We start from the raw sequence: 70,105 nt of genomic DNA, 5'->3' as shown, positions 1-70,105 counted from the left end.
GCGCCTGTAGTCCAGCTACTCTGAGGCTGAGGCAGGAGAATGGCATGAACCCGGGAGGCAGAGCTTGCAATGAGCTGAGATCGCGCCACTGCACTCCAGCCAGGGCAACAGAGTGAGACTACATCTCAAAAAATAAATAAATAAATAAAAAGTAAAATAAAATAAAATAACGAACTAAAAAAGGGGAATTTATGGGTTCACTTAAGAAGTTCAAAGCAGAGCTGGATTTGGGGCCTCACGCAGTGTCACTGGGATGCTATTTCTCTCCGTCTCTTGCTCTGTGTTTCTGTGTGTGTGTGTGTGTTTGTGTGTGTGTTGGCCCCATTCCCATGTGGCCTTTTCCCCCCAGTGGCAGAGAGAGCACCTCTTTCCCAAGAATTCCAAGATATGTCCCACAATCACCTCTGATTGGCCCAGCCTGAGTCACGGTGCCATCTCTGAGCCAATCATTGTAGCCAGGAAATGCAGGGCATCAATTGGCCAGGCCTGGATCACATGCCCACCCTGGAGCCAGTGGGTGGAGTCAGCCCCTTCAGAACCAAATGTACTGAAAAGGAGGCATGAGTAGCTAAAGAAAAATGGGGTGCCATGACCAGAAAAACTGGGAAAGAGTGCTGGGGAAAAAAACTCAGATGTTCTGCCTCTCTGGGATTTTAAGTGGCTCTCCAAGGGTCATCCAGAAGGAAGATCAGGGACAGGGCTGAGATGTGACCTCACCCAGAGCAGAGATGGAGGGCATCAGCATAGGGTGGCTCTTTGGAGGCCATTAGCCTATGCAGTCGTCAACTGCCTGGTCAAATCCCAGCTCCACCACTGACAGGCTGTGGGATTCTGGGCAAGTCTTATAAGCCTCAATAAGCCCCAATTTCTTTCTTTTTTTTTTTTTTTTGAGACAGAGTTTTGGTCTTTTCGCCCAGGCTGGAGTGCAGTGGCACGATCTTAGCTCACTGCAACCTCAGCCTTTCAGTTTCAAGTGATTCTCCTGCCTCAGCCTCCCGAGTAGTTGGGATTACAGGCGCCCACCACCACTCCCGGCTAATTTTTGTATTTTTAGTAGAGACAGGTTTCACCATGTTGGCCAGGATGGTCTTGAACTCCTGACCTCGTGATCCACCCGCCTTGGCCTCCTAAAGTGCTGGGATTACAGGCGTGAGCTACCACGCCCAGCCCTCCAATGTCTTCATCTGTAAAATGCGGGTGTGAACAGGACCATCCTGTCAGAACTGATGTGGGGATCAAACAAAATAACATAAGTAAGGCTGGTAGCACAGGGACTAGCACATCCTAAGCACTCAATAAGTGTTTCCTCTGATATCTACAATAATAAGCAGAGTAAGAAGGTCCTTTCTGAAATGGCTGTTTATTTAATTTTTTTTGAGATGGACTCACTCTGTTGCCCAGGCTGGAGTGCAATGGCATGATCTCAGGTCACTGCAACCTCTGCCTCCCTTGCTCAACTGATTCTCCTGCCTCAGCCTCCTGAGTAGCTGGGATTACAGGTGCACGCCACCACATCAGGCTAATTTGTGTATTTTTAGTAGAGATGGGGTTTCACCATGTTGGCCAGATTGGTCTCAAACTCCTGACTTCGTGATCTGCCCACCTCGGCCTCTCAAAGTGCTGGGATTACAGGTTTGAGCCACCGCTCTCAGTCGAAATCTGAAATTGCTGTTTACAAGTGAAAATGTAAACAGGCCCAATAGGCCAGTTCTGTTTTTGTTGTTGTTGATTTTTTGTTTTTTTTTTGAAACGAGGTCTCCCTCTGTCTCTCTCTCTCTCTCTCTGTCGCCCAGGCTGGAGTTCAGTGGCATGATCATGGCTCACTGAAACCTTGAACTCTTGGGCGCAAACAATCCTCCTGCCTTGGCCTCCTAAGTAGCTGAGATGACAGGTACATACACCACCAGGCCCAGCTAATTTTTTTCTTTTCTATTTTTTATTTTTTTTTTTTGTAGAGACAGGGTCTCGCTATTAGGCTGGTTTCAAACTCCTGGCCTCAAGTGAACCTCCTGCTTTGGCCTCTCGAAGTGCTAAGATTAGAGGCACAAGCCACTGTGCCTGGCCAGTGGGCCAGTTTTTAAGCAAATCTGCCCCTCACACTGTCACCAATGATTATATTTCCAGAAGCCACGTTGTGTCTAGTATCACAGCCTTGATGCTGCTGTTCCCATCACCTAAAACACATTCTTTCTCACTGCTGTCTCCATCCCTTTCCTTCTCCTAGTTAATTCCTACCCTTCCTTCAGGTCCCTGATAAAACTTTCATTCCCCCTGTCATCAAGTGGGAAAAAAAATACGTCATGCAGAGTAATGCATACTGGATGCCTCATTAATGCAATTTTTTTTTTTAAGACGGAGTCTCGGCGGGGCGTGGTGGCTCACACCTGTAATCCCAGCACTTTGGGAGGCCGAGGCAGGCAGATCACGAGGTCAAGAGATTGAGACCATCCTGACCAACATGGTAAAACTTATCTCTACTAAAAATACAAAAATTAGCCGGGCGTGGTGGCGGGCACCTGTAATCCCAGCTACCCAGGAGGCTAAGGCAGGAGATTTCTTGAACCTGGGAGGCAGAGGTTGCAGTGAACTGAGATCGTGCCACTGCCCTCCAGCCTGAACAACAGAGTGAGACTCTGTCTCGAAAAAAAAAAAAAAACGGAGTCTCACTCTGTTGTCCAGGCCGGAGGGCAGTGGCACAATCTCGGTTTACTGCAACCTCCACCTCCCAGGTTCAAGAAACCTCCCACCTCAGCCTCCCGAGTAGCTGGGACTACAGGTGCGTGCCACCACACCCGGCTAAGTTTTTTTGTTTTTTTTTTTTAGATGAAGTCTTGCTCTGTCATCCAGGCTGGAGTGCAGTGGTGGGATCTCAGCTCACTGCAACCTCTGCCTCCCAGGTTCAAGCAATTTTCCTGCCTCAGCCTCCTGAGTAGCTGGGATTACAGGCACGTGCCACCACGCCCAGCTGATTTTTGTATTTTTAGTAGAGACAGGGTTTCTCCGTGTTGGTCAGGCTGGTATCAAACTCCTGACCTTGTGATCCGCCCAACTCGACCTCCCAAAGTGCTGGGATTACAGGCGTGAGCCATCGCCCTCAGCCGGCTAATTTTTTTTTTTTTAGTAAAGATGGGTTTCACCATGCTGGGCAAGCTAGTCTTGAACTCCTGACTTCAAGTGATCTGCCTGCCCCAGCCTCCCAAAGTGCTGAGATTACGGGCATGAGCCACCGTGCCCAGCCATTAATGCAAATATTTGTGTGTGATTTAATTTATTTTTATTTTTATTTTTTTGAGACAGAGTCTTGCTCTGTTGCCCAGGCTGGAGTGCAGTGGCATGATCTCAGCTCACTGCACCCTCTGCCTCCTCGGTTCGAGCTATTCTCCTGCCTCAGCTTCGCGAGTATCTGGGACTACATACGCCTGCCACCATGCCTGGCTAATTTTTGTATTTTTAGTAGAGACAGGGTTTCACTATATTGGTCAGGCTGGTCTTGAACTCCTGATCCACCCGCCTTGGCCTCCCAAAGTGCTGAGATTACAGGCGTGAGCCACCGGGCCTGGCCTTGTGTGTGATTTTCAACGTACAGGAAATTTCTGGAAGTCAGGAGAATGGGTGCTCACACAAACAGAAGGCAAAAGGGACTGGATCTTAATCATCTTTTTGTTCCCAGAACCTGACACGCAGGGGCAGCCGTGAGTGTCCTTCATCACTTCATCACTGCTGCTGTTCATTGAGCATTCATTACGTGGCAGGCAATGTAAACCAAGATCTTGTGAGTGCCACCTGGCAGATGAGGAAACTGAGGCACAGAGAGGCACTGTTACTTGACCAAGGTCACACCTGCACCAGCCTGTTTGTTAAGTGAACCCGGAAACCCATGCCAGCCCCCGCTTGGTGGAAATCAGCCAGCAACAGAAAATGCTTCCAACTTCATGCAGCCCTTCTTGTTGGGGTGGTGACATTCAGGGTATCAATGGCCATCAGCAAGCAGAACAAGGCCATTCCTAGTGGGTGCGCTAACTGAGGTGTGTGTGTGAGTGAATCAGGGATGCAGCTAGTGGTGATTCACAGATTGCTGTGTAAGGGGCCTGAGTAGGAGACACAAGAGAGAAGCAGCTTCCTTTCTCTGTCTCTCTCAGTTGCACACATGACCTATGGCTCCATCATCGGTGAGATGAGTCCCACTTGAAACTTACGTAGCCAACAACAAGCAAACAAAAACAGACGAAAGAGAAGGATTTCCTATCAGTTTTCCTAGAATCACCAGGAACATGTTTCAGATTCTTTACAAAATCCCAGGATGTAGTCACATGTCTGGGACATGCCATCAGGAAAGGGAGGTCCACCTTTGGGTCAGGGGCATGCGGGGAGCTGGGAAGGCTGGGTCCTGGGTTTTCCTTTTCTTTTTTCTTTTTTTTTTTTTTTGAGATGGAGTCTCGCTTTGTGGCCCAGGCTGGAGTGTAATGACACGATCTCGGCTCACTGCAACATCCACCTCCCGGGTTCAAGCGATTCTCTTGCCTCAGCCTCCCAAGTAGCTGGGACTACGGATGTGCGCCACCATGCCCAGCTAATTTTTATATTTTTAGTAGAGACAGGGTTTCACTGTGTTGGCCAGGCTGGTCTCAAACTCATGACCTCATGATCTGCCCACCTCAGCCTCCCAAAGTGCTGGGATTACAGGCATGAGCCACTGCCCCCTGCCAGGTTCTGGGTTTTCTCAGGAAAGCTGCAACAAGAGGGAGGAAAAGGGGAGAGGAGGAACCAAGAGGCCTGAGTGGCAGAGCTGCAGTGACTCATCAGGTCTCAGGCCTGCCCTTGGTAAACCTGGATGGGGTGACTTCAAAGTTAATTACACTACGTGCTTTCAAAATGCTGGGATGAAAGGCCTTGGGAGACATCATTACTTGAGAAGACATTCTTCAAGGGCCAGGGAGGAGCCCAGGTTACTGTCTGTAGGCATCCTTTGCCCCAGGTGGGCCTTTCTTTTGTTTGTTTTTGAGATGGAGTCTTGCTCTGTCACCCAGGCTGGAGTTCAGTGGCGCAATCTCAGCTGACTGCAACCTCCACTTCCTGGGTTCCAGCAATTCTCCTGTCTCAGCCTTCCAAATAGCTGGAACTACAGGCGTGCGCCACCACGCCCGCCTAATTTTTGTATTTTTAGTAGAGACGGGGTTTCACCATGTTGACTAGGCTGGTCTCTAACTCCTGACCTCAGGTACTTTGCCCGCCATGGCCTCCCAAAGTGCTAGGATTACAGGCGTGAGGTTTGCCTTCTTAAAGGGGCAGTGCTACTCCCACAGCTTCAGGGCTGAGCCCTCTGCTTATCCCATCAGCCCCTTCTGCACGGGCAACCTTGGTGAAGTCAAGCCCTGGATGTGCACCTTCCTGAATCTCAGTAGGCTACGGGACACCGCTTCAGATGGGCCACTTGAAAGGATAGAGAGCTGTTAGTGCCCAAGGCTAGGGTGAAAGAAGAGGAGGCCAGAGGGAGGAGAGGGAGAAAAAGATGGCTTCATGGCAACCTTTATCCTGCACCTGGGCGTTTCTCCCTCCCTGACCCATATGCAGGCGGGAAACAGGCAGACCCTGGAGAAGGCTGCTTTGAGAACAAATTATGGATGTGTGGTAATTGGGCAGAGTGGAGGTCAGAGCTTGGAATGTGTGGACTTCTTCAGTGACCAGTTGTGTTCCTGTGGGCGCTTGTGCTGTAGGCTCTGGGAAAGAGGCCATGGGGACTGAGCATTCTTAGCCATAACTGTTTCCACATCTGTTTCAGAAACAAAGCAGAGATGAGAGGAGGGAGGAGAGGACGGGAGAAAGAGAATATTTCACTTTGCTATAACACTTTGCACTGCTGACCAAGCACAGTGCCTCATGCCTGTAATCCAACACTTTAGGAGGCTGAGGCTGGAGGATGGGTTGAGCCCAGGAGTTTGAGATCAGCCTGGGCAACATAGAGAGAACCCTGTCTCTACCAAAAAAAAAAAAAAAGAAAAGAAAAATTATCCAGGCATGGTGGTGCATGCCTGTGGCCCTAGCTAGCAGAAGGATCATTGGAGCCTGGGAGGTGGAGGCTATAGTGAGCCGTGATCCTGTCACTGCACTCCAGCCTGGGCAGCAGAGCAAGACCCTGTCTCAAGTAAATAAATAAAAATAATACTGCACTAAAGGTGCTTCCATTGGAGCTGTTTCAGGGGTCTGCCTGATCCACTCTCCCTTAGGAAACCCTGGGGTGGGGGCACCAAGGGTAGGAAGCAGGCAGGCAGTGAATGGAGAGGGGATGCTACCCCCTAGGAGCAGGCCAGTGACTTCAGGAGCTTGTATTTTTTTTTTTTTTTTTTTGAGACGGAGTATCACTCTGTTGCCAGGCTGGAGTGCAGTAGTGCGATCTCGGCTCACTGAAATCTCCACCTCCCAGGTTCAAGCGATTCTCCTGCCTCAGCCTCCTGAGTAGCTGGGATTACAGGCACACGCCACCACGATCAGCTAATTTTTGTATTTTTAGTAGAGATGGGGTTTCACCATGTTGGTGAGGATGGTCTTGATCTCCTGACCTCGTGATCCGCCTGCCTCGGGCTCCCAAAGTACTGGGATTACAGGCAGAAGCCACCACGCCCAGCTGGAGCTTGTATTTTTGAAGGAGATAAGAAAGAGGGGAGGTGACGAGACCAAGTGCAGAGGAAACCTAGCCCCTTCTTTTGTCCCAGGTCAAAGTCTCCCTGGTCCCTCCCCTCCTTCCTTTCCAGAATCTTTTGCTGTCTAGTCTTGGACACCCCCAGCTCAAGGGTTCTGTGGCCTCCAAAACACTTGCAGGCCTCTTTGACCTCACAACAAACTCCTCCCACCAGCCGAGCCTGTGAGAGTGTCCCAGCTCAGGCCTTCCTCTTCCTCTCTTGAGCTCCAAGCCTCCCTTCTCACTCCGCACATAACCTGTGATAGAACTTAGAGGAGTGGATACCTGTGTGTGTATGGGGGAGCGGGGTGTGGAAGGGAAGGGGCATGAGGGGATGTGCTGGAGTATTAACAAGCACCTACATCTTCATCCAGGCAGTGACTACACAAGAGTAGAAAAACGTACACTCCAGGCCACATGTGGTGGCTCATGCCTGTAATCCCAGCACTTTGGGAGACTGAGGCAGGTGGATTGCCTGAGGTCAGGAGTTCGAGACCAGCCTGGCCAACATGGTGAAACCTCATCTCTACTAAAAATACAAAAATTAGCTGGTCGTGGTGGCATGCGCCTGTAGTCCTAGCTACTCAGGAGGCTGAGGTAGGAGAATTGGAGGTTGCAGTGAGCCGTGATCGCCACTCCAGCCTGGGCAACAGAGCAAGACTCCGTCTCAAAAAAAAAAGAAAAAAAAGGGAAAAAGGAAAATGTACACTCAAGATGTGTGCATTTTTCTGTGCATAAATTACAGTTCAATTTTTTAATTTTTATTTTTGAAAATAGAGATGGAGGCTCACTATGATGCCTAGGCTGGCCTTGAACTCCTGGGCTCAAGTTATCCTTCCATCTCAGTCTCCCAAATTGCTGCAGGTGTGACCCACTACACCTGTTCTATAATTTTTTTTTTTTTTTTTTGAGACAGAGTCTCGCTCTTGTCGCCCAGGCTGGAGTACAATGGCACAATCTTGGCTCACTGCAACCTCTGCCTCCCGGGTTCAAGCTATTCTCCTGTCTCAGCCTCTCAAGTAGCTGGGATTACAGGCATGCACCACCACACCCGGCTAATTTTTGTATTTTCAGTAGAGACGGAGTTTCGCCATGTTGGCCAGGCTGGTCTTGAATTCCTAACCTTAGGTGATCCACCCGCCTCAGCCTCCCAAAGTGCTGGGAATACAGGCGTGAGCCACCGTGCCTGGCCCTGTAATTCAATTTTGAAAAGAGGGTAATCGGGGGGAAATGGCCAGGCAGGGCCCCTTTTTGCCAGCCTTGCCTTTCCCACTGCCCTGTCGTTTTGAGCTGACCAGCCGCTTCCCGATGCCCCACTCCTCTGGCTGAGCACCTCTCTTGCTGGCTGCCCCTCCTTGGCTTGCGGCTGAGAATATGCCCCTCCCCTATCCAAGCTAACTTCCCATCAGTGATCCTGCCATGCTCGTGGTCCCAGGACCCCAGGCTGGCAGCCCCAGAGCCTCTCGATTTCTCCCCGTCTATCTGCTAAGAACAGACCGGCTGGGCGCAGTGGCTCCTGCCTGTAATCCCAGCCCTTTGGGAGGCCAAGGTGGGTGGATCACAAGTTCAGGAGTTTGAGACCAGCCTGGCCAACATGGTGAAACCCCGTCTCTACTAAAAATACAAAAATTAGCCAGGCATGGTGGCGTGCGCCTGTAATCCCAGCTACTTGGGAGAATTGCTTGACCTTGGGAGACGGAGGTTGCAGTGAGCCAGGATCTTGCCACTGCATTCCAGCCTGGGTAACAGAGCGAGCGAGACTCCGTCTCAAAAAAAAAAAAAAGAACAGATCTTGTTCTGAAGCAGTGAAGCAGTTCAGTCATCCTGGCCTCCCGGACACCTCGTGCCTGGGTCGTGACCTCAGCTCCCTAAGCCTTCTTCCTGCCTCCTTTCTCTGTTCTCCAATCTCCCTGCCCACTGTTGCCAGATTCACATTCCTAAAGTTAACGTCCGTCATGCCCCTCCCCAAGGTCCAGGTGCTGCCTGATGGAAGTCTGGCGAGTGGGCCTGGAAGGGGTCAAGTTAAGGGGGCATAACAGCTTCTGTGCAGACAATTCTCCCCATGTTACAGATTAGGAAATCAGGGCTAAAGAAGGCCGAGCTGCTTGCAGCTTTGGAGTGGGAGAGCTTTCTGGATGCAAGCCTGCTTCTGCACGATTGGACTTCTCCAGCCTCAGCCACTGTGACTTGTCTCCCTCCCACTCCCTGTTTGGACCTCCCTGAGTATCTCATGCTAGTTCCTACCTCTGGGACTTTGCACATGCTGTTGCCTCTGCTGAGAATGACTTTCCCCAGCAAAATCCCACTCATATCTCAAGGCTCAGGCCAAGTACCTTTGAAACACCTTCCTTGATGATACCAGACACATTCCCTCCCTCCTTTGTCCTGAGTTCACACTAGGCCTCTCACACTGGATTCTGGATTGGGGTGAACCACTTGCTACTATGAGTCCTTCGCCTGACTAGGCCATGAGTCCCTGGAAGGAAGATTCACACTTCATGTCTGAAACAAGGAGTTATCGCAACAGAGCGCTTACCAGGTACCTGGGACTGTGGAGTCAATGTTAGCAGCGTGGGCTGTCGAACCAGGGCATCTTTTCTGTGCCTCAGGGTCCTCATCTATAAAGTAGGAATCATATGGCCGGGCGCGGTGGCTCACGCCTGTAATCCCAGCACTTTGGGAGGCTGAGGCGGGTGGACCACCTGAGGTCGGGGGTTTGAGAGCAGCCTGACCAACATGGAGAAACCCCGTCTCTACTAAAAATACAAAATTAGCCTGGCGTGGTGGCGCATACCTGTAATCCCAGCTACTCGGGAGGCTGAGACAGGAGAATCACTTGACCCTGGGAGGCGGAGGCTGCAGTGAGCCAAGATTGTGCCATTGCACTCCAGTCCAAGCAACAAGAGCGAAACTCCATCTCAAAAAATAAATAAAATAAAATAAAATAAATAAAATAAGGAACATAATACACTAACCTTGCAGTCTTTTGGGGAGCAAAGGGTTGGAAATGGCCTGGCACAGGTGAGCCCTCAATAAGCTTAGCCCTTGTGTTCATCTGAGGTCTTGTTGAATTCTGGCAACTATCAGAAACAGGCATCATCGGCCGGGCGTGGTGGCTCATGCCTGTAATCCCAGCACTTTGGGAGACCGAGGCAGGCGGATCATGAGGTCAGGAGACTCAGACCATCCTGGCTAACACAGTGAAACCCCATCTCTACTAAAAATACAAAAAATTAGCCAGGCGTAGTGGTGGGCACCTGTAGTCCCAGCTACTCGGGAGGCTGAGGGAGGAGAATGGCGCGAACCCAGGAAGCAGAGCTTGCAGTGAGCCGAGATCGCGCCACTGCACTCCAGCGTGGGCGACACAGCGAGACTCCGTCTCAAAAAAAAAAAAAAAAAGAAAGAAACAGGCATCATCACCTCCACATTACAGAGGAGGAAACTGAGATCTGCCCGAAGCCCCCAGGATGCCAATCCTGTGCTCCCAACCCTCCACGCCTGCACCACCTCCAGCCTAGTACCTGGCACCCTGGTGCCCACACAAGCCCAGTTAGCCAAGTATTTTTTGTGGCATGAATGAAAACGATTCACCAGGTGCCTGTTTGCCCCCTCTGGTAGGGGCAAAATTTCCTTGTGATTATTTGGCGTACTTAATAAACTGTATGGTTGACGCATTAATGTCACTTCCTTAGAGGCTGTCAGCCACTGCCCACTCCCAAACATTAGCTCTCTAGGTAAGAAATGCAGGAAGAAGCATGATGGGTAGAAATGGGGCAGAGCAGCAGGGGCAGAAGGGATTCTCAGATTATAGCTTTTTAGACAGCTTGACTTTCGTGTATGTAAACACCTTCATATCCAAAAAATAAACCAAAAAAGAGGAGGGGAGAAGCATTAGCTTATTATTAAAATTGATGAAAAAGGCTGGGCACAATGGCTCACGTCTGTAAATCCAGCACTTTCGGAGACTGAGGTGAGAGGATTGCTTGAGCCCAGGAGTTCAAGACCAGCCTGGGCAACATAGTGAGATCTAATCTCTACAAAAAATACAAAAGTTAGCCAGGCATGGTGGCACGCACCTGTGGTCCCAGCTATTAGGGAGGCTGAGGCAGGAGGATCCCCTGAGCCTGGGAAGTTGAGGCTGCAGTGAGCCATGATTGCACCACTGCAGTCCAGCCTGGGTGACAGAGCAAGATCCTGTCTCAAAAAAAACAAAAAAACAAAAAAAAAACTATATTTTTCACTGTAAAATACAAAGATCAGCTCCTTATTATTTTCTCTCAGGGCCTCTAGTTGGTGACTTCCACTCGCTGTCTGATGTCAGGTTGTCCATCCCAGAAGGTCCTAAGGTCCGGAGAGGCAGGGGAACTCTCTGCTGCATTCCCCCAGCACCTCATTCAACCAAGTGTGGGTGAACAAAATCGCTCTTCGCAGGCTGACCAACTGACCACTGCCTCCCGGCTGCCACCCAGCCCCAAGGCCCAGGCTCTGCTTACCACCTGCCATTCCAGGGCCTACTGGCATTTCCTGGCTTTGGTAAAACACCTGATACCTGATGACTATAAAGGGGACCCACCTTTACTTGGGCCTCACACAGCAGGAAACCCTCCACCAGGCCGTGAGCCTGTGGGTCACTGGGTCTTGACGGCCAGCACTGGAAGGGGCCTTGAGCTACGTCCAGGATTTCAAAACGCCCAAAGGGAACCTTACAGGGCCCTCCACCCGCTTCCTAGGCAGACCTATCAGCCAGACAGCTTCGCTCTTGCCTCTGGGTTGAGACTGTGCCAATAATGGCTCTTGGGTTGATGAAAGGAATAAACTGTGTTGGGTAAATGCAGACTGACAGATTCTTTTCCAAGCTGGTGAGAACAAGGCAGGCGAGGCTGAGCGATGCCCTTTTATCAAGGCTTGACCGAAGGACCTCGCCCAGAGTCACTATCAGAGCTCGCTCCAGCACTCTCCCTCATGGAGCCCCAGGGTCAGCGGTGGAGAGGGTCAGAGCACCCCCACAACCCCCACAGCGAGATGGCCTGGGCTCAAGTCTTGCCTCTGCCACCAGAGCTGTGACTGTGGGCAAGATATTTTACAGCAGGACCAGTTCCTTGTCCGAAGGGAGGGCTATTAAGTTAGGTCCTCTTAAGGACCTAACTCAGGATACTTGTGTGGATAAAATCATGTGTGAAGAGCTTTTAGGGCTTTGCTTCTCAAAGAGGGGTCCCAGGCCATCAGCACACCTGGACTGTGCAGGGGGCAGCCCTCTTTACAAGACCCCCGCGTGGCACCTGTGCGCACTCGTGTTTTCAAAGCCCCCTGGACATCCCAACCACAGCCCAAGTGTTGTGAAAGTGGCCTCCACTTTCACAGCCACACCTGCCTCCAGGGCGAGGGCTTGTTCCTCACTGACTCCTGCTGATCCCAGCAAGACCCACTTCTGGGTCTGCAGGGAGAGGCCCTAAGGGCACAGAGGCGGACAAAGGGCTGCCTGCATCACTTTATCTTTTCTACTTTATTACTTCAAATTAACAACCACAATAAAGCTCAAAAAAGTCCAATATTTACACAGGAAAAAAGTACAAAATTCCCCCCAAAGTTCTTCAGTATTTTTTTTTCAGTTTTTTAAATTACAAAGTAATAAAAAGCTTTGCTCTTTAATTAAAAAAAAAAAAAGGAAAAAGGGGAAAAAGAGGTAAATAAATTAGGAAAACACACACACGGAGAAAACAAACAAAAATAAAATAAAATAAAAACAAAAAGGTGTTAACTAAGAAGGATGGGTTAATCCAAAACCCAGCCCGGACCCCAGGCTCCTCCTCAGAAAGGTGGAACCCAGGGAGGGGGGGACCTCAGGTGACTGTCAGGACCAGGGAAGTAATTTATAACTCAGAGCCAGATGCCTTCTGGAAGCAGTCTCCATGGATTCTGCCCTAAAACCAGGAATGGAAGATGAAGCTGCCACCGGCTGATGACGGGCTGGGGGGGATTGGTGGCAGCGAGGACCCTCTGAGCTCTGAGGGATGCAGAGGTCACCGCCTACCCCCATGTCCTTGTTAGTAGACACAGGAGAACGGGAATTCGGGCTGGCAGGCGGGGCGGGCCGTGGCACCTGCTGTCTTGGGAAACACAGGTCAATACATCCACACACACACGCAGGGGATGCTGGCCCCCACCACCTCCCCAGCCACTCCATGGAGAGGCAGAGGAGGAGCCTGGAGGCCAGGGGGACACTGGAAAAGCCCAGCACGGGAAGTCGGCCACTGTCATCTCAGAGTGGGTGGGGCTGTGCGTATCTCCTGGATTCTGAGGCTCGGGAAACTCGGTGGGAACTGCCTTCAACTGACTACACCACTCCCTGATGACGCTCGAGAGCCGGCTTTGGCTCTGGGACCTGTCACTTCTCCGACACGGACCCAACCCGTTCCTCTCCAGGCAGGTGGTGGGTGGGGGCAGGAACAGGAGGTCGGGCAGGCCCTGGCGTCTGGCTCCTGCAGCCTGGTGTTGTCAGGGGAGCATCTGGCAGCCTGAAGGTTGGGGGCAGCGGGCACCACAAGGGGGCAAGAATCCTCAGTGCTGAGGGCATTTCATCTTCTTGCCATTGGCAAAGAAATCAAAGAAACAAACTCCATCGTCGGTTTTGTGCTGGGTTTTTTTGTTGTTCTTTTGAGTGGTTTATTTTTGCCATCTTTTTTTGTTTTTTTGTTTTTTTTTAAAGAAAATACAGTGAAGACACTAGAAGGGAGAAGGGAGAAGACAGGTGAGGTGCACAGCTGTCTCTGGCTACTTTTTTTTTTTTTTCTGAGATGGAGTCTCGCTCTGTCCCCCAGGCTGGAGTGCAGTGGCATGATCTCGGCTCACTGCAACCTCCACCTCTCGGATTCAAGCGATTCTCCTGTCTCAGCCTCCCGAGTAGCTGAGATTACAGGTGTGCACCACCACACCAGGCTAATTTTTGTGTTTTTAGTAGAGATGGGTTTTCACCATGTTGGCCAGGCTGGTCTTGAACTTCTGACCTCAAGTGACCCGCCTGTCTGGGCCTCCCAAAATGCTGGGATTACAGGCACGAGCCACTGCACCTGGCCCCCCAAACTCCTGTCTTCTCATCCCTTGGTCTATCTCTCTCTGGGCCCCAGAGTCTGGCTCAAGGCCCAGCACGCTAGGAGATCCATCTTCATGTGACAGAAATGGATTCTCTCCCTTCTCTGCCCTCCTGGTGAGCATCTCCCCACCCCACCCCCAAATATCTGCCCAGCCCACCATGGACAGGTGGTTCCTGGGCCTGAGATCCGAGGAAGGCCAGCCCTGTTCATGCCTCCACTCTCTGTGTGGATGAATTTCTACAAAACAGACCACACACACATTGTCCCACTGTGAAGTCGAGTCCCCTGACGTGTCGGGCTACTGCCTACAAATGGACACACGTTCCCCAGAGCTCAGATTATACCCTTGAGAAGCCCAAAGAACCCCTGCCGCCTCCCCTTCCCCAAGCCAGGCCCCAGAGAGGGGCGTTTCCATACCCCGCCTCAAGGCCTGATACAGTCAGGGAAGAACCAGCAGGCTCACGCTGGCCAGAGGGCCTCTCCCAGTCCTACTACAGAGGCCTAAAAAGGGCTCCTTTGCTTCCTCCACAGCCCTGTTGTGAGTCTTGTGCAGGAATTAACTTGCGTAACAGCCCAGAGGCTGAGACAGGGCTAATGCCGTGGGAGAGGTCAGAGTGTGAGCCCGTGGCCCCGTCTCTGCTGGGAACCAACCTTCCAGAATATGTTAAGGCAGAAGGAGACAGAGGGCTGGCCGAGGGCAGAAAAAGTTTTTCCGGCAGAAAAAGTTTTTCCAGCAGAAACTAATCCATGTGGGGTCAGGCCTGAGCATAGAAACCCTTGGCCCCGAGTCAGGCAGCCTCCGAGGTTTTAAACTCCTTGAGGCCCCTTAGAGTTCTGGGGCGCCTGGTACCATCTGCCACTGCCACTGCCACCCACCCCTCCACAACACACTGGTCTCTTTCTGGGGCCCTGGGAGCTTCTAGGCCGGCTGGGCTGGTTGCATCTGCAGCAGTCATGGACTCACCTAAGCAAACACTGGTCCAATGGGCGCTCTCCTCACTTCCCGAGATGGTCAAATGGCACACTTGTCTTTTGAGGGTGGGGAGGGAGAGAGAGGGAGGGACAAGCTTCAAGTCAAGTCCCTTAGCCGCTGGCGATGGAGATTTGGCAAGTCTCTCCCCACTGAGGAGGTGTACCCCCACCCCCACCTCCATGCAGCACCTCAAGCTGAGGGAAGGCCTGTGTAATTCCAATGACTCTAAGATGTCCCTGTCTGTAGCTAACAACATTGCCCAGGGAGGCAAACCTGCTACCTAAGTAGATGGCCAAGGAAGGTTCTCTCGCAGGACTCCCTCCTTGCCCACAGGCAGGAGGATGAGGGCAGGGCTCCCACCCACCTCTGCCAGGCCACCTGCCCTGGGCAACTACAGATTCCCCCTTCCCAAATGTCCCCATCCAAACATAGTCCCAAAGTGGATGGAATCTCACCGCCCCTACACCCCATGCTCTTGCCAATGCTCACGGGGGCTCCTGGGGGCTCCCTGAAGTCAGGGAGCAGGAATATCTCATCTCTGAGCCCCTGCTGCCCACCCTGGCTGGGCCCCTGGCAGCGAGGGCTGGAGCCCAGCCATGCCACTTGCCAGGGAATGTTACTGCCCTGAGCCTTGGAGAATGACTTTGCTCAAGAGGGCTCATTAGACCTCAGAGGATTAAATGAGGCCAAGTCCCGGCTCAACAGAAGGGGTTCACTCCAAGGCAAGCAGCGTCGATGGAGAGGGAAGAACAGAGCCAAGGCCTGACCTCCCACTGGGGGGTCTCTAACTCAGTTGTGAGGCCCAGAGGGACTGGCAGGGGGGCAGCTCACCTGTGAGGCTGGAATCCGGGAGACCTCTTGCCGCCCAGTGAGGTCTGAGGAGGAGACATTGGCGGGCGCGCCCCTGTGCAGCCTCATACTCACCTTCCTCTCCCGGTCGACCCGCGAGATCGCTCTGGGAGAAGTATTGCCTGGAGGGAGAGTGGGAAGCCACCCTCAGAGTAGGCATGAACAGAGCCCCCCACCCACCCTGAGCCCAGCCCACTGCCTGAGTCCCTGCTCACCAGCCGGCTGGATGCGGGAGGCTGGCGTGGAAGCCACGGGCTCGGCGGCACTGCGGAGCCGGTTGGCAGTGGCCCCTGTGGGTGGGCCAGGGGGCAGGGCTCGGGTCGCGGACCCCCGTAGCTGCCCCATCCTCTCCTCGCGCTCGTGCTCTCGCCGCTCCCGGTCCACGTCCTCGGGGTTCCGGGCTGCACCCTGCAGGGATGCAAGAAAAGATACCGGTCAGCCCCAGAGGCCAGGGTGCTCTGGCCCTGCAGGGCACAGCAGGGGAGGGAGGCCAGGTGGCTTCTGCTCCAGCCTCCCGGACAAGCGCGGGAAGCCATGACCCACAATCACACAGCACAGAGACACGAAGCCACACAACCACTGGAGGAAGGAGAAAGCACGGGTCTGGGGGCAGAGGGAGGTCAGTCTGCCCTGTTCTCTTGGGATGGAGCCAGAGCCAGGACAACTAATGTGCCCAGCATGATCAAGAGCACCTCTTGGCCCTCCTGGCCTGGGGCTGGGCCTGCCCTGGCCCCCCTCTGTGTACCAAGAGCCCTTAACTACTCAAGATTGCCAAACCGAGCAGAGAAGCTGTTTAGAGGCCTCTAGCAGATGGCTAGGGGTGTCCAGAGGGGGAAAAGAACAGGCCCAGAGTCACAAAACTAGTGAAAGGCTGGGCTAGGACTCAGACCAGCTCTCCTGGTACCCAGCCAGGGGCTCTTTCCATCAGGGAGCTGTCCTTCCCCTGCCGGGACCTGGCAATGGCTTCTGGCAGGTGCAGTGGAGGCCACAGCCAGGAGGCCCAGGGAACCCACACAGACACCACCTGCCTTGGGACAGAAGCTCAAGGGGAGCTGGAGAAGAAAATGGGGCCACGTTCCCCACGGAGGAAGAAGAGGCCCAGCAGGCAAGGCTGGAGCAGAAGGGGTGCCCTGCTCTCCAGCCACTGCCGCCCCTGGTGCAGGAGGAAGTGAAAAGGGGCCAGAGGAGCATATGTGGGGGCAGCGCCCAACTGCATTACCTAGTTCATCCCGGGGCCGTCCGCAGGGAAGGGCAGGGGGCTGGCAGGAAGGGGGCCGCATCTGTGGAGGAGAGAGCTGCGGGCTGAGTTGGGCGCCTGCTCATGGGCCACAAGGTGTGGTTCCTGCAACCCATGTCTCTCCCAGGAGACTGGCCAAGAGGTGGGGGTGGGCCCTGTCTTTAAGCAACTCCAGGAAGTAGTGGCCAGGACCAGAATGATCCCTGAATCTTAGTGAGGCACCAAGGCCCAGAGAGGCCTTGTGACCTGCCTGGGGTCGCACAGCTCAGGGCAGAGCTAGGGTCTGAACCCAGGCCTCTGCCACCTAATCCGACTCTGCTCTCTGCACCCCAAGAGGTCACTGTTCAGAGCCTTGCCTTAGAACACTCTAGAAGATGCATCTTCCCATCCTCCCACCCAGAAGCCTCTCAGACAGGCCTGGGACCACCGGGGCTCTAATTCCTGACCTAGTCTTCACCCTGGGCTCCCACTCAGTTGCAGGCTGGCAAACAGTGACTCAGCCAGAGCCACAGCAAAGCCCGGGGAGGAACACGAGCTGTGGCACCTCCGTGCCGAACCTTCTGCAGGCAGGGTCACATCAACCCTGCAAGGCAGGTCAATCTCATTTCCATACTTGGGATGCAGAGGCTGAGTGACTCGCTCCAAGGTGTGGAGCCCTGCAGCCAGCAGCCAAGCAGAGGGCTGGAGCCCCTGCCCCTTGTGAGCCCAGCAGGCTCAGGCCATTGCCAGCCCGGAGGCAAGAAGTGGGCGACTCTCCATGGTCCCATCCAACCCATAGGACGCAAGAAACACACAGCAGGGAGTTCTCTTGGCCTTTATTGCCCATAGAAAACATAAAAGGTCAGCAAAGTCACACGAGCATCCACCTGTCATCATAGAGACCTGTCCTTGGCTGTGTTGAATTCCTTCCCGGCCAGCTGATTGGACCTTGGAACACAGTGGCTGTATGTGCTGAGAGTGGCTTCCAGGCTCCAGGGATCCACAGATCCCAGCACCCCGGTGCAGAACAACACAGGGTGTCCTGTCTACTGTTGGGTAGCATGGGAAGGGCCTGGCCTCAGGGTGAAGGTTCCCATTGCATGTTTTCCAGATGCTTCTGCCAGGGGACCGCTGGAGGTGGTTCAGCTCACTACAGTGGCCGTGGCAATGAGTCAGAGATTGGCAAAGGATAAGGCTGTGGGTGCCTCTGCCCAGCTTCTAACTCCAGGGCCTGCCTCAAGAGGGACTCCAGGAAGGCAGTCAGACCAGCAGCAGTGGGTGGAGAGGTGCTCCTGGCCTGGCTGGAAAAGAGATCTTGCTGGCTAGACAGTCTTGTGAGACTCCATAAGGGAGGCACCTAGAGCAGTGATGCCCACAGAACGTTCTGGATGAAGAAATGGTCCGGTCTGCCTTGCCGGATGCGGTGGCCACTGGAGGGCAGTGGCATGATCTCGGCTCACTCCAATCTCTGCCTCCTGGGTTCAAGCTATTCTCCTGCCTCAGCCTCCCAAGTAGCTGGGATTACAGGAACACACCATCATCCCCAGCTAATTTTTGTGTTTTTAGTAGAAATGGGTTTCACCATGTTGGCCAGGCTGGTCTTAAACTCCTGACCTCAAGTGATCCGCCCTCTTTGGCCTCCCAAAGTGCTGGGATTACAGGCATGAACCACCAGGCCTGGCCGACATTTCCAGTCTTGATTAATTTTCATTCATTAAAAATGTGTCACATGTGGCCAATGGCTACCATCTTGGACAGTGCCCGTCTAGAGAATACAAAATCCATTCTTGGAGTTGCGCTGAGCTGGAGGGCCAAGCCCATCATGAACCAGACTTGGGAGTGACTATCTTGATGAGTAAGTGCCCGGTGCCCAATGCCCTGTGGTGGAAAGAGCTGGTCCCAGGTGCCCAAGGCCATGGGCCCCATTTGGAGCCAGAAGGTCTAGGGTGAAGTCAGAGAAGACACCCCTTGCCCATATCCCATTTCCACCCCTGCTGAAAAGGGCAACAGAGGCCTCTCCCTGAGGTCCCTGGCCTGCGAGACCCCCATTCTCTGACTGACCTCTGTCTCACTCCTTAGTGAACAAGAAACCCAGAGAGAAGAGAAGCCCAAGACCAACGTGCCGACCTTGGCTTCCAGGAGAACAGAGCCTTGGTCCTAACCATCTAGCAGGGCGGCTGAGGGCCCTGCCATGAAAGAGGCACACCAGGATGAAGCAAGAGGAGGTGTTTAATGAGTTCAGGTTCAACACAGAGGCCGCCAACGGGGTCTGGCTGTGAGTCTGTCCTGGGACCCGTTCCCACCAGTCCCCTTGTGGGCAGTGGCCACCATCCCCCCTTCAGGCTGTCCTGGCCCTTAAGGACCCCATGACAAGGCCTTTTCCACCATGGCATCCACTGTGCTGCCATCTCTTGGGAACAGGGGGCCATCCCATCCTCCCAAGAAACACTTCCTCAGGCCTGGCCCCGATGGGCTCAGGCACACCTGGCGACATCAGAAATGGGGCCCTGGTGTCCAGACCACAGGCCAGTAGTTTTGGGGGGACAGCTCCTCCACCTCCTCCACCGGCCTATCTGGGGGGCTCTGGGTGCCCAGGGGAGCCGGGCACCTGAAAGGGACAAAAAGCACAGCTGAGGCTCAGCCTCTTGTGCTCACTGGTCAAGTGGCAAATTTTGGAAAAGCCAGACCTCAGAGGATCCTTACCAGTACGTGGGTGAGTACGTGGGCCCGGCACAGGGACAGGGGCAGGGACAGAAAGGTCCCTTCGCTGTCATGGGGCCGTCACGGGGCTGAGCCTGGCTCGAGGAAGCCCCCTTTTCCAGAAGAGATGTGAAACAAGACATACAATTTCACAGATTCCAGAGCTCTGGGTACGGCCAGCCAATGCTGCTCCCCACCCAACCCCACCCCCGGGACTCTTAAAAGAGGGAAACAGAACAACTGCCTAGCCAGACCCAGAGGCCTATGACCAAGAAGAAAGCAAGGACCATGACTGGGTCCAGGCTGGCCGCAGGGGCCACGGTGTAGGTAGCCGCCTGGGATGTGCAAAACAGGAGCAGCAGGACGGTGTAGACGGCGATCAGTGTGGCAGGGGGCAGCGCCAGCACCACCCATGCCCTGCTGCGGGCATCCAGGAGGGACCCCAGGCGAAGCCAGGTCCTCCTTGTTCCGATGGGAGACAGAGCCCTGCCTGGGCCCTGCTGCCCATGGCGGCACAAGCTATCAGCACAGATGAGGCCAGAGGGCTCTGGGACCCCAGCGAGGTCAACCACACTGTCCAGCTCATACCTCCCATCTGTCGGGAGCCCCACCCGCCACCGGCTCACTCTGGCCTTCTGAGTCAGGGCCTTCCCCGTCCAGTCCCCCAAGCCCGCCTTGGCCTCCAGGTGACTCACGAATTTCAGCATGTTCCAGTCGAAGACGTAGTCATAGGAGAAGCCCTGCCGGTGGAAGAGGTTGCGGAAGAGCTGACGTAGGTAAGAGTAGTCGGGCTTGTCATCAAACCGCAGGGAGCGGCAGAAGTTGAGGTATGTTGAGAATTCAGCTGGGGGGGTGTTGCAGGGGATAGAGAAGGCCACTGTGAGGCCCACGCTCCCAGACCCCCTGCAGTCAGCACTGTCCTAGCCACCCACTGTCCCTAGATACTTCCAATCTGAGAGGCAAGAAAAGGAGGCAACAGAACCATGGTCTTCCCCACCGTGATGAAAGCCTGGCCTGCTTGTGAGCAGAGCCTCTGCCGCTTTCGGAACAAGGGAAGACCTGGGAACAGTGGCCAGGAGCCTCTGCCAGGTAGCCGGATCCAGGAGCCATCCATGCCCACAGCTCTTCCGCTGCCCTCACCAAGCACCCTGGGGCCCGCAGATCAATCGTTGCCATAAATTCAAAGGACTGCAAGAGCCTGACGGGACCTTCTAACGCAACCTAAGCAAGAGGAGGAAAACTTCCATTTCCTCCTCAAAAAAACTGGGGAGAGGGCCCTTGGGAGATGAGGCAGGAATGTGGGCTGGGAAGCAACAGGTGTAACAGCCAGGCCCAGGAAACTGGGCCTTCTGGCTGTGCCAAGGAGTGGCAAAGAGCCAGGGGTTACTGCTCAGGTGCCAAGGGCTGTGGGGCAGCCCAGTGTGGGCTTTGTTGTTGTTGTTTTTGAGACGATGTCTCGCTCTGTCACCCAGACTGGAGTGCAATGGTGCAATCTCGGCTCACTGCAACTTCCGCTTCCCGGGTTCAAGCAATTCTCCTGCCTCAGACTCCTGAGTAGCTGGGATTACAGGTGGGGCTAATATTTGTATTTTTAGTAGAGACGGGGTTTCACCATGTTAGTCAGGCTGGTCTCGAACTCCTGACCTCATGATCCGCCTGCCTCGGCCTCCCAAAGTGCCAGGATTGCAGGCGTAAGCCACCGCGCCTAGCCTCAGCGTGGGCTTTGTATGGCCTCACCTTTCCCTTAGACAGTGCCTCAGGGGCCCCCAGGCATGTCCCCTCCCACTGGGCTACTCACAGGGATAGCCTTTGCAGAGGACCTCGATGGGCGTTGACATCTTCTTCTCGCTGATCCGCTCATACTTCTGGCGCTTGGTGGCTGCTTTGAGCCCCTGCCAGGGCAGGGAGCCCAGGTTGAAGTACATGAGCACGTAGCCCAGGCTCTCCAGGTCATCTCGACGGCTTTGCTCTGCACAGAGAGTAAAAGACCAGGTGAGTGACGGGGGTCCACTCAGGCCCCTAACTCATCCTCTGGGTCATGCTCCTCACCATGCACCAGGACCCTCCTGCCCCCACTTCGGATGTTGCTCGCTGCATGCATTTTAAACAGGCACCACTATTATCCTACTCCACAGAGAAGACGCCTGAGGCAGGACCTTCTCAACTGAATTTGGGCCTAGTTTTTCCAGCTCAGGCACTTAATCATTCAATGACTATGACAGGGCACCTACTGCCCCCCTGCCTGGCCCACCCCCTGGAGAGGTCACAAGCTTCAGCATCAGACAGGGCCGGGGTCAAATCCGGCTTTGGCATTCGCTAAGCTGCATGACCTTAAGCAACCCATGTTAAACCTCTGAGCCTGTATCTTCCAGCCTGCACCAACAGGGCAGAGGAGGAAGCAGGGCCAGGGAAGGCGCGCAGCACACACAGCTTGGCTTACAAAGGGGAAGACCCGACTGTGCAAGGACACGGAATAAGCCCGAGCTTGGGGGCAGATGGGGTGGGGACTTTCTCACTAGAAAAGGGCCTGGGGCCTCCATCAAGGTAGGGAGTGAGAGGGCTCCAGAGAGCTGGGCCCTAGCCAGCGGCCCCGGGTGCACACTGCAGCAGGCCTGGCTCCCTCACCAATGCCCAGGTGCGTGTTGATGGAAGCATAGCGGGCCGTGCCGGTCAGGTTCTTGTTTTCCCGATAGGGAATGTGCTGGTGGGTGCGGGCGTCCCGGTACTTCTTGGCCAGGCCGAAGTCGATGATGTAGACCAGGTTGCCCTTCTTCCCCAGCCCCATGAGGAAGTTGTCGGGCTTGACGTCCCGGTGGATAAAGTTCTTGGAGTGGATATACTCGATGCGGCTGATCTGGGGAGGAGGGGGCCATTTGTTCAACAGAGGGGCCCTTGCCCAGCGCTCTGGGCCAGGCAGGGGCTGGGGCCACACAGGTGGAAAGGCAGAGGGAGAAAGGTCTGCCTTCGACCATGAAGGATAATTAAGGGGCAGGCCAGAGAAGGCCTCCTGGAAAATGTGACATCAGGATGAACTCTGAAGGGGGAGTTCACCAAGTTGGCTGTGAGGCAGAGAAAGAGAGTGTCGCAGGAAAGCTAATGGTAAGATCCAGAAATGAAGAGTCCACTAGAAAGGCAACTGGTTCCCCACGGAAGGCTTGCCTGCCTGGCGCCACTCACAGGACTTACGGAGCCAGAGAGGCAACAGATGTGGGGGAGGGGCAGGCAGGGAACACGGGGGAAGCCTAGACCAGGAAGAGGTGACAGGCAGAGCACAAAAGACAGGGCTTCCGAAGGATGCCAAACTCAGACAGGCACATGGCCCTCTTTCCTTTGATATATATATATTTTTTTTTGAGATGGAGTCTCGGTCTGTTGCCCAGGCTGGAGTGCAGTGGCAAAATCTTGGCTCACTGCAACCTCTGCCTTCAGGGTTCAAGTGATTTTCCTGCCTCAGCCTCCCGAGTAGCTGGGACTATAGGCGCATGCCACCACGCCCGGCTAATTTTTTGTATTTTTAGCAGAGACGGGGTTTCACCATGATGATCAGACTGGTCTCAAACTCCTGACCTCAGGTGATCCGCCTGCCTCGGCCTCCCAACGTGCTGGGATTATAGACTTGAGCCACCTTTTCAGTCGAGTTTTTAAAACTCAAACTAATATCCATGCACATGCCGTGGCCTCTGGCTCTGGCCCCAGATTCAGCACAGCTCAACATCTCCTGCACCTTTCTTGAGTTTCACACCATGAGGGGCTCTGGCGACCCTCTGCTCACGCACCTTCAGCCTACATCGCAGGACCTTTGCAGACCAAGATTAAAACCCCTGTACAAGATCTCCACATTCCATTCCGACTTCAAAATTCTACAGTTTTGTATTTTTAAGAAGCTTTCCTCCCTATGCTGATGAAGGGCTTAGTACTTAACAACAGCCTGTTAGAGGGGCCTGTTTAGGCAAGGTGCTGAATGCTATCTCACCTAATCCCCTCAACAACCAACAAAGGAGAGACTCTCACATGAGGCCACTGAGGCTCAGAGAGGTTCAGCGTTCACCTACGGTCACTGGTCTGGAATAGGACCCAGGTCTGTGTGACTGACCACAGGCTTTACCCAGGGCAGGCCAGACGTGGTGGATCATGCTTGTAATCCCGTGTAATTCCCATCTTGGGAGGCCAAGACGGGAAGACTGCTCGAGGCCAGGAGTTTGAGACCAGCCTGGTCAACACAGTGAGACTCCCACCTCTATTTCTTATAATTAAACGATATTTTTGAAATAAATAAATAAAACTACCCCAGGCAGAGTCCCAGGCCCTGACTTGGCAGGCCTGGAGTTGGGCCTGAAATCACATTTTAAATAAACACCTTGGCTGGGCATGGTGGCTCACGCCTGTAATCCTAGCATTTTGAGAGGCCAAGATGGGTGGATCACTTGGTAAAACTCTGTCTCTACTAAAAATAGAAAAATTAGCCCAGCATGGTGGTGTAGGCCTATAATCCCAGCTACTCATGAGGCTGAGGCAGGAGAATCGCTTGAACCTGGGAGGCAGATGTTGCAACGAGCTGAGATCGCACCACTGCGCTCCAGCCTGGGTGATAGAGTGAGACTACGCCTCAAAAAATAAATAAATAAATAATAAACACCTAGAATCCTATAGCCAGTGGCCAAGGTCCCCTGGCCCAGGCCCATCCTCTGGCATCCTCTGGGGGCAGGAGACAGGGCTGGGATCCTGGGCCCACAGGCATCTGGCTGGGGATGGAGGGGACGGGTACTCACCATCTGGTCGGCCAGGAGCAGCACCGTCTTGAGGCTGAACTTGCGGGAGCAGAAGTTGAACAGGTCCTCGAGGCTGGGCCCCAGCAGCTCCATGACCATCACATTGTAGTCGCCCTCAGCTCCGCACCACTTGATGGACGGGATCCCCACTGGGGGTCAAGCGGAGGGCCTCTGTCAGGGGTCAGAGGCAGCCAGCCACGCCCGGCCCACCCTGCGCTCATGGCTGCCCACCGCCACCCACCCGGCGCCCGCCGCCGTCCACCCTGCGCTCACCGCCACCGCCGCCCACCCTGCGCTCACCGCCGCCGCCGCCCACCCTGCGCTCACCGCCGCCCTGCATCATCTTGTAGAACTTGCTCTCGATGTGCAGCTGGGGGTGCTTTGTCTTCACACACTCCAGCTTGATGGCGACTTCCTCACCAGAGGCGATGTTGGCACCTGCCCGGGGCAGGGAGGCAAGGGACCAGGGTCACCCTTGAAGGCCAGGCAGTCCCAGGTGCCCCACTAAGCATTTCTGATATCTGGCGTGCACTGGGCCCAGGGCCATCTGCCCTTGGGGAGCTCTTGGGGGTGGCTGGGAAGAGGGCAAAGGAGCCCCGGCAAAGGGTTCCTCAGGGGAAAGAAGGTCAGCGCTGCGAGGCACAGAGGTGACACACAAGAGCTACCCAGGGCCACAGGTTGGGGCAACAAGAAGGCCCGTGTGAGTAGGGCAAGGGTCAGGGATGAAAAAGGCTCAGAGACCACCTAAGGGAGAGGACTGAGTCCTGGAGCAAATTCGGGCAGCGGGGTCTGTTGGGTTGAGATGGTGGCACGTGCAGAGAAGAGGCCCAACAGGGCTGGGCTGCCGAACACACCAGAACAAGCCAGGACCACCCTGGCCTACAGGATGAGGACGGGACAGCCGCAGCAACCCCTCAGTCAATGCTGGTGCCTTCAGAGGCAGCCCCGCACATTCTAAACCAGTGTCTCATTCTATTCTCACCCCCTATTGTAGAGATGAGAAAACTGAGACCCAGCTCAAGGTCACATGACCTGTAAATGGCGGCCCTGAGCATCAACCCCGGCTCTGCTGGCCTCCAGCCTAGGTCAGAGGTCCTACCTGCACCTCCGCCTCTCCCCCAATCCACTCCTGGCTTCTCAAGGGGCTCTAAGAAAATACCCTCACACACACCAAGGCCCCACTCTCTGCCTGGGCCCACCGCCCGACTCAAGAAGTCACAACAAAGACCAAGCCCAAAGTGTACCTTGCCTCAGTTTCCCTAGCTGTATGGGTGGATGAGATGAAGGGCTGGGGCTAGGCTGGGCGACAGGGTATCTCCTTCTTTAGGCCAGCAGCGAGCCCAGCAGCAGGAGTAGGACAGTGTCACAACAGCACACCAACAGGCCAGAACAACCCCCAGGGACACCGTCCCAGGAGGAGTTCAAGACAGGAGAAAGGCAGGACCTCACATCAGAGGAAAAGATGAGACTATTCATTAATAATGTCCCTGGAACAACCGGCTGGCCATCTGAGAAAAGACACCATGGCTCACACCACAACCAGGAGAAATCTCAAATAGAGGAAAAGTTTGTATATAAGAAATAAAGGTGGGGGTGTGAGTTGGCACAGCCCCTGTGTACCTCTTGGGTGAAGCTGAACATAAACAAACGCACACCCAAGCAACCCCACTCCTGAGTGTACGTCCTTCAGAAACACGTGTGCACCAGGGGGACAGGACAAGGATGGACACAGGAACAAACAGCCCAAGTGCCTGGCAGCCGAAGAACAGGAACAGTGGCGCAGTCACCCGGGAATCCCAGGCGGCAGTGAAGAGGAAAGGATGCCTGCTTCACACAATGACCCCTGTCCCAGGGGCGCACTCCTCACAGCAGCCAGAGGGTGGAAACAACAAACATCCGTCACAGATGAAGGGATGAACGGAATTCGGTGCCTCCATGCGGCGGAATATTATTCAGCAATAAAGAGGAATAAAGTACCGATACACGCTACGACACGAGTGCACCTTGAAAACATTCTACCCGAGGCCAGGCACAGTGGCTCAGGCCTGTAATCCCAACACTTTGGGAGGCCGAGGCGGGTGGATCACAAGGTCAGGAATTCGAGACCAGCCCGGCCAAGGTGGTGAAACCCTGTCTGTACCAAAAATACAAAAATTAGCCGGGTGCAGTGGCGGGCGTCTGTAATCCCAGCTACTTGGGAGGCTGAGGCAGGAGAATCACTTGAACCCGGGAGGCGGATGTTGCAGTGAGCCGAGATTGTGCCACTGCACTCTAGCCTGGGTGACAGAGTGAAACTCCGGCTCAAAAAAAAAAAGAAGCGTGCAAGCACAGTTCCACTTGTTTCCATATCAAAGCAGGTGAAAAGACTGGCCAATACAGATTTAAACACGAAAGTAAGGAAAAAGACTAAATGTCAGACAGTGGTTCCCAGGGAGGGACACCTTAGGCCATGCAGGTATTCTATTATGTATTCTTTGCATCCACTCAACGTTTAATAAGAAATAACAATGAAATGTTAGAAGAAGGGAGAATTGCCTTATAGCCTTGGGGTTAGGCAAGGCTTTTATTTTTATCCCTGATTCAAAATCCTGAAGCCATTAAAAAAAAAAAAAAAAAAAAAAAAGCTCCTTCCTCTCCAAAAAAAAGAAAAAAGAATCCCTTCTGCATGACAAAAACACCGGAAATAAAGTCATAAGAAACATACTCCCTTGCAATTCTTATCACAGGCAAAGAGCTAATATGTAATGAGCTCCTACAAATCAGTCAGAAAAAGACACAGCAGAAAATAGGCCAAAGGATTTGAAACACACACTTCAGAGAAAGAAATCATTAATAGAAAAGCCTTACTCATAGGGAAAGATGCCCAACCTCCTTGTAAGAGAAATGCAAATTAATATGATCGTGAAAGACCACGTTTCACCTAGGATTGTCAAGTCTTACAAGATAACACACCCGTCTCTCGGCAAGACTGTGGGGTGGCTGAGCACTCCTCCCAAGTGGTCGAGGCGTGAACTGCTGAGTCGCCACTGGAGAGGGTTTTGACACCACTCAGCCCTGACCAGCAACCCGGCTTCTGGGAGTTTACCTGACATCCTAGCATGGTGCAAAACAAGGCGGGGACAAGGCTGTCGGCTGCAGGCTGTTTGCAACAGCAGAAGCTTGGAAACAACCCAAATGTCCCTCATGAGGGGGCTGATTAAATAAAGAATAGCCCATCCATAAAACAGAATACAATGGAAAAAGAAGGAGGAAGCTCTCTCTGCACACAAGTGGAAAGAGCTCCAAGATACAGGAAGTGAAAAAGCAAAGCACAGAACAGTGTATATTCCACACTCTCATTTCGGTTTTCTTTAAAAAGGTGGGGAACTAAGTATCTGTGTTTGGCTCTAGCTACATAAAGAAACACTGAACAGAAACATGACTGTACAGGGCTAAGTGGGTCAGGGAGGAAGGGGCGGGGGACGCTTCACTCGATACTGTGTTTTAAGTTGCAATTTCTTTCAACACCTTTATTGAGATGTAATTCAGATAACTCTCCAATTGACTCAAAGTGTGCGACTCACTGTTTTTAGTATATTCACAAGCTTGCGCGGCCATTACCACAGTCAATTTTAGAACACAGTCAGCCCTTCATGTCAGCATCTGCTGTGGGTTCCGCATCTGCCGATTCAACCATGGATCAAAAATACGTGGGGTGGAAAAAATAACAATACAACAATAAGAAATAGGTTGGGTGCAGTGATGCACAACTATAGTCCTAGCACTTTGGCAGGCTGAGGAGGATTACCTGAGTCCAGCGGTTCGAGACTAGCCTAAGCAACATAGTGAGACCCCATCTCTACAAAAAATACAAAAATTAGCCAGGCGTGGTAGCATGTGCCTGTGGTCCCAGCTACCTGGGAGGCTGAGGCAGGAAGACTGCTTGAGCCTAGTAAGTCAAGGCTGCGGTGAGCTATGATCACACCACCACACTCCAGCCTGGGTGACAGAGCAAGACCATGTCTCAAAAGTAAATAGGTAAATAATATAAAAATTAAAAATACAGTACAATAACTATTTACATAGCATTTACATTGTATCAGGTAATATAAGTAATCTAGAGACGGTTTAAAGTATATGGAGAAGGCCAGGCGCCAGCACTTTGGGAGGCTGAGGCGGGCGGATCACGAGGTAAGGAGTTCCAGACCAGCCTGACCAACATGATGAAACCCCCATCTCTACTAAAAACACAAAAATTAGCCGAGGCGCTCTAGTGGGAGCACCTGTAATCCCAGCTACTCAGGAGGCTGAGGTAGGAGAATCTCTTGAACCTGGGAGGCGGAGGTTGCAGTGAGCCGAGATCATACAACTGCACTCCAGCCTGGCGACAGAGCGAGACTCCGTCTCAAAACAAAAAAAAGTATACGGAGGATGCACGTAGGTTATACATAAATACTACAGCTTTTTGTATCAGGAACTTGAGAATCAGAGGATTTTGGTATCTGAGGGGGATCCTGGAACCTATTCCCCACAGGTACCGAAGGTGGGGGGGCTGTATTTTCTTTTTCTTTTTGAGGCAGGGTCTCAATCTGTCACCCAGGCTGGACTGTAGTGGCACTGACGCAGCTCACTGCAGCCTCAACCTCTGGGGCGCAAGTGGGCCTCCCACTTCAGCCTCTCGAGTAGCTGGGACTACAGGCGCAAGTCACCACATCTGGCTAATTTTTATATTTTTTGTAGAGACAGGGTTTGCCATCTCTAGGCTGGTCTCCAACTCCTGGTCTCAAGTGATTCACCTGCCTCAGCCTCCCAATGTGCAGGAATTACAGGCATGAGCCACTGTCCTGTCCCAGGAAGGCTGTATTTTCATCACCCCGAAAACACCTGTAGCCTTTAGTGGGGTCAGGTCCTATCTCCTCGCTCCATCCCCTGCCCCCCAACTAATCTACATTCTGTCTCTATGGATTTGTCTTTTCTGGACATTTCACAGAAATAGAATCAAACAGAATCATACAACATGTGATTTTTTGTGACTGGCTTCTTTCACTTAACACATTTTTGTGTTTTGATTTTTAGTTTTGAGTATTTGGATTTTTAATAAAAGAAAAAGAAAAACAGAATGAATAACTCAATCTAGCCAGCAACAGGAACGAAAAGTACTTTGAAAACTGTAAAGCGCTTTTGACACGTCAATGCTCATCACTGGGATGAGCCACACAGGTTTCCAGGGGGCAGTGAGGATCTTTAGAGTCCCCTGGCCATGCTCCATTTCCCCATGAGCAGAGAGGCAGGAGAGTGCGGCGGTTAAAGTGTGAGTTTCAGAGCCAACCTACTACAGCCCAAATCCTGATTCAGATATCCCCTGGCCAGGGGTCCTTGGGCATGGCACTTCACCCCTCTGAGCCCCAGGTACCTCATGTGTAAACCGATGACACTATCTGGCTCATTAGGATGTTCTGAGGGACAAACATGCTTAGAAGAGTGCCTGGCACGCAGTCACTGCTCCATGATGTTCGGCTTGGTGGGAAGTGCAGCCCCTAGGCTAGAGATGAGCCGGTGTCCACCAGTGGGAGGAGGGGAAGAGGGAATAAGCCATGCTATGAGGAAAGGAGAGCCTCTGGGAGGGCAGGCTGCAAGGGCTCCTGGCTCCCAAACAGGACTGTACTGGACAGACAAGAGAGGTCACGGCACAGGCAGAGGCCCAACAGGAGCGGGTGCAGCAGGAACCCTGGGGTGGCAGAAAAAGACAGTGGAAGAGATGGGCAGGGAAGAGATCTGAAGGGTCTTGAATGGCCAGCTAAGATCTTGGCCTTCAGCCTGAGGCACCAAGGGCTATGTTCAGGTGTGTGATCACAGGATCTCTCAACCTTGGCACTACTGACACTGGAGCTGGCAAATTCCTGGTTGTGGGGCTGCCCTGGGCACTGCACAGTCTAACAGCACCCATGACTTCTACCCACTAGATGCCAGGGCACCCCCTTCCCCCTGAATCGTAACAACCAAAAGGTCTCCAGATCTTGACACATGTCTCCTGGGGGACAAAAATCACCCTGTTGAGGCTACCTGGTGGATACGAAAGGGCTGGAGGAGGCTAGAGGGATAGTGGAAGGCCTGGGAAGGCCACTACAGAGACCAGGTAAGAGCTGACGGTGGCCCTGCCCGGGCGGGGTGCAGAGACTGATTGACACTTTGGAGGCAGGGCCTGCAGCACTTGGTGATTCGGCAGATGCGTGTGGGGAGGAGAGGTGCTGGAGAGGTGCTGGGGAGGTACTGGGGAGGTAGTGGTAGGCAGGGCCCTCCTTCCCTCGAGCCCTTACCCCACCCTTCGAGTACTACTGTTTGTATTTCTTTTTTCTTTTTTTTTTTTGACACAGCTTCACTTTGTCGCCTGGGCTGGAATGCAGTGGCATGATCTCGACTCACTGCAACTTCCGCCTCCCGGGTTCAAGCGATTCTCATGCCTCAGCCTCCCGAGTAACTGGGATTACAAGCAGACACCACCACACCTGGCTAATTTTTGTATTAGTAGAGACGGGGTTTCACCATGTTGGCCAGGCTGGTCTCAAACTCCTGACCTCAAATGATCTGCCCGCCTTGGTCTCCCAAAGTGCTGGGATTACAGGCGTGAGCCACCGTGCCCGGTCTACTGTTTGCATTTCTGTTTGACATGTGGAAAAACAGACACCAAAGGTCAAATGATCATATGCTACAAACTTCCCAGGGACAGGGACCCAAGCTGCTAGGCAAAGCCTCTGACCCCCGCAAGTGCTGGAAACCTGCCAGAGCTGCCTCCCCCTGCAGCAGGTCCTGCCACCAATGAGTTCCTTGGTGGCCTCTAAATTCTATCAGGAAGCCGCCAGGCTTTTCTCTGAGCTCCCTTAATTCTTACAACCACTAAGCTGAGGTTCAGAGAGGTTAGGTAACTGGCCTGAGGTCTGACAGAACTGGATGGGGCACAGCCAGAATTTGAAACTTAGTCCCCAAAGTCCCCGTGTTTTTTCTCCACTCAAGCTCCAGGTGAGGCTTCCTGGCAGAGGCCGTGTCTGGGAGCCGGCTGAGCATAGATGCAGGGGTGCCCCACATGCGAAGGCCTAGAAGCTAGAATTGCCCGATTTCAGGAACAGAAGATGCCCCATGAGTCAGACACAGTGGGGGGACTGCCAGTTCCCAAAACAAACTTGGACACAGAAAAGGGCTTGGACTTGGCTGGCCCTAGAGGGGCTGAGAACTTGGCAAGTTCCAGGTGGCCACGGGTGTGGCCAGCCTCACACGGGGGCCTACTTGACACATACACAGACACATGGACACAATCGGGGACATGGGTGGACTGGAGGACAGGGGATGAAGCCTACTGTCCCGGCAGCAGCAGCAGCAGCAACCTCAGTTCCCACCCATCAGAGGCCTGGAGTATTTGCCACACTAACTCTCACCCCTCGTACCACCTGTCAGCGAAGAACACTGTTCACCACCCCTTTCAGAGCTGAGGACCAGAGACTCTAAGAGGTCTAGAGAGTTCCCCAGGATGCAAGTCTAGTTAATGGGCCCAGATTTGGCCACCTCTGGACCCTGGATGGGCAACAGCAGTACCTTAACAAGGCAGGCCCCACTCTCTTGGCTGACCCCTTATGATGCAGAGGGAGGAGGGGAAGAAGCCACATCCATAGTGTGCTGGCCCTCGGGTGATCCTGGAAAGCAGGGGTGGAGGACGCATCCAGCCCAACCTGCAGAGGCCATCTGGAGTCAGGCCCTGGCACAGCAGCGGGGATAAGAATGTGGCCAGAGTGTTGAATAAATGGAGCCAGCGAGGCTGGCCAGGGACGCCCTACAATCACCACTGTCCCCAAACCAACAAGACAGGGGCCCAGGAGGGTGCTGGCAGGATGGTGAGTTAGGGCAGGGTCCCCTGAGGCCCTTGCACCAGTGAAGATGGGAGAGTCAGGAGTCTGACTCGCCTCCCCAGACTCAGACCCAGAGGACCCAGACCCTTCGAAAGCAACTCCCAACTAGAAATTAAGACTGATGGTGGGGGCACAGTGCACAGCACTACTGCTAGGCCCAGCACACGCAGGTATTTTACACATCACGACCTCATTACTTTGCACGACCCCATTTTCCAGATGGGGAAGCCAAGAATGGACAAGGTCATCACCTGCTCAAGCGCATACAGCTCACAAAAAGAAGCACCATCACCCAAACCTAGGCCGAATTTACTCTAGAGCCAGTACAAAGAGGAGTAAACCTGCACTGAGTTTTTAAAATGAATGAGATGACTATGCAGATAAACAGGAAGTGCTGTCCCCAGGGAGGTCCCACCACACAAGATTCTCGATTTTCTGAGTGATCTTGGGCTGTCCTCCCTCCAGCCATGGGCCTCTGTCTCCCGTCTGCAAAAAGAGGGACGGGACCTGGGATGGGCGCTGTCTAGGAACAAGTCTGTGCCAAGAGCTGTCTCCATGCCCTTTGACCTCCAGCCAGTGGCTCCAGGCTTCAGTGCTGAGCCCAACAGCTTCAGTAATAGGAGGGTCCTTTACACCCACTCCAATTTCACAAACAGTAAGGAGCTGGGTACACTCATTTCAGATGAGAAGACTGAGGCTCAGAATGATACGGTGACTTACTCCAGGTCACACAGCAAATGAGGAACACACTGGGGATCTGAACCTGGACTGGCCCCCAAATCTCAGCTTTTTTCTTTCCTTTTTTTTTTTTTTTTTTTTTTTTTTTGAGACGGAGTCTTGCTTTGTCACCCAGCACCCAGGCTGGAGTGCAATGACACGATCTCAGCTCACTGCAACCTCCGCCTCCCAGATTCAAGCCATTCTTCTGCCTCAGCCTCCAGAGTACCTGGGATACAGGCATGTGCCACCACACTCAGCTAATTTTTGTATCTTTAGTAGAGACAGAGTTTCACCATGTTGGCCAGGCTGGTCTCGAACTCCTGACCTCAAGTGATCTGCCCGCCTCGGCCTCCCAAAGTGCTGGGATTACAGGTGTGAGCCACATCTCCTGGCCTCCTTTTTTTTGAGACATGGTCTCACTCTGACACCCACGCTGCAGTGCGATCTCAGCTCACTGTAGCCTCAACCTCCACGGCTCAGGTGATTCTCCCACCTTAGCCTCCTGAGTAGCTGGGATTACAGGCGCATGCCACCATGCCCAGCTAATTTTTGTATTTTTCTTGTAGAGATGGGATCTCACCACGTTGCCCAGGTTGGTCTCGAACTCCCGGACTCCAGCAATCTGTCTATCTTGGCTTCCCGAAGTGCTGGTGTTACAGGTGTGAGCCACCACACCTGGCCATCCCGGCCTTTTTCTATTCTGCTGTGAGGCTACTGTGCATGCCTGTGCATGTCACAGTCCCCATTTTCTCACTGGTTTGCTTGACTAGCCAGTGAACACCCACTGCGCTGGGCACTAGCAGATACTACCGAATGCCTGCCTCCCCGGGAGTAGCTTGGGGTCGCAGAGAAAAACCTTTAAACCAGCTGCGCCGCACACTCTCCCTCCCTCTGAGCTCCAGGGTGTCCATAGGGGAGGGTCATCTACTAAGCACTCGGCAATGAACTGCACATCTGGCTGGCACTTTAGAGTTTACAAAATACTTCCCCATCTGTCATTTCATCTCTGCCTTGGAACAGTTCTTGGTCAGTCAGGCAGCATTATCACAAACTTTACAGATGTGGACACTGAGGCACAGAGGAGCCGCATGACCTTCCCACAGCCACACAAAGCCATGTCTAGAACGCAGAGCTAGACGTCTAACGTCTCCCTCAGCATGTTCTGTCTTCCACGCTCTCACTCATGTGGAGGGCTATGGGCATACAGGCTGCTTCTGCCAGTTTTCTAGAGCGGTCTTGGGAGGCCAACTTGACCATCTGTGCCTCAGTTTCCTGATGTGCCACACAAATAATCTGGTACTATCTCTAGGGGCTGCAGAAGGTACCCTGCAAGGAAGTGCTCAGGGAACTCCCAGTCTCCGTCTCCGTCTCCACTGAGGCTTCCTTAGCACATTTCATACTCCAAGGAACCCTAACCATGGGGTAACAGAAACCCCGAAGTTCTGAACTGATGGACACGGCACACAGACTTGGTGTTCTCTGCACTGGACAGAGCTGATTTTCATTTTCCAAGGAGGGTAACCAAGGCACAGAGGTGTGTCTAGCCTGCTTCTGAGGGTGCAGGGACAGGAATGAGGATAACTCCTAGAGGGGCTGGCCACCTCACTCCAGCAAATGCAAGCCTCCACCTCCTAATCCACAAGCACCAACACTAAATACCTTCCCTTTGGACCAATAATCACAAAGGAAGGGCCAGGACTCATAACCGTGCCCCTCAAAAGTGGCACTGAAAGGCGCAAGCCTCATTTCTCCCAGGCCAAGGGGAGGACTGAGAGGTCAGTGATTTGTTTAAAATGCAACATCACAGCAAACTCATACTTTCAACAGGAAGCACATCCGGAGAGAAAAAGAGAGAGAGAACTCCCTAATGAGGAGGACCCCCCCACCCCACCCCCGAGGTCACAGGGGAGCCTGCGTCATCCCAAAGCCTGCCTGGGCTGGGTTCCAGGAGGCCAGGACATAGAGAGGGGGCCTGGCTAGGGGTCCAGCAGCAACCCAGGGCTCTTTTATCTACCAATATCCTTCTCCCAGGAAGCAAGAGAGAGGATGTGAACCCCGCCTGGGTTTTCCCACACCCAGCTGGTGACCCAGCTGACCCGGGACACTGAGGCACAAAGGAACCACATGACTCCTGCAGAAATTGGAGCTAAAAATACCCTCCAGTGCCCAGCCTGGCCTGTGAGAGGAGCCCCCGGCCTGCCTCCCGGCAACCTGCTGCATCCTTCCCCATCTGGGATGGCTCTGGGGCAAATCATGCCCCTGGAGCCACATTCTGACTTCGGATCCCCAAATCCTGGGGTCTTTCCTCCTCTTGGTCCCACGGGCTGGCCCAAGGGGCTCCAGCTGGAGCTAGGAACACTTACCCAGGTAGATATCTCCGAAGGACCCGCTCCCGATCTTCCGTCCCAGGCGGTACTTGTTCCCCACACGTAGCTCCATGGCTCACTCTTGCTGCAGAGGAAGCAGGAACATGAGAATCAGCGACGTGGGAGCCGGGAAAGGGGTCCAGCCCACCAAGGCCAGGCAGAGCCACCAGGAACTCGAAGACCCGCATTCTCGAAGACCACACTCTGCAGGTGTCAGGTGGCCCACAGCCTGCACTCCACACACCTGGGGAACAGCTAAGGTAGGCTGAGGACAGGTTTCAGTGTGGCCAGAGAGGAAGCAGCCAAGCAAGCATGTCTTTGGGGGATGCTCATTCAGGGGCCCCTCAAAAGAAGCTTCTCAAAGGATCACAACGGGCATCAGCCCTCTTACACCTCTGAAATGACAGGGTCTCTCCACTCCTACCCCCAGGATCCCACAGCCTGGCCTGGTCTTCCCAAGTACTGCCCCTGCCCAGAGGCCAGACCTCGCCAGTGCCCAGCATGCCTTGCAGGAGAAAGTCGCATCCCCTACTGGAGGGAAGGCAGAAAAGAACGCCCTAGACCATCCACCTTCCAGCCACCTCCCCATCTCTACATCGTGACACCAAGAACCTCACACGGAGGCCCACAGCCTCTTGGATAAACAGTTTGGAGCTGGCATCCTTTAAGACTAGGAGGGTCTCCTAAGGGTTGTCCCTCATAGAACAACAAAGGGGACTGAGCCAGGGTTTTAGCCACCTTCCTCCGAGGGGTGGGAGGAGGAGTTCTGAGTGAGCAGCTTTTCTCCCTCAGGGCCAGGGGGGAGCCCTCTGCTCTGGCCTGGGGCAAAAGTCCGGACACCCTGTTCCTGGTCAGCAGAGGAGGAAACTGAAGGCCTGGTGGCAGTGCTGCCCTGGGGACAGGGACCAGGGACTGCAGTAAACAGGAGGGGTGTTTACAAGAGGACTAGCATCAAGGACTAGCAAGAGGGAACTCCTTTCGCAGACACGGGACTCAGGCCCACAGAGGCCATGCCACCTGCCCCACACCACCCTGCAGATGGTGCAGCCTCGCCTAGGACAGGGCTCTGGCTGTCCCACCTGGTGGTCTCCCACACTCACCAACAGGGCAAAACAGGAAGACTGCAGAGCAGCTGTGCTGGCACAGAAGATCAGCCCCTTGCCCGTGCCAAGTGCTGTCCCCAACAACCAGGCCAGCCTGGGAGGGAGATGGATTCCAGGGACAGTGGGCAGAGCCCAGGACAGACAGGCAACCCCGGCACCTGGCTCCCAAGGAGCTCACCAGCCCTCCACCAATAACCATGAGGCAGGGACCTCCAACCCCAGCTGGCCAAACTCTGGGCTCGCAATCAAGGGCCGCTGCCCACATGCTTGGCCTGTCTCAGCTGAGGTGCCACGCTGCCAGGGGAACACAGTCCACGTTTGCAGGAAACCCACACGCCACACACCCCACGTACACACACGTCCAGCTTCCCGAGTGTGTACACTCCAAGGGAAGAAAGAAAAGCAGGCACACACGGTGAGCCCTGTTGGGGGGGATGGGGGAGTGTGCACACAACCCCCCCAACACCTCAGTCCATTTTCTGCCAACACCAATTCAGAGACCACACATGGCAGCCAGGAAACCCGCAGGTTAGGAAAGGAACATAAATATACCCGCATCCTATATTACATAAATACCCACGCCGGGTTATATAAATACCCGTGCCCTCTGTCTGGGTGTCTTACATAAATATACTGCACATGACCCCCCAGTCTCTCCCCACTCACCGGCTGTCTGCAGAGAACGGGAGCGGGGAGGGGCAAGCCCTTCAGGACCTCCTGACTGCTATGTGCCAGCCACCCAGACCCCCAGTCGCTCCCCAACACCCCAGGGGTCCAAGGTCCCTGGGGGAGCCTAGACTGTCCCGGCACCAATACCCAAAAAGGCTCCCAGAGGAGAGCAGAAAGGCTTCATTCGGGAATGGAGAGGCTTTTCAGTTCTTTTGCTGCTTCTCCCATGGGGGAGGGGGGAGATAAACAAAGTGGGGGGAAAGTGGATATAAAGGTTCAAGACTTTCAGCAGGTTAAAAAAATTAGACAAACTACCAACCAGCATGGCACACGGGCAGCGCTTCTTACTCCCCGACCACCATAGCCTACCCCTGAGCCGGGGCCCCTGTCCCTTGGACGATTAAAATAAAAATTGAAGGGACATCATAGAAACGAAGGCAAAGGAGACCCAAACACAGGCATTGCTTGGAAGCAACTTGAGACACTTGTGTCCCCTTCTCCTCTCCCCAAATCCTTCTCCAGGAAGGAGGCTATGCCAAGAAGAAAATATGCAAGAAAACTAAGGGAAAGTTGGGGAGGGGGCTCACCCCACTTCGAGTTAGGGTATTAAGAAGAGCTTGGGAATCCTCTAATGATACCCGGACACAGTTTTACGTTCCTTAGAGACTTGCAAGACATGAATCTCTCACACACAAAAATGGGAGAATCCGATCCGATAAATAACCCCCACCCCTTTCTTTCTCTCCACAAAGAAAAACAAATCGGTGGCCTGGTGACCACACACCTCTTCACCTTAGGACCCCCAAACGCCCGTCATCCAACGAGCGGGCGCAGCCTTGCGAACCCCCAGGTCCGGGAGCCGGGGCCGGGAGAGCAGGGGGCGCCGGTGATTGTCCGATGAAACCTACGCGGGCCCGAATCAACAGTATCCGGCGCCCAGCACCCCAGGCCCCCTCCCTCAGCGTCCCCAAATCACAGCCAGGGTGGCCGCCTGGCCGGCCGGGGCCTCGGAGGGTCCAGCCGGGGGAGGCGGAGGCAGACCGGCCGGGGGGGCCTCCCCCGCGAGCCTGCAAAATAACAGGCCCCCTCCTCCTCGTCCCCAGCCGCGCCTTTGTCCTCGCCGGGCCGAGCGGGCGGCGCCCGGGCTGCCCCCCTACACCCCAGCGCGAACGCGCGTGTGTCCGCCCTCCCCTCCCTCCCTCTCCAGCAAAAACAAAGAGGCTGAGGGAGCCCGATTCCCCCCAGGTTTGCGCCCCTCCGCGGGCCCGCGGCCCCCCAATATTTACCCCGCCGGGAAGGCGCCGGTGCCGGGCCACTGCTCGGGGGGCTGCCGCGGGCGGGGGCGGCCCGCCGGGGCGGATGCCGGAGGATTCGCGGAGCCGCCCGGCGCGCCAGCCTCTCCCGGCCCAGCCGCCGCCGCCGCCGCCGCCGCCGCCGCCGCGCTCCGCTCGGCCCCGGCCGGGCTCTGGCTCTGGGCTCTCGCCGCCGCCGCCGCCTCCCTCCTCCCGGCCTCCTGCCCGCCCGCCCCCGCCGCCGGCTCGCGCGCTCCCGCACCGCGCGCGCCCGCCGGCTCCCATTGAGCCCCGGGCCCGCCCGCTGATGTCATCCCCGGCCCGCCGCCGCCGCCCCGGAGGATTTAAAGGGCCCGCGCCCTCCGCGCTGGGGGCCGCAGCCGTGAGACGCAGTCCCCCAGCCCCAGTGCAGGCGCGCGGGCTTACGCGTGGGGGTGGGGGAGCAAACAGATACTGACACCCTAATGCAGTCCAGGGCACAGGTGGAAAAGACGGAGTGGGGGGGACAGAGGGAAGAGGAGGGTGCACAAAAAGCGGGGGTGAGGGGATGAGAGGGGAGGGTCTAGACCCAAAGTCTCCTCTCCCCGCCTGCCGGGATCTCTCTTCTCTCCAGGCAGAGCACTGGGCCCTTGCGAAAACAGGCGGCTATTCACGACACTGCAAAAGATGTTAGACTGCTGGGGCCTCAGTCCGCCTCCAGGTTCCGAGTGCCGCAGAGAACACAGGCCAGGTTGATTCAGGGCAAGAGATTTGAGGAGACAGCTAGGGATGTCGACACAAGGCCCAGAAAGGTAGCCTGGGCTCATACATTCTCCTCCCGTGGAAAAATCAAAGGCAAAGCCCTCTTTTCCTTCTTCCCTGAAGCTCAAACTGTGATGGGCACAGAGAGGACCCTCAGATCCCAACCTCATTCTCCCCTATTGAAGGAGGGGTGCCACAAGTACCAAAGCACCGACACTTGAGTCAGGGCTCCGAGTGGTGCATGTTTAGCCAAGTCACCTCCCAGCTCTGAGCTTGGGTTTCCTTAAACAGCAAATGGGAGGAAGGACCCTGTCCTCCCCAGGTCACAGGGAGAATTAATAAAAGCTTCTACCGGCATCCGGAGCCGCGATGAAAGGTTGCAGAACAAAGTCATTAAAGCGATGATATTTACACTGTGCCATGCAAAGCTTCCAATTATGACACACCTGTATTCACACAGTTGTGACTGTGGACACGCAAAATGCCTTAGGCCCTGCGTCTAATCCCGGAAACACAGTTCCTGGGAGGAGTCACTTCTAGAATAGCCGTATCTTCCCTCCTCGAGGCTGAGGGACTGAGTCACACACGTGTCCAAATGGGCAGGAGCCCCACAGACTAAGTCCTTTCACCCGCCAGGAAACTGGCCCAGAGAGGGGAAGGGGTTTGCCCAGGGCCACAAAGCCCAACAGGACAGCTCTCTTCTCCCAGCGATCACCGGGAAACTGGGTCTATCTAGAGCCCATTTCCAAGAGCAGGAGAGTGAGAAGCCTCCTCCCAGGAGGGCCTGCCTTCAGTGACACTTTTGCCAGAACAGGGGGTCACCAGCCAGGCGGTGGGCTTTACTTGGCCTGCGCGGTGCTTTCTGTTGTTGTTTTGTTAATTAATCCCCAAAGGTTTTTGTTTTTTGTTTTTGCTTTTTGTTTTTCTTTGTTTCTTTGTTTTTGAGATAGAGTCTCGCTGTGTTGCTCAGGCTGGAGTGCAGTGGCGCAATCTCCGCTGACTGCAGCCTCTGCCTCCTGTGGGTTCAAGTGATTCTCCAGCCTCAGCCTCCCTCCTGAGTAGTTGGAATTACAGATCTGCACCACCACACCTGGCTAATTTTTGCCCAGGACCGCACAGTGTTTTTAGTAGAGACGGGGTTGGCCAGGCTGGGGTGGAACTCCTGACCTCAGGTGATCCACCTGCCTCGGCCTCCCAAAGTGCTGGGATTATAGGCGTGAGCCACCACGCCTGGCCAATCCCCAAAGTTTTAAAACTGGAAGATTTCATATTTCAGATCCAGATTCCCTGTTTCTCTTGAGGCATTAGGAGATCCGGTAACTCTGGGCCCAAGTTCTCAGCCGGCCTGAGCACCACCCCACCACCGTCCATTTTGTTTCTTTCCTCACATGAGCCCAGGCAGAGAGGCCTGGGCACAACTGAGCAGGGGGTGAAGTCTGCCCCTGTGTCCTCCAGTCCTCACCACCCCTAACCTTCCAACCTGGGCCCTGCTTCCCAAAGCCCTCCTCTTCTTCAGCCCTTTCTAGGCACCCAGCCCTGGGAGAGGAGGTTATTGGTTGTCTCATTTAATCCTCTCAAACAACAACAGATTACACTGTATTCTTTCAGAGAAGGAATCAGGCTCTCCCAGTGCTTGCCTAAGGGCACAGATCAACCTCTCCCTTAAACTGGGCCTGGCTGGAACAGACCCCCTGCCCCTTCCTAACCCAGCCAGATCTCCAGGTCTGACTGCAGCACGTTCACTTTCTCCCCTCTGCATTCAGGACTTGTAACCACACCTCCCACCCCAGCACCCCCACCCCACCCCCTGCCCCAGTTAAGATCCTGCTCAGTTTCCTGGGCCGGCCAGGCTGAGGAGCCTGGCTCATCCCCAGGCCTGCTAGGGAGCCTCCCTGCCTTGCAATTGGAAGGACCTGCTGTTGTCCACTGCCTGAGTTGTGGGCCCAAGTCCTTGTCCTTCCTATCCCTGGAAGACCTGTCTGTGGGCCCTTCCAAAGAGCTTTGCGGCGAAGCTGTAAGGGAAGGCAAACCATGACACAAAACCCAGCTGAGGAGGGGAGACTGGTCCAAAGTGGAAAAAAAAAAAACCTTACCTGTTCCAGCAGCGCCACAGCCTGGCTTCTCTCTCCGACTTGGTTCACAGTGATTCCTCTCAGCTTTAACTCCTAACTTTAAAACCCAAGGGGGGGGCCGGGCACGCCCCTGCAATCCCAGCACTTCCAGAGGCCAAGGCTGGCGATCACCTGAGGTCAGGAGTTCAAGACCAGCCTGGCCAACACGGTGAAACCCCGTTTCTACTAAAAATACAAAAAATTAGCTGTGCGTGGTGGCGGGCACCTGTAATCCCAGCCACTGGAGAGGCTGAGGCAGGAGAATCGCTTGAACCCAGGAGGCGGAGGTTGCAGTGAGCCGAGATTGTACCATTGCACTCTAGCTTGGGCGACAGAGCAAGATTCCGTCTCAAAAAAATAAATAAAAAACAAAACAAAACAAAAAACCCAAGGGTGTGGCAAAGGTCCCCTAGCCACCTTCTCTGCAAGCCAACAAGAAGATGAAATCAGGCTAGAATAGGTGTGGGGTGAAGTTCCAGCTCCCAAGGGGCCCACCCTGGGTTTCAGCTGCTCTGCATTGGTTCAGGAATAGTGGTTCTCACACCACCTTTCCAAACTGGCTTTTGTCGTTGTTTTTTTAGAGGCTCACTCTGTCACCCAGGCTGGTGTGCAGTGGCAGGATCATACCTCCCGTAGCCTCAAATTCCTGGGTTCAAGCGATCCTCCTGCCTCAGCCTTCCAAGTAGCTGGGACTACAGGCATACACCACCCACCCAGCTAATTTTTAAATTTTTTATAGAGATGGGGTCTTACTGTGTTTCCCAGACTGATCTGAAACCCTGGGCTCAAGTGATCCTTCTGCCTCGCCCTCCCAAAGTGCTATGATTACAAGTGTGAGCCACTGTGTTCCCAAACTGACATTTTTTACCTGCTCCCTATTTCAGACCCTTCAAGACCACTTGGCACGCAGGAGCACTGGGCTGGGATCCCAAGGACAGCCCTGGAATTCCCAGATAATGAAGATATGGCTGCAGATAAACCCAGAAAGATTTCAGTACCTCCCCCAGGAATCTCAGTCTTCACTAAGGACTCATAGATTTACTAAACATCAAGGGCTGGCCTGAAAACGGCCCTCCAGGATCTGTCCTCCACTCCCCACACCTGGCTCTCCTGACCTCAGCTCCTGTAAGTTTTGTTCTTGCTCACAGCCATGTAGCCTCACTGGCCTCCCGTGGAATGAACCTCTGGCCACAGGGCCTTAGCAGGGGCTGTTTCCACAGCCTGGTGCGCTCTTCCCACAGGGCGCCAACCCCCTTCACCTCTCACCTTCCTCAAGTCCCCTTCACAGGTAGGCCCTCCTGGTCTCCCAGTTTATTTATTTATTTTGAGACAGTCTTGCTCTGTCTCCCAGGCTGGAGTGCAGTGGCCCGATCTCGGCTCACTGCAACCTCCGCCTCCCGGGTTCAAGCAATTCTCCTGCCTCAGCCTCCAGAGTAGCTGGGATTACAGGCGCCCACCACCATACCTGGCTAATTTTTGTATTTTTAGTAGAGATGGAGGTGTCACCATGTTACCCAGGCTGGTCTTAAACTCCTGACCTCAGGTAATCCATCCGCCTTGGCCTCCCAAAAAGCTGGGATTACAGATATGAGCCACCACGTCTGGGCCTAGTCCTCCAATTTAAAATCCTAGTGCCGGGCCACAGGCGGTGCCTCATGCCTGTAATCCCAGAGCTTTGGGAGGCAGAGGCAGGTGTTGCTTGAGCTCAGGAGTTCGAGACCAGCCTGGACAATATGGCCAAATGCTATCTCTACAAAAAGTACAAAAATTAGCTGAGCATGGTGGCTGGGTGTGGTGGTGCATGCCTGTAGTTCCAGCTTTTTTTTTTTTTTTGGGAGGTTGAGGTGGGAGAATCACTGGAGCCCAAGGAGGTTGAGGCTGCAGTGAGCCTTGATCATACCACTGCACTCCAGCCTGGACAACAGAGTGAGACCTTGTCTCAAAAAAAAAAAAGAAAGAGTGAGACCATGTCTCAAAAAATAAAAATAAATAAATAATTAAAAAATAATAATAATAAAGGCCAGGCACAGTGGCTCACACCTGTACTCCCAGTACTTTGGTTAGGAGGCTGAGGCAGGTGGATCACTTGAGGTCAGGAGTTTGAGACCAGCCTGGCCAACGTGGTGAAACCCCATCTCTACTAAAATACAAACATTAGCTGGGTGTGGTGGTGTGCGCCTGTAATCCCAAGCTGCTTGGGAGGCTGAGGCAGGAGAATTGCTTCAGCCTGGGAGGCAGAGGTTGCAGTGAGCTGAGATCGTGCCACTGAACTCCCGCCTAGATGACAGAGCAAGATTCCATCTCAAAAAAAAAAAAAAAAAAAAAAAAAAATAGGCCAGGCTCGGTGGCTCATGCCTGTAATCCTACCAGTTTGAGAGGCCGAGGCAGGCAGATCACAAGGTTAGGAGTTCGAGACCAGCCTGGACAACATGGAAAACCCCATCTCTACTAAAAATAAAATAATAATAATAATAATAAAACCCCACCCTCATGGGTCACTGCCTTCCCCTTCTCTGCTGTCTGTTTCTATTTTTTTTTTTTTTTTTTTTTTGAGATAGAGTTTTGCTCTTGTTGCCCAGGCTGGAGTGCAATGGCGCGATCTCGGCTCACTGCAACCTCCGCCTCTCGGGTTCAAGTGATTCTCCTGCCTCAGCCTCCCAAGTAGCTGGGATTATAGGCATGTGCCACCACGCCCGGCTAATTTTGTATTTTTAGTAGAGACAGGGTTTCTCCATGTTGGTCAGGCTGATCTTGAACTCCCGACCTCAGGTGATCCACCATCCTTGGCCTCCCAAAGTGCTGGGATTACAGGCATGAGTCACCGTGCCGGGCCGGGCCTCTGCTGCCTGTCTCTTTTTCTCCTGGCCTGTATCACTATTTAACATGCTCTGAAGGGAACTCTACATCACTATCTAACATGCTTGCAGGGAATTTTTATTTTTTTGTCTGCATTCCTTACTTTGGGGTCCAAGCTGCATAAAGGGAAGGAGTTAATGCTATTTTGGGCACCACTGTGTCACCAATATCTAGGATCTATTCTTGCATATAGGAGGTATTTAACAAAGATTTGCTGGATGAGTGAATGAATGGACCGTGAAGTGACAGCCTCCTGATCTCTGACCAACTCCAAGTGCTGTCACCCACTGTGCGCCAGGCTCTTTAGAGACATGTGGCCTGTACTGACAAGGTCAGCACTCACTGCACCCTCGGGGGCTGGGGCTGGGGGTGGCCGGCCAGGGTCTGTGCCCTTAACTACTCTCCCAGGCTAGTGGAAGAAATAGTTTCTTTTTTTCTTTTGAGATGGAGTTTCATTCTTGCTGCCCGGGCTGGAGTGCAATGGTGCGATCTCGGCTCACTACAACCTCCGCCTCCCAGGTTCAAGTGATTCTCCTGCCTCAGCCTCCCAAGTAGCTGGAATTACAGGCGTGTGCCATCACATCCGGCTAATTTTGTATTTTTAGTAGAGATGCGGTTTCACCATGTTTGTCAGGCTGGTCTCGAACTCCTGACCTCAGGTGATCCACCTGCCTCAGCCTCCCAAAGTGCTGGGATTACAGATGTGAGCCACCATGCCCCGCTGTGGACATAATTTCAAGAAGAGTCCTAGGTGTCCCCCATCAGGCTCCTGCCCCTGAACCCATCCGCTACAGAAGGAACTGTGGATTCCAGCTGGGAGAGCTACAAGCTTCATTTATTCCACTCTACTGCTTTTTTCATTTTCTGTTTGTTTCTTTGTTTTTTAGAGACAGGGTCTTGCTGTGTCACCCAGGCTGGAACTTAGGGGCATGATCATAGCTCACTGCAGGCTCGAAATCCGGACTCGGGCGATCCTACTGCTTTAGCCTCCTGAGTAGCTGGGACTATAGGCGTACGCCACCATCGCAGGCTAATTTTGTTGTTGTTGTTGTTGTTTGGTGAGACAGAGATCCACTCTTGTTGCCCAGGCTGGAGTGCAATGGTGTGATCTCAGCTCACCACATCCTCCGCCTCCCAGGTTCAAGCGATTCTCCTGCCTCAGCCTCCCAAGTAGCTGGGATTACAGGCATGTGCCACCACACCCAGCTAATTTTGTATTTTTTTTTTTAGTAGAAACGGGGTTTCACCGTGTTGCCCAGGCTGATCTCAAACTCCTGACCTCAGGTGATCTGCCTGCCTCAGCCTCCCAAAGTGCTGGGATTACAGGCGTGAGCGACTGCGCCCGGCCACAGGCTAATTTTGTTTATTATTTTATAGAGACAGGGTTTCTATGTTGCCCAAATGGGGTCACTACGTTGTTTGGGCTGGTCTCGAACTCCTGCCCTCAAGTGATCCTCCCCCATCAGCCTCCCAAAGTGCCAGGATTGAAGGGGTGAGCCACCACACCTGGTCCCCCTCCATTGTTTTACAGATAGAGACACTGAGGCCCAATGAGGGAATGCGCCTTGTCCAAGGTCACAGACAGCATGTGATGGCAGCTCCACATGGTTAAGAAGCTAGCTTCAAATAGCATTCTGTGACCAGGCACGGTGGCTCACACCTGTAATCCTAGCACTTTGGGAGGCTGAGGCAGACGGATCACCTGAGGTCAGGAGTTTGAGACCAGCCTGGCCAACATGGAGAAACCCTGTCTCTACCAAAAATACAAAAATTAGCTGGGCATGATGGCGTGCGCCTGTCATCCCAGCTACTCGGGAGGCTGAGGCAGGTGAATCACTCGAACCGGGGAGACGGAGGTTGCAGTGAGCCGAGATCCCGCTATTGCACTGCAGACTCGGTGACAGAGCAAGACTCTGTTCCCAAAAAAAAAAAAAAAAAAAAAAAGCTAGCTTCAAATAGTATTCTGCCGCCAGGCACGGTGGCTCATGCCTGTAATCCCAGCACTTTGTGAAGCCAAGGTGGGTGGATTGCCTGAGCTCAGGAGTTCCAGACCAGCCTGGCCAACGTGGTGAAACCCCGTCTCTACTAAAAATACAAAAAAAAAAAAAAAAAAAAACTAGCCGGGCATGGTGGTGGTGACTGTAGTCCCAGCTACTTGGGAGACAGGAGAATTCCTTAAACCCAGGATGCAGAGGTTGCAGTGAGCTGAGATTGCACCACTGCACTCCAGCCTGGGCGATAGAGCAATAGAGGGAGACTCCTCTGTCTCCAAAACAACAAAAAAAATAGTATCCTACCACTTTGTAACAGTGTGACATTAGGCAAGTTCCTGAAACTCTGAGTCTCATTTGTAAAATGGGGATAATATAAATCACAAAAACAGTGTAGCCCAGAAGCAGCCCTAAGTAAGAGGAAGATGCTTACATTACAATGTTGCCATTCTTAGGAGCAGAGCAGAGTTCAATGCAGGGCTCCTGACTTGGGCTCCTCTAAGCACCTGAGCCCTGCAGGCTGTATCCCCCGCCTCTCCTTTCCTTTTGTCACCCTTCCTCTGGAGGGGCCACCGCCAGCCCCTTCTACGGTGGGAGTTGGAGATATGCAAACCTAGTTAGGTGCAGGGGAGCTGCTAGCCTTGCCCATCTTGGTCTTGGCTCTCGAAGGCCCCTGTGGGAAGCTTCTCAGCGTCCTCCCCTTTTCAGGCCCTGTTCATGGAGGGTCCATGGCCCACAGGCTCCAGAGGTCCCCCCGCCCCCGGCCCTGCCAGCCTGAAGATGCTGTCCTGGGGCACGCTCCTCTCCTCACCCAGCTAGGCCTTGGCTCTTTGTCCCCAGACCCTTCCATGACATCTGACCCACCCCTGACTATTCCCAGGGCACAGCTTTGGCCCCAGGCTCTCTTTTCAGCACTTCTCCCGGGCTCACCATTGGGCCGTGCCCGGTCAGGTCACTCCTGCCAGGGCTTCTTCCCTCCTCTTCCATCTTCAGCGGAGAGGCAGCAGGGCAGGGTAGCAAGGTCTGGGTTTGGTCCCCGGTCAGTCTGAATTTTAGCGTGACCTTGGAGAATCCACAGCCCTTCTCTGAGGAGCTGGACAAAGTGAGCGCTAAAGCTCTCAGTCTCCCCAGCTGAAGCTAAGGGCAGGGCTGGATGGGCATGGACCCTACACTCCACATCCTGGGCACTAAGTTGAGAAAGACCTTGAGGTGACAAATCTGGGCTCAGTGGGAAATGGCTCTCCCCGCACCCCTTACCCCCATATTCAAAACCTGAGCAGCTCCCATGAGCTCTACCTCCCAACTGGATTCTGAACCCAGCCACTCTCACCACGTGTGTCTTCCACTTGGATACTACAGTGGCCTATTGACCACTGAGATCTGACCGTGGCTACTGAAAATGCACCAGTGGCTCCTTCTTCCCTTAGCATGAAATTCACATTCTTTCCCAGGGCCTGCTATGATCTAGCCCCTGCCTGCCTCAGATCCCATTTCAAACCTCACTCTCCCTCCCTCACTGTCTGTCATCTCACCATGCCTCAGGGCCTTTGCCTGGCTGTTCCTCTGCCTACAATGATCTCCCCGAATCCTCCATGACTGCCCCCTACTCAAGGCTCAGATCACAACTCAAAAGTCACCTCTGCACAGAAGCCCTCCTTGATTGGTCTTCAGTGGGCTTCCTTCCCCTCTGTCCTTCCTGTACTGAGGATACCCTGCTTTTTTTTTTTTTTTTTTTTTATACGGAGTCAATCTGTCGCCAGGCTGGAGTGCAGTGGCGTGATCTTGGCTCACTGCAACCTCTGCCTCCCGGGTTCAAGCGATGCTCCTGCCTCAGCCTCTTGAGTAGCTGGGATTATAGGCGCGCACCACCATGCCCAGCTAATGTTTGTATTTTTAGTGGAGACGGGGTTTCACCATATTGGTCAGGCTGGTCTGGAACTCCTGACCTCATGATCCGCCCGCCTCAGCCTTCCAAAGTGCCGGGATTACAGGTGTGACCCACCGCGCCCGGCCAGCTGCTTTATCTTCTTCATGGTACTTTTGACTGGCCGAAACATTAACTTGTCTATTTTTAATGCTCTTAGGGTCTCTCCAAGACAGAAATCTCCCATAGGTGCTCCTGTGGGGACCCAACTGGTCATGGGTGCCCCGTAAATACTTGTGCAATGGTGATGTTGTGTGTGTGATCTCGGGAATGAAGGCAGGGCCTAACACTTTCCATCCCGGGCCAGACGGTCCCTAACAGCCCTCCCTCAGGGCCACCTTGCCCCACCCACCCCTTCTCATTGTGGCTGACTGTCCTCCTGCTCCACTCAGCATTCCCTGTGCTGCTGCAACTCCCAGAGGAGCCAGGAGCGCCTGTCACGTGTCTCCAGGAGCAGGGAGCACTACATAAATCCTCGGCACCCCCAAAGGGCTGCCCGTGCCTGGCCTCCAGCTCACCCCTGCCTGCTTCCTTCCCTCAGCTTGCTCTGTCACCCCCGGCCCTATGGGCTCCTCTGACCCCTCTGCTCATCACAACATCCCTTGTTTGTGCTGCAGTCAACCAGCGCCCAAACCTGCTCCTTCTGTCCTCTGAGAAGCCAGGGCTTCCCGTTCCCAGGTCACACAACCACTCATTAGCCGGGCTCTGGGAATGAGGATGATTGCTGCGACTAATAATCCCGATGCCCGCAGCAGCGCTCCTCGCTCGGCATAGTTGGTGCGACTCATCATCCTGCCACATCACACGTTCACCCACAAGCATTTCCTGATGCCAACTCCTTGCAGGGCCTCAGAGGTCTACGCTGGCCCCAGCTTGCCAGGAGCTGACGATCCGACAGGAGAGGCTGAAGAGACACTAGAAAAAAGAGGGACCTACAGTATTGAGAGAATACGTTAGACAGTGACCACTGCAGGAAAGTCAGTGTCTGGGGCCAGTGGTGGTACTAATGGCTGGCAAGCAGCCCTCTCCCTTCGCCCTGGGCATTTTGTGATGTGGGCAGTTGCTATTCTTGTAATTTTATGTGAAGTGCTACACAAATACAGCATCGAGACAAGTCTCCGACCCCTCCTTCCCCTGCCATCGGACTGTCTCCCTAAGCCCTGTCTATAGAGAAATTCTGAAGTTGACACTGGGGTGGAAGGGAGGAGGCAGGACTTGAAAGTAGGTGGGATGCCGGGCACAGTGGCTCATGCCTGTAATCCCAGCACTTTGGGAGGCTGAGGCGGGCAGATTACCTGAGGTCAGGAGTTCAAGACCAGCCTGACCAACATGGAGAAACCCTGTCTCTACTAAAAATACAAAAAATTAGCCAGGCATGGTGGCGGGTGCCTGTAATCCCAGCTACTTGGGAGGCTGAGGCAGGAGAATCGCTTGAACCTGGGAAGTGGAGGTTGCAGTGAGCCAAGATCATGCCATTGCACTCCAGCCTCAGCTTGCAGTGAGCTGAGATCACGCCATTGTACTCCAGCATGGGCAACAAGAGAGAAACTCCATCTCAAAAAAAAAAAAAAAAAAAGTAGATGGGTGCCGGGCGTGGCGGCTCACGCCTGTAATCCCAACATTTTGGGAGGCCAAGGCAGGCAGATTGCTTGAGGCCAGGAGTTCAAGACCAGCCTGGCTAACATGGTGAAACCTCATCTCTACTAAAAATACAAAAAAATTAACCAGGCGTGGTAGTGGTGCATGCCTGTAATCTCAGCTACTCAGGAGGCTGAGGCACTCCTCAGCATGACTGGGAGGCAGAGGTTGCAGTGAGCCGTGATCACGCCACTGCACTCCAGCCTAGGTGACAAAGTGAGACTCTGGCTCAAAAAAAAAAAAAAAAAGAAAGAAAGCAGGCTGAGCATGGGCATGGTGGCTCACGCCTGTAATCCCAGCACTTTGGGAGGCCAAGGCAGGCGGATCATGAAGTCAGGAGCTAGAGACCATCCTGGCTAAGGTGGTGAAACCCCGTCTCTACTAAAAATACAAAAAATTAACGGGCGTGGTGGCGGGCCCTGTAGTCCCAGCTACCCGGAAGGCTGAGGCAGGAGAATCACTTGAACCAGGAAGGCAGAGGTTGCAGTGAGCCAAGATTGTGCCACTGCACTCCTGCCTGGGTGACAGAGCAAGACTTGGTCTCAATAAAAAATAAATAAATAAATAAATGTAGGTGGGATTTGGATGGTGGTTGGCTGGGGGAAGGAACAGCCCTGAGCAATAGCTGAATGGTAGGAACCTCAGATATTTGGGGGTGGGAGAGGCCCGCTGTGGGGAGATCAGTCAAATGGCACCCAGGCCTCCCTCACGGGAGAAGGCTGAAGAGGATGGGAGAGGTAAGAGGATTTCTAATCCTAGGAGCTGACTAGGAGATTTATCCAATGGCTTTGCTCAGAACAACTTAGAGTTTTGCCCATGGACAAGAAGAGAGAAAAAAACTAGGATTTACTGGATGGACAGCGTGCAGCCTCCACACTGGGTGCTCAGCACTGAATCTGGTTTAATGCCACAGGAATCCTGTGAGCTGGAGATCACCCCGCCCATTTTGCAGGTAGAAACCTGAGGTTCACAAGGAGTTCAAGATCAGTTCAGGCAACAAGGGAGACCCTGTCTCTATTCAAAAGATAAAAAAATTAGCTGGGCATGGTGGCACATGCCTATGGTCCCAGCTACTCAAGAGGCTGAGGAGAGAGGATCGCTTGAGGCCAGGAGATGGAGGCTGCAATGAGCCAAGATCATGCCACTGCACTCCAGCCTGGGCAACAGAATAAGATCCTGTCTCAAAAAAAAAAAAAAAAAAGAAGGAGGAAACCTGAGGCTCAGGGAGTTTAAGAGAATCTGACCAAATAATGCATAAAAGTTAGGAAGGGCCGGGTGCAGTGGCTCACGCCTGTAATCTCAGCACTTTGGGAGGCCGGGGTGGGCAGATCACGAGATCAGGAGATCAAGACTATCCTAGCTAACATGGTTAAACCCTGTCTCTACTAAAAATACAAAAAATTAGCTGGGCGTGGTGGTACGTAACTGTAGTCCCAGCTACTCAGGAGGCTGAGGCAGGAGAATCACTTGAACCCCAGAGGCAGAGGCTGCAGTGAGCCGAGATTGTGCCACTGTACTCCAGCCTGGGTGACAGAGCGAGACTCCATCAAAAAAAAAAAAAAAAAATTGCCCAGGCACGGTGGCTCACGCCTGTAATCCTAGCACTTTGGGAGGCCAAGGCGGGTGGATCACTTGAGGTCAGGAGTTCGAGACCAGCCTGGCCAACATGGCGAAGCCCCATCTCTACTAAAAAAAATACAAAAATTAGCCGGGCTTGGTGACGGGCACCTCTATTCCCAGCAACTCAGGAGGCTGAGGCAGGAGAATCGCTTGAACCCAGAGGGTGGAGGTTGCAGTGGGCCAAGATCGTGCCACTTCACTCCAACCTGGGTGAAAGAGCAAAACCCCATCTCAAAAAAAAAAAAAAAAAAAAAAAATGGCCGGGTGCAGTGGCTTAAGCCTGTAATCCCAGCACTTTGGGAGGCAGAGGCGGGTGGATCACAAGGTCAGGAGATCAAGACCAACCTGGCTAACACAGTGAAATCCCATCTCTACTAAAAATACAAAAAATTAGCAGGGCGTGGCGGCAGGCGCCTGTAGTCCCAGTTACTCGGGAGGCTGAGGCAGAAGAATGGCATGAACCCAGGAGGCGGAGCTTGCAGTGAGCCAAGATCATGCCACTGCACTCCAGCCTGGGAGACAGAGACTCCGTCTCAAAAAAAGAAAGAAAAAAAGCTGGCTAGGTGCGGTGGCTCATCCCTGTAATCCTAGCACTTTGGGAGGCTAAGGAGGGCAGATTGCCTGAGCTCAGAAGTTCAAGAACAGCCTGGACAAGATGGTGAAACCCCATCTCTACTAAAAAATACAAAAAATTAGCCGGGCGTGGTGGCGTGTGCCTGTAGCCCCAGCTACTCGAGAGGCTGAGCCAGGAGAATCACTTGAACCCGGGAGGCAGAGGTTGCAGTGAGCCAAGATCGCACCACTGCACTCTAGCTACCTGGGTGACAGAGTGAGACTCCATCTCAAAAAAAAATCGCTTAGGAAGGACTTCTGTTTACCTCTCCAGACCTAGCCTGGAGCCTCACCCTGCCTTGGGGACTGGGCACCTTCTGCCTTTGTCTCCCTCAGTGCATGGTAACTGGACCCCCCTCTCAGGACACCACAAGTCGGATCACCACTCCACAAGCACAGGGATTCTGGTGACCGTTAAGGTAGCTGACTCCCAAGCAGATGTCTGCACCCCAGTAGGTTCACTAACTAATCCAGTGGGGTGTAAGAAGAAAAAAAATCAGAATTTGTATTCTTTAGTTTTTAATCTGAGCCCACTAAATATTCTAAATATTCTACTTCAATGTAGGTTTTTAAAAATTTATTTATTTTTGAGAAGAGTCTTGCTCTGTTGCCCAGGCTAGAGTGCAGTGGCTCTATCTCTGCTCACTGCAACCTCTGCCTCCTAGGTTAAAGTGATTCTCATGCCTCAGCCTCCCGAGTAGCTGGGACTATAGGCCTGTGCCACCACACCGGGCTATTTTTTTTTTTTTTTTTTTTTTTTTGAGACGGAGTCTGGCTCTGTCTCCTAGGCTGGAGTGCAATGGCGCAATCTCAGCTTACTGCAACCCGCGCCTCCCGGGTTCAAGCAATTCTCCTGCCTCGGCCTCCCAAGTAGCTGGGACTACAGGCGCAAGCCACCACGCCCCGCTAATTTTTGTATTTTTAGTAGAGGTGAGGTTTTGCCATGTTGGCCAGGCTGGTCTCGAACTCCTGGCCTCAGGTGATCTACCCACCTCGGCCTCCCAAAGTACTGGGATTACAGGCATGAGCCACTGCACCTGGCCAATTTTTGTATTTTCGGTAGAGATGAGTTTTTGCATTTTCAGTAGAGATGAGTTTTTGCCATGTAGGCCAGGCTGGTCTCAAACTTCTGGCCTCAAGTGAGCAGCCCGCCTCAGCCTCTCAAAGTGCAGGGATTACAGGCATGAGCCACTGTGCCCGGCCCCTAATATATGTTTTATAATGTGCTTATGAACATAGCAGAACATATATACCTAAGTTATAAATAGTAAATATACAATTAAATACAAAATGAATGCTCAGAAATATTTTTGTGGGGTGTTTTTGGTCTTTATTTTGTTTCCTTTCATATGTAGTCCTGCAGATCAAAAATATTTCCCAGATGGGGTATGCAACCACAGTTTGCATTAGTGTTGGAGATCCCTGGAATGAGTTCTCACTTGAGGGGCAGCAATGGTAAAGACTACTTCAGGCTGGTGCAGTGGCTCACACCTGTAATCCCAACACTTTGGGAGGCCGAGGCAGGATGATCACTTGAGCCCAGGAGTTCAAGATCAGGCTTGGGCAACATAGGGGACTCTCTCTACAAAAATAAAAAAAATTAGTCGGGCATGGTGGTGCATGCCTATGGCCTCAGCTACTTGGGAGGCTGAGGTGGGAGACTCGCCTGGGCCCAGGAGGTCAAGGCTGCAGTGAGCCATGACTCCGCTGCAGTGAGGCTGCAGTGAACCATGATCGCGCCATTGCACTCCTGCCTGGGCAACAGAGCAAGACCCTGTCTCAAAAAAAAAAAAATACTCTGCTTCAAGAGGCTGGATTCAAATCTTTAATTGGCTACTTTAAGCTCCAGGCTATGTGGCTGGATGAGTTTATAGGACCTTCCTAAGCCTCAGTTTCCTCATTTAAGAAATGGCGGTGGTTGGCCGGGCGCGGTGGCTCACGCTTGTAATCCCAGCACTTTGGGAGGCCGAGGCGGGCGGATCACGAGGTCAGGAGATCGAGACCATGATGAAACCCGTCTCTACTAAAAATACAAAAAATTAGCCAGGCGTGGTGGCGGGCACCTGTAGTCCCAGCTACTCGGAGAGGCTGAGGCAGGAGAATGGCGTGAACCCGGGAGGCGGAGCTTGCAGTGAGCCGAGATTGCGCCACTGCACTCCAGCCTGGGCGACAGAGCGAGACTCCGTCTCAAAAAAAAAAAAAAAAAAAGAAATGGCGGTGGCAATAGCACTCACCTCAGTGGGGATTAAAAGAGCTGCTGTGGCCAGGCGCAGTGGCTCATGCCTGTAATCCCAGCACTTTGGGAGGCTGAGGAGGGTGGATCACCTGAGGTCAGGATTTCAAGACCAGCCTGGCCAACACGGTGAAACTCCATCTCTATAAAAATACAAAAATTAGCTGGGCATGATGGCAGGTGCCTGTAATCGCAGCTACTTGGGAGGCTGAGGCAGGAGAATCGCTTGAACCCTGGAGGCAGAGGTTCCAGTGAGCCGGGATCGTGCCACTGCACTCCAGCCCGGGCGACAAAGTCAGACTCCATCTCAAAAAATAATAATAAAAAATCAAAGAGCTGCTGTGCATAAAGCCTGTACCTCAGAGCCTGGCATGTGAATAGTAGCTGCGGTTATTAATTCAGCTACAGGGCCTTGGCCTGGCTAGAGTTATTAATTCAGCTACAGAGCTGGGCCTGGCTGGGCCTTTCAGTGGGTCCAGAGGTGAAATGTACATGGGTCTTGCATGGTGGAGCTGACCTACTCAAGGAGACCCAAACCTAGGAACTGGTCATTATAAATTAGTGTGAGCAGGGCTAAGACAGAGACAGGGATGTCAGTAGACACTGACAGAGTGCAGGGATTCTCCGGGAAAGCTCTGATGCTTTGTGCAGAAGACAACAGAGAGATGTCTTTGAGAACACAGATGTGTGTCAGACACCCTCTTAGGTTAGAGAGGCAGTGTAGCCTAGTGATGAGGGGGCCTGGAGTTAAGACAGGCTGGGATTGAATCCTGGCTTCCCTTGGGCAACTTACTTAACCTTTCTGTGCCTCAGTTTCAGTATCTTTTTTTTTTTTTTTTTGAGATGGAGTCTCCCTCTGTCGCCCATGCCTGTAATCCCAGCACTTTGGGAGGCCAAGGCAGGTGGATCACCTGAGGTCAGGAGTTCGAGACCAGGCTGGCCAACGTGGTGAAAGCCCGTCTCTACTACAATTAAAAAATTAGCCAGGCGTGGTGTCGTGTGCCTGTAATCCCAGCTACTTGGGAGGCTGAGGCAGGAGAATCGCTTGAACCCGTGAGGTGGAGGTTGCAGTGAGCCAAGATCGCGCCACTTCACTCCAGCCTGGCAACAGAGGGAGACTCCATCTCAAAAACAAATTAATTAATTAAATTAAATTAAATTAAATAATATGTATCTATTTCATAGAATGACTCTAAAGTGCCTAGAACAAGAGACAGCCACACGAGGTCCTCAATAAGTATTAGCTATCTGATTTTTGAACAGGCATATTGTGGGGCTGTGAAAGTTTCAGAAAGTGTCATTTCCCAGGCCCAAGGCAGCGACTTGCTTCTGGGTCCTGGTGCTGTTATTCCAAATGACTAACATTGTGACTATGTCATGAACCACTTCCAATTTTCTGTGAATTGGAAGATAACTGTCCTAATTCTGTTTCAGAACATCAGAGACCCCTGGATACCCAATTGTTAGGGGAGCCTGCTAGCCAGATTCCTGTCCTGGAGTGGCAAGCCAGGCAGAAAGGGATGACCTTGAGGGGGGGTCACAGACCCTTTCTACAAGATTATCTTAATGCTCAGACACTCCCACCAGGGGTCAGAGCCCTTTCTCTCTCATCCAGTGAGAGCGTGCTGTGGGTGCATATTACAAAAAAGACCGGATAGAGAAACAGAGCAAGCCCCCCAGGGTCTAGAAATGGATGGCTCTGGGAAATGCAGATTTCCCACCCCACTGAGGTGTGGCCACAGGTTCCCAGTACCCAGACCCCCTCTGAAGATGGCCAGGGAGTTAAGAAGATGAGGGGCCAGGGTGGGCGTGGACAGTCAGAGATTGAGCAGGCCTTTCAAAGTGGGAGGAGGGCCTGGTAAGTAGGTAGCTGGGGAGTTATTATTCCCATTTCACACTTGAGGAAACGGAGGCCCAAAGCAGAGAGACTTCTGTTTTCTCTAAGCAAAGATTAGCCTGGTACAAGTACAGCTGATGACCCAGCCCTGACATCCTCCTCTCCCCAACTCCCCCATCCAGGCATTTGGTGTAGACACCCCTGAGGGAGTTAGGAGCCCTGGGGGCCAAACCGACTCGGTTACTGTTTCCCATGTGGATCTTGAACAAATCACCTGTCTTCTGAGCCTGTTTCCTCATCTGTATAAGGGGTTGGTTACTATGCCCCACCTTCACCCCTTCCTATTTTTCTTCCAATCCCCTCACTCTGAAGCTTGCCCAGAAGCTCATCCCAAGGGGGTGAACCCATCTGGAGGCCTGGAGGTCATTGGCCTTGGGTCAGGGATCCTGTCTGCTCCCGGCTCACACAAAGCGGATATGGACCGACCTAGTGGTTCATGTCCACTGGCCCAGACTTAGAGATGTCTCCATTCTCGGGGTTTTCCCAAGAGCTCATCTTCATCCTTCTCTCCCCAGCGCTTCCCGTTTTCTGGTCCCTCAGCACCTTCGGCTGGTCCAAGTCCTTTCTACAAACACACAAACATGCAGACCCTTTTTCTGCCAGACCCATGATGGTGGTGTTTGTGGGGACAGGGCCTACATAATTTAGCTCATTTAATCTTCACAACACCCCGGGGAGGTAGCTCTATGTACCCACTTTCCAGATGTGGAAACTCATGGTTACAGAGAGCAAAGGTCTTTCTCCAGATCCCAGTGTTGGTGGTGGAGGTCTTGGCCTGTTTTTTTTCTGTTACATCTCCCTGTCTCCCTTCATAATCTTCCATGGAGTGTTCAGAATGGTACCCAACCATGGCCAATCTCTCAAATGTTACATTATGCAGCCATTAAAACAATGATTCCACATACACAGATGACTCACAACAACGAGAAAATGCTTATGACACAATATTCAAGGGAAAAGCATGACATAAAAGTTGCAGATACAGTATGATAAAATTATATGAAAATGGTTGTGCATGGAAAAAAGACTGAAAGGAAACACACCAAAATATCCAGAGTGATTGTTTGTGTCCTGGTACTATGGATGATTTCTTTCCTACTTTTCTACATTTGCCAAATAGTCAATCAGCATACAGTTTTACAACAAAGAAAAGGCACCAGTGATAATAATGTTAATAATAAAAAGAATGATAGGGCTGGGTGCGGTGGCTCATGGCTGTAATCCCAGCACTTTGGGAGGCCGAGGAGGGCGGATCACCTGAGGTCAGAGTTTGGAGACCAGCCTGGCCAACATGGCGAAACCCTGTCTCTACTAAAAACACACAAAAATTAGCCGGGCGTGGTGGTGCATGCCTGTAATCCCAGCTACTGGGGAGGCTGAGGCAGGGGAATGGCTTGAACCCGGGAGGCAGAGGTTGCAGTGAGCCGAGATCGTGCCAGCAACAGAGTGAGACTCCGTCTCAAAAAAACAAAACAAACAAATAAATAATAATAAGAAGAAGAATGATAACAATACATTTGTGGTTGAAATATTTGGAAACCTGCTGCTTCCTCTTCAACTTCCTCTCCTTCAATTCCCTCCAAAGTCTACCTTTTCAGGACAACGTGACTATAACCCAGAGGCAAGGGAGGATTGCGGGGAGCAGGCAATATCTCCACAGACCCACGCCCACCTCCTCCTCCTCTGCTTTGACCCGGTTCTCCTCTCCGTCGAATGAGGACCCCCACCCCGGGCCCTCCTCCCAGCACCTACCCCCAGCTCCTGCTGGCGCTCACCTGAAGCTTGCTGGCCGGCCTTCGAGATGCGAAGTGCGCACACCTGTGCCTGCAGGTGAGGACTCCGCTGGGGAGCGCTCCGGGAGGAGGGAGCCGGCCGGGGGCGGGGCCGCGACGTCACCGGCCCAGCCCCGCGCCGCTTCCCGGCCCCGCCCCGCCCCGCCCCGGCTTCCAGGCCCCGGGGGTTTCGTGGTTCTCATGCTTGCGGGATGAGGCGCTGGGACACTTTTCCCAGCACGCACGCCCCACAGGGCCTGGGCCCTGGGCATCAGCTGCGCCTGCCTTGGAGGGAGCCTCCAAGTGCGGCCCTCGGGGGTGGGCGGACTGAAAGGGGAGGTCCCACTCTCCCAGATGAGCATCTTTCTGATCTCCCAGATCGGAAAGAGCTGGGATCCCCCACCCCACCTCCACCCCTGGGTTACTTAGAACTCTTGGGGCCTCGGACTTCAGGTTCAGATCACCTGGAGTAAGGGATGACCTCGGAGGGATGAGTAGCCTCTGAAAGCCCTGTTTCCTTCTCCTCGCAGCCCACTCTGTACTTTTCTCGGGCCCGCTCCAACCCCTAAGAGAGAGATAGGGACATGGAGATCAGGGTGTTTGGGTCAAGTTATCTTTGGATCTGACACCTGCGCTCGGGAAACTGTATCCATCTTCTTTGTATCATCTGAGACTGCTTGTATTTGGCAAATTTTTTTCTTGAAAATATCAGCCTGCTTGTAGTGGCAGAGATAAGGGTCCCCGCTCTGTCGGACAGGTTCCAGCTGCCCAAGAGTCTTAAATTAGCGTTTGCCTTAGGGCAGCAATTCCATTTCTGGAAATCTCTTCCAAGGAAGTCATGCAGAATACCTGTTCATTGTGGAGATCTTTTTATTTCCTTTTTTTTTTTTTTCTTTTTTCTGAAGCAGGGAGGGTGTTGCTCTGTAGCCCAGGCTGGAGTGCAGTGATGTGATCACGGCTCACTGCAGCCTCGTACTCCTGGGCTCAAGTCATCTGCCCACCTCAGTCTCCTGAGTAGCTGGGACTACAGGCGAGCACCACACCCTTCTAATTTTTCCATCTTTTGTAGAGATGGGGTCTCTGGCCAGGCGTGGGGGCTCAAGCCTGTAATTCCAGCACTCTGGGAGGCAGAGGTGGGTGGATCACTTGAGGTCAGGAGTTCAAGACCAGCCTGGCCAACATGGTGAAACCTCGTCTGTTCTAAAAATACAAAAATTAGCTGGATGTGGTGGTGCATGCCTGTAGTCCCAGCTACTTGGGAGACTGAGGCAGGAGGATAGCTTGAACCTGGGAGGCGGAGGTGGCAGTGAGCAGAGAACGCACCACAGCACTCCAGCCTGGCAACAGAGTGAGATCCTGTCTCAAAAAAAAAAAAAAAAAAAAGATGGGGTCTCACCATGTTTCCCAGGCTAGTCTTGAACTCCTGGGCTCAAGGGATGCACCTACGTCGGCCTCCCAAAGTGCTAGGGTTAGAGGCGTGAGCCACTGCACCCAGGCATTGTGGAGTTCTTTATAATGGGGAGGGTTGGGGCTGGTCTAAGCGTCCAGAGAAGGGGGTTCTTTAACAGAGCAAACACACAATAGAATATTATGCAAGCATTAAGTTATGTTTACAAACAGCTTATAATAATATGAGGAAATATGTTATAATATTAAGAGAATAAAAGCAGGATGTCAATGTGTGGTGACAGCAGGGTCACAGCTATACTTAAAAGCAAAACAATTTATGCACAAGGAAGAGTCTGGAAGGAAAATGTTCACTAGGACTCTTTCTGGGTGGTGGCACTATGAGGCTTCTTTATTATCCTTCTGTTTTCCTGCTTTTTCAACATCTAATAAGCTTATATCACTTTTATAAAGTTTCTTCATTTCTTTTTTTTAATTAAAAAAAATTTTTTTGATACAGAGTCTTGCTCTGTTGCCCAGGCTGGAGTGCAATGGCACAATCTTGGCTCACTGCAACCTCCGCCTCCTGGGTTCAAGCGAGTCTCCTGCCTCAGCCTTCCAAGTAGCTGGGATTACAGGCACATGCCACCATGCTGGCTAATTTTTGTTTTTTTGTTTTTTTTGTTGTTGTTGTTGTTGTTGTTTTTTGAGATGGAGTCTCGCTCTGTCACCCAGGCTGGAGTGCAGTGGCACGATCTCGGCTCACTGCAAGCTCCGCCTCCCAGGTTCACGCCATTCTCCTGCCTCAGCCTCCCGAGTAGCTGGGACTATAGGCGCCCGCCACCACACCCAGCTAGTTTTTTGTATTTTTGGTAGAGACGGGGTTTCACCGTGTTAGTCAGGATGGTCTCGATCTCCTGACCTCGTGATCCGCCTGCCTTAGCCTCCCAAAGTGCTGGGATTACAGGCATGAGTCATCACACCCCGCCTAATTTTTGTATTTTTAGTCGAGGTGGGGTTTCACTGCATTGGCCCGGTGGTCTCGACCTCCTGACCTCAGATGATCCGCCTGCCTTAGCCTCTCAAAGTGCAGGGATTACAGACGTGAGCCACTACGCCCAGCCGAGTTTCTTCATTCCTTAAAAAGTTCCCAGTTTCTTTATGTGGATCAGTGATAATAACTCAATCCTCTAATTGACAAAGAAGAGGGAGAAGGAAGAGGAAGAAAAAGAAAGTGGGATAAAGGATCAGAAAGGGAGGAAAATAGAAAAAATTAGAGTATGACTCCAGGGTAGACCTGTTTTGTTGTCACTGAGTTGGTTGGTCCCTCTCTACCTTATTTTAACTCCCACCCCCCATTTCTATTCCCCGACTTCCCATGTGTAACCTTCCTAATATGTTTGATACGCATCTTTTTGTTTGTATGTATTTTTAGAAAATGTTTATTGTTTTTGTGTGCAAAAATATTAATAAAAAAAAAGAAAAAAAAAAAAGTTCCCAGTTTCAGGGCGCGGTGGCTTACACCTGTAATCCCAGCACTTTGGGAGGCCAAGGCAGGTGGATCACTTGAGGTCAGGACTTTGAGACCAGCCTGGCCAACATGGTGAAACCCTATCTCTACTAAAAATACAAAAATTAGCCGGGCACGGCGGCACATATCTGTAATCCCAGCTACTCAGGAGGCTGAGGCAGGAGAATTGCTTGAACCCGTGAGGCGGAGGTTGCAGTGAGCTGAGATCACGCCATTGCGTTCTAGCCTGAGTGACAAGAGCAAAACTCCATCTAAAAAATAAAAATAAATAAAAATGTAAAAATAAAAATACAAAAACTAGCTGAGCATGGTGGCAGGCACCTGTAATCCCAGCTACTCAGGAAACCGGGGCAGGAGAATGGCTTGAGCCCAGGAGGTGGAGGCTGCAGTGAGCTGAGATCACACCACTGCACTTCAGCCTGGGTGACAGAGCGAGATTCAAGAAAAAAAAAAGTTCCCATTAGTTGAGCACCTACTGTAATCTAGGATAAGCCCCTTTCATGTAATCCTTGCAATAGCCCTGGGGTAGGGATTCTTATTTGTTCATGTTACAGATGAGGAAAGGAGGGTCTGAGAGGTTGATTCCCAAAGTCACATGTGTAGAAAGGGCCAGAGGCCTTTCTGTTCTAAGCCCAACAGGGTCTCTTAGGCAGACTCCTGGTCAGCCACCAGGCTAAAAGGCTACCAGCCCCCACTGGGCTAAAGGGAGCCAAGGAGCAGAGTTTGTTTACCCTTGGGCAACAGCTTCAAAAAAAGGCAGTGTGGAAGGAAACCCAGAGTGTGAGGGGCAGGAGTCCCACCGTGCCTTCTTCCTGAGGGGGAGCCTCTTCCTCCCATCCAGGAGGCTTTGAGGCTGGCAGTGCCCACCCAGGAAGGACCCAGGGAGGACAGAGCTTCCCAGAGGTCAAGCTGCAAGACAGAGGTCAGCTATCAGGCCCACCCACCAATATTGTAATATATATATTATATATAATATATATATTATATAATTATATATTATATATTATATATATAATATTATAGATATAATTTATATATTATATAAAATATATAATTTATATATTATATAAAATTATATATATTATATATAGCCGGGCACAGTGGCTCAAGCCTGTAATCCCAGCACTTTGGGAGGCCGAGACGGGCGGATCACCTGAGGTTCTGGAGTTTGAGACCAATTTGGCCAACATGATGAAACCCTGTCTCTACTAAAAATACAAAAATTAGATGGACATGGTGGCAGGAGCCTATAATCCCAGCTACTCAGGAGGCTGAGGCAGGAGAATCACTTGAAACAGGGAGGCAGAGGTTGCAGTGAACCGAGATTGCACTACTGCACTCCAGCATGGGCAACAAGAGCAAAACTCCATCTCAAAAGAAGAAAATGTCAGTAGCTTTTAGTATATTCACAAGGTTTTGCAACCACTAATACTATGTAATTCCCTAATTTTTTTTTTTTTTTTTTCGAGATGGAGTCTCACTCTGTCACCCAGGCTGGAGTGCTGTGGTGCCATCTTGGCTCACTGCAACCTCCGCCTCCCAGGTTCAAGCGATTCTCCTGCCTCAGCCTCCTGGGTAGCTGGGACAAGCATCTGCCACCACGCCTGGCTAATTTTTGTAGTTTCGGTACAGATGGGGCTTCACCATGTAGGCCAGGCTGGTCTTGAACTCCTGACCTCAAGCAATCTGTCCACTTCGGCCTCCCAAAGCAATGGGACTACGGGCGTGAGGCACCATGCCCAGCTTAATTCCCCAATATTTTTATTGACCTAAAAAAAAAACCCCAGCCAGGCGTGGTGGCTCACGCTTGTAATGCCAGCACTTTGGGAGGCTGAGGCAGGCGGATCACAAGGTCAGGAGATCGAGACCATCCTGGCTAACACGGTGAAACCCCGTCTCTACTAAAAATACAAAAAGTTAGCCGGGCACGGTGGCGGGCGCCTGTAGTCCCAGCTACTCGGGAGGCTGAGGCAGGAGAATGGCGTGAACCTGGGAGGCACAGCCTGCAGTGAGCTGAGATTGTGCCACTGCACTCCAGCCTGGGCCACAGAGCAAGACTCCATCTCAAAAAAAAAAAAAAAACAAAAAACCCCATCTCCACTCACAGTCGCTCCCCACTTCAGCCCTCCCCCCAGCCTCTGGGGACCGCTAATGGACTTTTGTCTCTGGATTTGCCTCTTTTGGACAGCTCATGTAAATGGAGACAGCATCCGGCTTCTTTCACTCAGCATCATGTTTTCAAGATTCATCCATGTTGTAATGTGTGTCAGGTCCTCCTTCCTTTTCATCACCGCGGAGGATTCTAGACTGAGCCCCACAGTCTGGATTTAGTCGACTGCATCCTTGTTGGGGGTTTTTTTGTTTTGTTTTGTTTTGTTTTTCTGAGATGGAGTCTCACTCTGTCATCCAGGCTGGAGTGCAGTGGTGTGATCTCAGCTCACTGCAACCTCTGCCTCCTGGGTTCAAGCGATTCTCCTGCCTGAGCCTCCCAAGTAGCTGGGACAGGCACCTGCCACCGCGCCTGGCTAATTTTTGTAGCTTTAGTAGAGACAGAGTTTCACCACGTTGGCCAGGTTGGTCTTGAACTCCTGACCTCAAGTGATCTGCCCACCTTGGCCTCCCAAAGTGGTAGGATTACAGGCCACCGCGTCCAGCCCTCGTGGGTTTTTTTTGTTTTGTTTTTTGACGGAGTCTTGCTCTGTCGCCTAGGCTGGAGTGCAGTGGTGCAATCTCGGCTCACTGCAACCTCTGCCTCCTGGGTTCAAGAGATTATCCTGCCTCACCCTCCCAAGTAGCTAGTATTACAGGCATTCACCACCATGCCTAGCTAATTTTTGTATTTTTAGTAGAGACAGGGTTTCACCATGTTGGCCAGGCTGATCTGGAACTCCTGACCTCAGGTGATCCATTGGCCTTGGCCTCCCAAAGTGCTGGGATTACAGGCGTGAACCACCTCACCCAGCCCTCGGGTTTTTTTTTTTTTAAACGTGCTCCACTACCCCCATATTTCCCTTAAGCTGGTAATCAAGTGTAGACGCTAGAGGCTGGTAGCTTGATTTCATTTGAATTCAATGATGTTATCAAGAATATTTTGGCCAGGTGCGGTGGCTCACACCTGTAATCCCAGCACTTTGGAAGGCCAAGGCCGGTGGATCGCCTGAGGTCAGGAGTTCCAGATCAGCCTGGCCAACATGGTGAAACCCTGTCTCTACTAAAAATACAAAAATTTGCAGGGCGTGGTGGTGGGTGCCTGTCATGCCAGCTGCCTGGGAGGCTGAGACAGAAGAATCACTTGATCCTGGGCGAGGGAGGTTGCAGTGAGTGGAGACTGCACCACTGCACTCCAGCCTGGGCAACAGAGCAAGACTCCTTCTCGAAAGGAGTCTTTTTTTTTTTTTTTTTGAGACGGAGTCTGGCTCTGTCGCCCAGGCTAGAGTTCAGTGGCCCGATCTTGACTCACTGCAAGCTCTGCCTCCCGGGTTCACACCATTCTCCTGCCTCAGCCTCCCGAGTAGCTGGGACTACAGGTGCCCACCACCACGCCCGGCTAATTTTTGTGTATTTTTAGTAGAGACAGGGTTTCACTGTGTTAGCCAGGATGGTCTTGATCTCCTGACCTTGTGATCCACCCGCCTCGGCCTCCCAAAGTGCTGGGATTACAGGCGTGAGCCACCGCACCTGGCCTATGCTTTCTTTAGTATATAAAAAGCAGTTACAAATCAATAAGAAAAATACTAACAATATAATATAAAAATGACTAAGAATAGTAAGAGACTGTTCCTAGGAAAGAAAATACAAAGGTTGGGGACAGGGCGGAAGAGAAACTGAGAGGGAAAGAGACTGTACTATATCTTCTTTGGTAACTTTTTTTTTTTTTGAGACAGAGTCTCGCTCTGTTGCCCAGGCTGGAGTGCAGTGGTGTGATCTTGGCTCACTACAACCTCCGCCTCCCAGGTTCAAGCGATTCTCCTGCCTCAGCCTCCCAAGTAGCTGGTATTACAGGTGTGCACCACCACGCCCGGCTAACTTTTTGTATTTTGGTAGAGACAGGGTTTCACCATGTTGGCCAGGCTGGTCTCGAACTCCTAACCTCAGGCAATTTGCCCGCCTCAGCCTTTCAAAGTGCTGGGATTGCAGGCATGAGCCACTGTGCCCGGCCAACTTTTGAATTTTGATCTATGTGAAAATATTTTCCATTCCATAAATTGAATTAAATTAAATGACCAATTTCCCCATTTTACAGAGAAGGAAACTGGGTCAACAGAATCTGCAGGCTCCTCTCCCACAAGGCCCAGGGTGATGGCAGAATGGTGAGGGAAGGGGACCTGCCACCAAGCATCCTCGGGAGGGCGCTCCCCTTGGTTTCCTGATTTAATGCTCAGGTGCCTCTCCAGTTTGCAGATGTGGAAACGGAGGCACAGAGTGCGAGAAGGACACCCCAGGCTCACTGGCTGGGGTACAGTGGGAACCTAACACCCTCCCTGAGCCTTGTCACCACACAATGCCACCCCCAGCTAGGCATGACCAATTTCTCATTTTACTGGCGCCGGCCTTCTTCAGCGTCAACTTTCTGGTCGTTTGACTAAAGTGGACCATTGTTTCCCCAAATTACACTTTATTAAAAAAAAAAAAAAAAAAGGGCAAAGCCAATTGAATGATGGTCACGGGACTGGACAATTTCAAAGCAGATTTATTGGGGACTTGACTCAGCTGGCCATGCCATTCATTAGATTACTTGGAGAGTTGACTTTAAATTTAGTAGGCATTGAATTCACTGGCTTTCTGAATAGGCCTGGATTTGGAAAGAAATTCAATTAACTGGTTCTTTGACTAAATTAACAGTGTTCTTTTTCTGATTGAATTATGGCAGTTTCTTGGAAGACTTCACTTGCCTCTTCCCCGAAGCTTCCGTGGACCTTACCAGGGAGTCCTGGGGGCCGTGGGGGAGTCCCGCAGCTTCAGCGGCTGATTCCGAAGGCTGCTTCCCTCCGAGTTGGACCCTGGGCCACTTCTCCTAGGAGCCCCTTCCTCCGGGTCCACACTGGGTGCTAGCGAGGTGTTTCTAGAACTGTTTCCCCATCAGGCTCTCGGCTCTTTCGGGACAGGGACTGTGGGGCTCATCTGGGTCCGGGCGCTGGGCAGAGGTCTTAGCTCAGAGCAGGGGCTGGGGCAGGATGGGAGTGAATTCAGTGGAACCGACCCCAGGCCTTCTGATTCTAAGGCTGAGGGACTCACGCTTCTGCCCCACTGGGACATCGAGCTTAGTTCTTCTCTCAGAGAAGGCAGGTGCTTCCCAGTTGACTCCAGTCATCCACCACCCCACCCCGCTCCGGCCAGCACTGAGCACCTACAAGGCCAGATCTCCAAAGTGCACCAGGCTTTACAGTTTACAAAGAGCTCCCACCTTCTCTCTGTAATCCTCAGAACAGTCCATGAAGGCAAGGGGGTCTCTTCCCTCTTTTACAGTTGAATGGCCCAGGGCTCCCAGAGGGGCAAGGCCTTGCCTAAGGTCACATGGCCAGTGGGCAGGGAATATCAGGACTCCAGGCTGAGCCCAGGAGGTGTGCAGAGATCATAGGGGGCCCTCATCCTGTGCTAGAAGCAAGGAAGAATGAGGGCTGGAGGGTCTCAGCTCACGGAGCATGAGGTTCGGCTGAGCTGGGGTCGGTAGAAGGTCAGAGAGGATGCCCAGCACTCCCAGAAGGTGACAGGTGGCCACAGGAGTGGGAAGGGGAAACGGAAGAGGACTTGTTCACTCAAGCGTCAGCAGATCTGAGGGCCTGCCAGGGGCATGAGCAGGAGGCTGGCGGCTCCCCTGCCCCCAGACTGCTGCCCTCAAGAGATGCAGGGCCAGGGGTGAGGAAGAGGCAGGGAGGCCACTCACCCTTGCTTTGCAGGATGAGAAAGGCTGCGGAGAAGGAAGAGGGCAGCTCTACCCGGGATGATGGCCAGGAAGGCAGTGCAGAGGAGGCAGCGTTGACCTGGTGGGGAAATGATCATTCTCCTGGCCAACCCGTGCCCCTCTCTGTCCTAAATGCTTTTCACACTCTGCCCCTGGGAGGCTGGTGCTATTAGCATCCCCACTTAACAATGGCTGGCGAACCATGGTGGCAGAGGTCAGTGACTTGCTCAAGGTCACATGGCTAGTCTTGAACCCTGGCAACGGGGCTACAGGGCCTGGTTCTTGACCCCAGCTGCCTCGGAGCACAGAGGACCCCCAGGCAGGGGACAGCAAGAGCAAGCCCATGGGGCTGTGAAGGCGTGGCTTTCGGAGGACAGGCTTTTCGCTCATTTTTGCTTTTTGCCTAAAAGCGGAGGGAAGAGCAAGCTGGAGATGAGCAGACTCAGTTGAGTCCCCACCATGTGAACTCCCGACTGTGCGAGTCCACCTCTCCAAGCTTCAGTCTTCCAGTCTATAAGATGGGGCTAAGATTCCCGCCTTGAAGCTTATGAAGACAAAACCCAATGTCTGGTGTATACCAGGTACTCAGGAAAGTGGGTTCTTGTCCCCCCTCACACCCCTGGGGAGGTCAGGGACAGAGTCTGGAAAGGTCTCTTAGTCCAGGCCACCTTGTATACAGAGAGCAGGCTTGTCACTGGCCAGAGGCATCCTCCAGAGAAGGAAATTCTTTGAACCTCCAGATGCTGATGGCACGGGGGTGACGGCAGTATGAGTATGAAGGCGGTGACGAAGAGGGTAATTCTGGTGACTAAGTTCTGGTCACTCCCTGAGGCCAGGACAGGCTTGGCTAAGAGCTGAGCATAGCTCTGAGAGGCGGGAGGCGGTGAGTGAGTGTGAGCACCCAGCTAACTCTGCTATGGGGACGATGCACCTGTCACTCTGTCACCTGACCGTGCCCCACCCTTGGGTCATGGCCTTGATAATTCCCTCTGTCCCCGCCTTTGCTACTCTGATGGAGCACATCCTGTGGGATTGGCTGCCCAGGAGGCCACATTTCCTAAAAGGGGAGACACCTCCCTGAGGTCACACAATGAAGCTGGAGCAGGACAGGAACCCAGGGGTCCTGACTCTGTCGGGTTGTCCCTACCAGTCCCACCTCCTCCATGGAGTTCAGAGGTTGGACAGGAAGGCTGCAATGTACCAATCCCTAGGCCGATTCCAGCTGAGCCCCTACTTTGCGTTGGCACTAGGAAGGGCCTGGAATTTGTCAAGACAGGGCCATCAGAGGATGCCCCTGTGAGCCATCCAGGAGGCAGAGGAGGGAGCAGGGTCAGCCTGCCAGGCTGGGGAACCGCATTCCTAGAGGAAGGGAAGGTGAAGGTCAAGGGGTAGCAGGGACGGGCAAGGCATGGAGGTCTAGATGGAAGTAGAGGCTGCTGGGAGGCTGCTCCGAGGCTGCTCCTTGAGCTGGGTACAGGTGCCCACAGGGCTAGGGCAGAGCCTGCACAAGGAGTGATGGGAGAGGTCAGCGGGTCGAGTGCCAGGAGCCTTAAATGCCAGACCAAAGCCTCTGGATTGTGTCTTGTAGACCACAAGGGTCCTAGGAGGCTTTTAGCACAGGACAGAGCTCAGGGTCTTCCCAGACGGCAGGGATGTGCATGACAGCTGGGGTAGGCACAGGGGGCATGGTAAGACTCTAAGGCTCCCTGAGTTACAGTGACCAAGAGGCCTTGTGAGCGTGTAGCATCTTGTCCACATGACTCTGTGTGGGGAGGGCTGGGAGATAGGATAATGGGCCCCTGGGCAGAAAGACCTCATTTTGTTGTTGTTGTTGTGTTTAAGGCAGGGTCTCGCTCTGTCACCCAGGCTGTGCAGTGGTGTGATCACAGCTGACTGTAGCCTCATCCTTCCAGGCTCAAGCAATCCTCTCACCTCAGGCTCCCAAGTAGCTGGGACCACAGGCACACACCACCACACCCAGCTAATATTTTTATTTTTTTGTAGAGACAGGGTCTCACTCTGTTGTCCAGGCTGGTGTCACACTCCTGGACTCAAGCAATTCACCCACCTCAGTCCCCCAAAGGGCTCGGATTAAAGGCATGAACCACTGCGCCTGGCCTCTTTTTAATTTTTTTAAGTAAAAATTATTTATTTACTCCGGAGACAGGGTCTTGTTCTGTCACCCAGACTGGAGTGCAGTGGTGCAATCATGGCTCACTACAGCCTCAACCTCCTCCTGTGTAGCTGGACTACAGGCGCACGTTACCACACCTGGCTCACTTTTTTTTTTTTTTTTTTTTTGAGACGGAGTATTGCTCTGTTGCCCAGGCTGGAGTGCAGTGATGCGATCTCGGCTTACTGCAAGCTCCACCGCCCGGGTTCACGCCATTCTCCTGCCTCAGCCTCCCGAGTAGCTGGGACTACAAGCGCCCGCCACCGTGCCCGGCTAATTTTTTGTATTTTTAGTAGAGATGACGTTTCACCGTGTTAGCCAGGATGGTCTCGATCTCCTGACCTCGTGATCCACCCACCTCGGCCTCCCAAAGTGCTAGGATTACAGGCGTGAGCCGCCGTGCCCGGCCCACACCTGGCTAATTTTTTAAAAATTTTTGTTGAGACGGGGTCTCACTATGTTCCCCAGGCTGGTCTCAAGCTCCTAGCCTCAGGGGATCCTCCCGCCATGGCCACCAAAGTGCTGGGATTATATATGTGAGCCACCGTACCTGGCCAGGAAATAATTAATTTTTAAAATTGCGGTAAAATACCTATCATATAAGATTTGTCATTTTAGCTGGTTTTAAGTGTAGGTTCTGTGGCACTAAGTATTTTTTTTGCCCGGGGGCGACGGAGTTTCACTCTTGTTCCCCGGGCTGGAGGGCTGGAGTGCAATGTCGCGATCTCGGCTCACTGCAACCTCTGCTTCCTGGGTTCAAGCGATTCTCCTGCCTCAGCTGGTCTTGAACTCCTGACTCAGGTGATCTGCCTGCCTCAGTCTCCTAAACTGCTGGAATTACAGGCGTAAGCCACCGCACCCGGCCGGCACTAAGTATTAATACATCCACACTGCTGTGCTGCTCCCCCTACTGCCCGTCCCATCTCCAGAACTTACAGGGAACCACACAACCAGTTCCCTTCTGAAAGCTCAGAGGACAGGCTGCCTCCTCCAAGGAATGGTCCTGACTTCCCAGGCAGAGAATTTCTGTAATAAGCATTAGGCCTCGCCTGTCCCCAGATCCCTGCCCAGAACCCAAACACGGGCGGAGCCTCCACAGGGCTTCCCACCCAGCCTCCTGCTTCCACAGAACAGGATTCACTCTGGCCAGAGGAGGAAATTCTTTGAACCTCTTTGAAGTCCATGATGGTGATGATGATGACGGTGACAGTGGTGATGATGGTGGTGATGATGATGATGATGGTGGTGATGATGAGGATGGTGACAGTGATGGTGATGAGGATAATGGTGATGGTGATGATGGAGAGAAGGAGGAATCTCTGGCTCTCCTGCTGATGTCCTTCTCTGACCAGGACAGTCTCTGGAAGGCAGGATCATGACTTTTCCCACCCTCTGCCAAAGGTGGGACCAGCCTGGG

At 52.9% G+C, this 70,105-nt stretch overlaps 1 protein-coding gene across 5 annotated transcripts; it reads right to left on the bottom strand.

Annotated features, from left to right (window-relative positions):
• Positions 1–12,160: 12,160 nt before the first annotated feature.
• Positions 12,161–58,262, bottom strand: LOC100607246 (casein kinase I). Of its 5 annotated transcripts, XM_030815551.1 has the most exons (13): positions 58,161–58,262; positions 57,700–57,748; positions 57,277–57,382; positions 35,235–35,322; positions 24,602–24,712; positions 24,275–24,423; positions 22,131–22,359; positions 21,304–21,474; positions 20,201–20,349; positions 15,805–15,997; positions 15,572–15,711; positions 14,732–14,796; positions 12,161–13,399 (listed from the first exon to the last, which is right to left on the bottom strand). In XM_030815551.1, exons 4-12 carry the CDS (start codon positions 35,308–35,310, stop codon positions 14,764–14,766), a joined length of 1,251 nt encoding a protein of 416 aa, XP_030671411.1. In that variant the 5' UTR covers positions 35,311–35,322; positions 57,277–57,382; positions 57,700–57,748; positions 58,161–58,262; the 3' UTR covers positions 12,161–13,399; positions 14,732–14,763. The 5 variants fall into 5 exon arrangements, with proteins under 5 accessions (XP_030671411.1, XP_003264796.1, XP_030671409.1 ...); XM_003264748.2 differs by lacking the exons at positions 57,277–57,382; positions 57,700–57,748; positions 58,161–58,262 and adding an exon at positions 38,296–38,557; XM_030815549.1 differs by lacking the exons at positions 57,277–57,382; positions 57,700–57,748; positions 58,161–58,262 and adding an exon at positions 37,794–38,117.
• Positions 58,263–70,105: the final 11,843 nt, after the last annotated feature.

The sequence above is a fragment of the Nomascus leucogenys genome, chromosome 7b (genome assembly GCF_006542625.1).
Source record: "Nomascus leucogenys isolate Asia chromosome 7b, Asia_NLE_v1, whole genome shotgun sequence".
NCBI lineage: Eukaryota > Metazoa > Chordata > Mammalia > Primates > Hylobatidae > Nomascus > Nomascus leucogenys.
The sequence above is the reverse complement of the archived record's forward strand: the minus strand, read 5'-3'. Positions and strand labels throughout refer to the sequence as shown.

Bases quoted from the DNA above. Each gene is read 5' to 3' on its own strand.
- LOC100607246 (XM_030815551.1), bottom strand. From the start codon at position 35,310: ATGGAGCTACGTGTGGGGAACAAGTACCGCCTGGGACGGAAGATCGGG. The intron at 24,424-24,601 runs GTGAGCGCAGGG...CTTGACCCCCAG, and splicing joins CAAGATGATGCAGGGCGGCG to TGGGGATCCCGTCCATCAAG. The intron at 14,797-15,571 runs GTGAGCTGCCCC...CACCCTCAAAAG, and splicing joins CCCGGATTCCAGCCTCACAG to ACAAGTGTGCCATTTGACCA.